Below are 64,061 nucleotides of genomic sequence, written 5' to 3'. Positions count from 1 at the left end.
ATAATCCGATTTATTCACCTGCTTTGTCTTAATCATGCATACAGGGACACTGGTGGCTAAGTGGTTGGCTTCTCATCTGTAATGTGAAGAGCCTGGGTTTAATTCCCATTCAATGCCCAACCCCAGCCACTGGATGCAGGAATATTTAGAGCCGTCCCAAGCCCTTGCTTGAGTCAGGAAGAGCACATGGTATTAAAAACCTGACTCAAGTGGATCAGATGGTGGCTGCTGTGGTGACACCTTGATGGAAAGAACTGAGAGACCAACACCACGACCAACAATCATATATACACAAAATTTGATCATTAGAATGCTTGTATCCTGGTTTTAGATTTTCTTTAAAATCCTAGTATCATATCTTATTTAAGAAATAGCTCAAGATTGAGATTAGCTCTCTAACTCCCCGTTCTCATGATAGCAGTGCAACTAATGCATGTGTCAACTTGTCCATTTTTCCTGAGGCATCTTCTTGCTTGGCACAGAATGATCAACACAATTATATGAGCAATGGGAACAGTTGTAACCACTTGCTATTTTGCTTTTAAGACCTGTTTTTTATAGTTTATTTTACTATCAAAATTTTTTTGTAACTTTTAACTGTGGAGCATATTAATTTGAATAATAGTTGAAAATAACAATTTTGTGCATATAGTGTTTTAATTATGAGATGTTTGCTGATTTTGGATCTCTTATGTATACTGTAGTTTTTATAAAATAGATAATAAGTGTATATTTCTATGCTAACATCTGATGCATGCTTTAATTGGTGGTACTGTGACTTGATGATGTTGGAAGAGAGGTGGAAGAGATCATATCTCAGAGCAACAAGCTATCTGCCTGACAATAAAGAAGACTTAATCACTTAATCTCACATTTTGGAATGTTCAATTTACTTTGAACATTATTTTTTTATGACAATCTGGGGGCCAAGGGTAGCTCAGTGGTTAAGGCATTGGACTACAGTTGGAAGATCCCAGGTTCAAACCCCACAACCACCAAGGTGCCACTGTTGGGCCCTTGAGCAAGGCCCTTAACCCTCAACTGCTCAGATGTGTAATGAGATAAAAAATGTAAGTTGCTCTGAATAAGAGCAAATGCCTAAATGTAATCTACTCTCGGAATAAAAATCTTTGATTTTTAAGTAACTTTTTATAAGGTTCCTCCTTCAATGACTACTCTAGTTTATTATTTAAAGGAATTAATGTACCAAATGCACTCAGACATGGTTGTAAAAAATGAGCTGCAAAGTTTCAGCCACACCCTGCACAGTCACACATTTCAGTTGTTTTATAATACTACAGAAGCAAACACCCACAGGTCCCCCCCAAAAACAAAAATGTTAAAAATAAACAAACAAAAAAAAATAAACCATTTCAGATGGGTAAAATTGTTGGGTTGTATTAATCGAAATAGAAACTAACTAAAAAAGATTTTAAATGATTAGAACTGGGGTAAGAACCTTTAAACACAGTATTAAAATCTGGAGGGATAATTTAATTTTGTTGAACCAAAGTGGAATTTTGTGGAAGAAATGTGGTCAGAAGTCACATAAACATTTGGTGGAGTCGCCTGAGAAAAAATCAACAGTAAAAACAAAGCTTCGGTATGTTTAATAGTGAAAGTAGGACCATTTCCATTCACACACAAAATGACAGGATTGGGACTAAACAGCTGGCAATAAGAAAATCACTTGCTAGTGAAATTTATAGCAAAGCAATACATATATATATATATATATATATATATATATATATATATATTTTTTTTTTTTTTTTTTTTAATTAGCTGAGTTTCATAAAGACTGGTCCTAAATCTTGAAGTGAAAGAGCTTTTTAAAAAAAAAGAGAGAGAGAGAGAGAAAGCTTAATTTACTGCAAAATAACATGTTTGTGTTTATATGGTGTGCATTCTAATTTCTATGTGATGTACTGTAAATTGTATGCAGCAGTATATATTTAAGTGCTATACAGTACAAATACACTGTACAAATATAGCACTGTCTTTCAACTGGCAGTTAACAATCGTGAAGACACTGAGGTATTTTAGATTGCTCATCTGAGGTTGACATCATCATTGACTCATATGAGATTTCCAGAGATGGGGGTTTAAACCTTGCCTCTGCTCTGTGTTTGGGGTTTATGTCCTTGCCGTGCTTTGTGATTTTTCTAGAGGTCCTACAGTTTCCCAACACGGTCCAAAGAAATGATGTAATTGGCATTTTCAAATTGCCCATAGTGTATGAAAGGGTGTGCCCTGAAGTTGGCACCCCATTCAGGGTGTACCCTGCCTTGTTCCAGAGGTTGCTTGGGAAGGCCCCAGGTCACCTAGAACCCTAGCCAGGATACAGTAAGTGATAAATAGATAATAAATGAATGGATTCACAATATATTAGATATACTGTAATTTGTACGGTCTAGTCATTTATGATCCTCTAAGTGTTTGTTTTAATAATTCATTTTATATTCTGTAGATCCGATGTTGTTTTAAATTAGAAACTGTAACTATTTATCACCTGCATAAAATAAAATTATTTAATACATAGTGTTAAAGTTTAAATTAAAAAATATTCACAGACTAATCAAAGGACAAATAACCTGCATGTATGTAATATTCCTTGATGTGAATATTAAGTCTATTTCCAGACATTGTATTATTCAAACTCACAAGCTTTAGTGAAAAAAGTGTTTCCTAAAATTTAGTTTCAAAGACATTTTAGCACTCCTTCTTACTCAAGACCAGCTTTCTCTGCTGTAATGGCACAATCGACACTAGTTTTTTTTCCCCCCATTTGTATTGTGTTGAAAAGTGGATGTTATTGTAAATATTGTAAAGCAATCAGGTTTATCAACCTGTATATTCTCCTGTAAAGAAAGTGATTCTTTTATTGTCCTAACACCCAGTTTTCACTTGAACTCCTTCTCAGACTATGTAAAAACTTATTCTGGCCTAAGCAAGGTTATGTAAATCTACTTCTTATACAGTATGTAAATAAACACACCTGCAGCAGCAACTCATTAAGAAATAATTAATATATAAAATGACGGCACAACCTGTAAGTTATAGCCTGAAAAATAACACAAAGCTTTTGGATGATTTAAATGATATGCCAAAGGGGAAAAGTTAGTAAAACTACTATGTACACTAGAATGAATGCATGGCTATACAGTAGTAAGACAGTATAGGAATTGCATTGAGGGGAGGGACTTAGGGATCCTATAGAAATGAATATTTCTGCACCTGTAGGTGTGTCGAAACCAAGAATGATAATTTATGTCTGGTCATAGGATGCTTAGCATCTCCCTCACTCTAACTGACAGACAAACAACCAGCTCTTATCAGCCAGAAGCATACTAGGGGAGGGAAGAAAGAGGAGAAAAGAGTGGTTACAACTGCAGGCCCTCAGTAATCATGGGTTTCCTCAAACTTGGAAGACTTTGTTTGCTCCTGGTAATATTCATGACACTGGTGAGTTACATTGCTCCACTTATTATGGAATTACTACGTTTTATTCTGTATAAAATTCTTTTTAAAATACTAAACAAAATCACAGAATTGAGAATACTTCCTTATCTCCCTTATTCCTTGTATTGGTGTGCCTCATTAAGTATACATTTTGTAAACTAAGAAAACATCAAAAAGGAGTGTTTGCATTTCAAAACTTTGGTTTAGCAAATTTATTAAAACTATTAAATGTCTATGATAATTTATAATGCGTCATTAAACAGCAATGCATTACTTAACTTTGCACACATGTGCAAGTTTTTAATATTCTAGCAATTTTTTATATATTTTATAACATTTATCCTGTATCCTGTATACAGGATAATAAACCCATAAACCCACCCTGGGCTTGTGGCTGTTGTGAAAATAGTAGTAGTTAAAATTAAAAGAAGCCTATGTAAACAGCTCCTCAATTAATTTATATGGATATGTAACCAGCCAACTGATTCAGTCATCACAATACATTGTTTCATGTTGCCTGTTAAGGTAAACAGGTAATTCATCTCATAAGGTATTCAAATCATGTTTGAGCTGGATCAAAGAGATGCAGCTGTTCCTTAACAAAACATAAAGATCAGCATTCCTTTGGCATGCAGTGAGATGTCACCTAAACTAAGTGAGACAAATATACTTTTTTTTTTTTTGTATAAGGAAACATGGGTACATGGTTACTGACATGATGTTATTTGATTTGCAGATAAATTTAACACACCCTATCAAGGGCGTATTCTTACGTCTCACCTAGATTTCTCAAAATGGGCTCATGACACTGTGAATAGTAAAAGACCTAGGGAACAATAGAGAGAGAGAGAGAGAGAGAGAGAGAGAGAGAGAGAGAAAAGAAAGAAATGTAAATATTATAATTTATTATTTAGTACACTTGTTTGTGGTACGACTTCTGTAAGGTGTTGGGTGTGTTCAGGTGTTTGAGGGTAAACAAAGGAGGACTGGGTAGTGTCTCTAGGGTAATGACTAAAAGGTCATAATTTGCATAAACTAATATCATTTATGGTATTAACAACCTGTCTCGTCCTTGGGTTTTACTGTACTGTATATATTATTATTATTATTATTATTATTATTATTATTATTTAATTGCATAAACTTACTGAACACAGTGTGGTAATTTTACATGTAACAGGCCTAATAAGGCTTTTTGTCAAACTGTAGTGCAATGGACATTCATTGATTCATCTTTACTAAGCACGTAATTAAAATCAGGTTGATTTTTTTTTGAATACACACAAACATAAAAATGATCAAAATATTCATGTTTAAGGTGGCACAAACTGCAACTGGACTTAAGAGAAACAAGCGGGAGTGGATTCTCCCACCAACGAAACTTAAAGAAAATGTTGACTATACAAAGCAGACATACATTGCGAAGGTAAGCATACAGTACATTGTTTATTCATGCAAGTTACATTTGGGCCTTTGAAAGTATGTGAAAAGTATTGCCTGGAAAAAGGCAGAGAGATCAGTTTTCTCACATAACTTTGACATGTCAAGATCAGTTTTGGAGTTTACGAGACTCCGCCCGTGAGGTATGCCCCTGAGACTTTAGAAGAAACTTGACTCACAGGTTTTTCAAACGTAAACTTGCTACGAGCCAGCAAAAGTGAAGCAAAAAAAAACATTCCATACTCTCAACCCAAAATATGACACAGAACAAGAAATGTTTTAACCATAATTCTAATCATTCAATAACTATAAATATGTTTTACAATATCAATGACACAGTATTGTTGAGGAAATATAATAAAATGGGATGACATTTAGGAGACAGATTTATACATCTGAGCAGTTAAGGGTTAAAGGATTTGCCCAAGGGCCCAACAGTGGCAACTTGGTGGTTGTGGGGTTTGAACCTGGGATCTTCCAAACTGTAGTCCAATGCCTTAACCACTGAGCTACCCCTGGCCCCTGGATTATTGGTTAATCTGTGAAATAGACTGGACTATAAGGGCAGCTCAGCTTAATATTTTCATTTCATTTTATTTTCATTGTTTAAAAAATTAGGATTTTTCCGCTTTTACACACCAATGTAGTAATTAAATGGTGAAACAACAACAACATATAGAATATATATAGAATTTTCAACTAAACATTTCTGGCTATATTTAAGGGAACATTAGTTTAAAACAATGTACTTTTGTCAGGTCATGCTTTTCTGGGTTCATGGGAAGTGCTCCATCTTGTGGAGGTTCTTGTACTTGTACACAGGAGTGGGACAAGTCAGATCAGTATTATTGGGATGAATGCTACAAAGGGTGTTCAAGTCAAACTAGAACTTTTGATTGCCATGCTCCTCACCCCCTCTACGGTAATGCATCTATCCCAGCATTTCACTGGTTCTTGGATAGCAAGAGAGCTTTTTCTCAATGTGCAGAGCCATAATCACACTGCCTGCTTCACTCTGGCCTCCTTAAATGGCCCAAACCTGAGGAAATGGTTTGGTGCGAGGTCCGGACTGTACGGGAGATGTGGCACTAACTCCCAGCCATGATACCGTGATGTGCAAGCAGTGTTGGTGAATGATTGTGTGTACAGTTCACACGCAGTGGGCTCTGAGCCACCTCGTTTGGGATCGTCATTCACGGACTTACAACCTTCTTTAAAAAGTTTGCACCATTCAAATGTTTTGCATTGGCTAAGGGTCTCATTACTGTAATGTGTTTGCAGCTTACTGGAAATCAGTTTTATGCCTTTATTGGATAAAAATCTCATCACAAGTCCCAGTTTAACTTAAATGCTTTTTATTTTATTTTATACCAAACAAATGACTTTTTTACTCAATTTACTTTTGCTTTATTTTATTTAGATCAGGTCTGATAAAGATATTGAAGCTAAACCATTTGAGTACAGCCTACGAGGGCATGGTGCTGACAGGGAGCCATATAACCTGTTTGTTGTCAACCCAAAAAATGGCTTTGTCAGAATTACAGGCATTCTGGACCGAGAGACAATATCACAGTACAACGTGAGTTGAAAGACAAAAATTCACTCTATACACTATATATACTAAATTCACATATTCTACTATATAATGTTGATCACATATTTTAAGTCTTAAAGTAATTACACTGACAATTCCCATTTGCAGTTATGTGGAATATTGAGCTTTATTTAGATTCATGTGTGATATCTGCTTGTAGTTGACTGGGATTGCTAAATACAAGGATGGCGGTATGGCTGAGGAAGAAATCGGGCTGAAAATACAGGTTGAAGATGAGAATGACAATCCTCCAAAGTTTAAGTTATTCAAAGGGTCTGTATCAGAATGCAGCAAAATAGGTATGTATGCACTATGAATCTTTCCTTTAACTGAAATTTCCTTGGCTTAAAACAGACTATGACTACCAGAATAATGGTGCAATGTTGCATTGCATTCTATTACCTAATAACATGTTTCCAACAACACTGTAGGAACACCGGTCATGCAGATAATTGCAGAGGATGCAGATGCACAGGGGACACCTAATGCAAAAATCGCATATAGTATATTAAAGCAAATTCCAGAAGCATCTGGAAGAATGTTTACCATTGACAGAGACAATGGGAAGATTTATGTTAAAGAGCACTCCCTGGATAGGGAGGTACGTATGTTTTGTTTTCTAACAATGATTGCATGAGCCAATAATTTAATAATCTTAAGATAGGACTGTCTAATGAATGGATCTCTCTTACCTCTTGTTTATATTATATAGGTGCATGATACATACACTTTAATAGTCCAAGGTGTAGATATGGATGGTGCACCGAATGGTAACACAGGAACTGGTACAGTGGAGATTAAAGTTTTGGACATCAACGACAACATTCCAACTCTTGAAAAAGATGAGGTAAAGTGGTTTTTCAATATTTTAAAATATAGTATATATTATATGCCCGTCACACACCTTCATATTTTGCATCCAAAGAGCTTTAATGCATTTTTAAGTAGTCTTGAGGAGTATTTCTGCAGGCACCCGAAGTGAGGGAAAATAAGGTTGCTGCTGAGGGTGTTAAATAAACATACACACATTTATACATTGTTATTTGGTTAATTTATTTGTAAATTAATGCATGCTTTACTGTGCAGCATTCTGTTTACTTTAACTGCTGTTGCTGACTTTATGACATGTTTGTCATCAGTTACATAGTTGTGAGTGAGATTTGTATCAGAGAGAACTATTTTTAGTTCCATGATATAAAGAAAAGAAAGAAGGCTGTTCCATATTGTTTTAAATAAACATATGTAGCTATAATGTAGTTTACGATCTTGTTAGTAGCATTGTAATCAATATCACCTAAACTCAGGCAAAGTCAAGACCAAGACTTGAGTGTATTGAAAATGAGACAAGACCAAGAGTTTAGGAGGTTGAGATCAAGTCAAAACCAACCCCAAAGCAGGTCAAGACCAAGACAAGAATTAGCTCAAGGCAGGTCAAGACAAAGTCAAGAACAAGCTCGAAGCAGGTCAAGACAAAGTCAAGTCAAAAACCAAAAACAGACCAGTGTAAGTACAGTATAATAAATAAAACTTTGAACATAAAAACCAAAGCCATTCTTAAAGTGATCTAAAAGTTCCTGAGTCAACACACAATCATTTTACACATTTCAATACAGCCTACTTAATATGTAAATGTATCCTAGAATTGCAGATACATTAATCGGGCTCCTCTCTCCACTGCCACATCCCTGGCTCTCTTAGGTAAGGGAGCGGTATCACAATTAGTAGCGTTTATTGGAGCTAAAATTAGCTAATTCTGATGTAATTTGTGTTACATTAGATTTATACAGTAGCTTTATGGGACCCGTCCCTCTACTGTTACAAAAATAAATTTTTACTTGGGCAGAAGCAATTCTAGAGTCTGTTGGGGCCCTAAGCATACTGTAGATTTGCAAGAGGCCACTAGGCCTCCATTTATCACCATCACCATCATCCATTTATCACCATTATCTTATATTAACAATCTTATATTGACAATTAGCAGATTAGGCTAATTGGCGTTCCCAAATTGCCCTTAGTGTGTGAATGAGCGTGCGAGTGTGTGTATGTATATGTGTGTGCCCTGCAATAGATTGGCACCTTGTCCAGGGTATACCCTGCCTCGTGCCCTAAGGCTCCTGGAATTGGCTTCAGGCTCCTCACGACCCTGAATACAGGATAAAGCAGTATAGAGGATGAGTGCGTTTGACAGCCCTAGAGCGCCACCTCCTGGCATGGGCTTCCCTTGCCTGTTGAAAAGCTGGGCTTCTGAACTTAGAAACATCATCATCACCACAGGCCCTAGGCTTCAACTCTCACACAGACTATTACCTTAGCAACATCTTTCAATATATATTTATTTAATCAAGTAGGTTACATGTCTAACTATATGGCAGATAGCTGGCAAGCAACTGAACCCTGCACTCTGAAACATAGTTAATTTTCATCAGCATACTGTATAGTTAATATTGAGTTAATGTTTGGTTTCTAAAAGGTTGACACAGAGATTACATTATCCAGCTATGCTTTGCCAGACGGACATAACTTATCTTTTTATATGCTTAATTTTTTAAATGCTAATAAAAGTTTAATGGGCTCTTAGCAAGCTCTGTAAGCTTTGATGGCCAAATTTACATACTCCTATGCGTTTCCTTTTGCATGATATTTTTCAGATGAACTTTATAGGCAAGGTTTATTACCAAAGTTTTGACTGACAGCTACATATCCCAAGGGATGTCATGGGAAAAGAATAAATAAGCCATTCGTACTTATAAATTGAGTGCTTGTGGCTGCTCTTGGTTTAATATTTTTCGCTTGTGGACTACTATAAATGCAAAATGTATAATTTTCTCTCTCACACACAAAAACACAAGTCCACACATGTGGATTACTTAAATTTAACATGGTTTTATCTTGTGAGGTCCTTTGTTAGGATTATGGGATAAACATGTTTATGTGGTATTCACATTTTTAAATTGAATGTAAAACTAATATTACAGGTTTATAATTGTGCAGGACATCCACAAATCCAGTTTGTGTTCAGGATTTTCACAGACAGTGGTCCATAGCATATCTTAGCCTCACTTTAGAGGAGTCACATTGAGGCACTATTCCCAAATTAAAGAGTGCTTGTGTGAAAACTTAAAACAGAAAAACCTAAATAATAACCAATACATGTCCTCTGATCAGTGTCCTTTTTAGGTTTGTTCTTACTTTTCGAAAAATCTCTTTTTTTCCCCTTTTTAAATTTCTCTCCTCCCCCCAACACCCCTTCCCTCCCTGTTTAACTCTCTTTCTCCCAACAATCAACGCCATGCCGCCGCTCTCATACCTGGCACAGAGCCAAGGCCCGCGCGAAGCATGACGCTACTAAAGAGTTTATAAAGAGGCGCGAGCAGGTGTGGCATGTTTGTCTTGATTACCTGAAACGGCGTCGCCTAGCAACCGGTTTCATGGTTGCCCGCGAATCTGCCTGAACAGAAACTATGCAAATTAGTGTATTCACCTTAATTTTATAAATAAAGCAGAGGTTGTCCCAAATTTAATAAAGTCCAATGTCTAGACCTGCTTTAGAATCCCCAAATCCATTATTCAGTAATTATATTTTCAGCCCAACTTATGATATTATATGACCATTGTACCTGTTTTGTGAATTTAACCAACGAACAGCAGTTTTAAGTTTCTATACGTACATAACATAGCAAGCAAACGTACAAACAACTTTTTATGTTTTTAGTTAATTATTGACTCATTTTACTATATTCTCTAATACAAAAGTGCAATTAGCATGTTTTTCTAATTCTTTCTCTGTCTTTCCCCAGTGATATAACAGTTTTACACTACACTTAGAAAACACTTATAGTTTAACTTTTATTAACCGAAAAAAGAAACTTTAAATAACAAACCAATTTAACGGCTTTCGAAGATAATCCAAGAGTACTGTGTTGAACAATCAAAACTCAAAGTACATCCACATAACTCAGTTCAAAATCACAATAAAACCATATTAAATCCAAGCTGTGTGTGTGTGTGTGTGTGTGAGAGAGAGAGAGAGAGAGATGAACAATTATGCTTACAGATTACAAAAGTCTTTTGATAAGGTGGTTTCAAAACTAGTTTTGTAACACACCAACACATGGCAGGACAAGGCTGCACGCACATTCACAGGGAGCACCGACCTACATAAGTCAGTGTGCCAAAAGACATCGTCCTGTGTTCATCGGGAGCCATGCAGCTGGTGGTATTCTGAGCATGTATGATACCAGGTCTGCTATGTCTGCACAGATAGCAAGTTAGAACAGTTCGCTGTTGAGTCTGGTTACTCTCAAGGTTTCTTCCTATTGCCATCTCAGGAAGTTTTTCCTTGCCACTGTGGCCCTTGGCTTGCTCATCAAGGACAATCTTATCATTTTGATTCATACACATTCACATTTCCATAATTCCTTTAATTGTGTAAAGCTGCTTTGCGATAATGACAATTGGTAAAAGTGCTACACAAATAAAATTTAATTAATTTAATTTAATTGATGTAAATGCATTAAAAAAAAAAAGCCTAGCATTCCTTCAAACAAGATCACAAAATGACATCTTTTGGCACTTTAGCACTGTTTAGCACTTTAACAGTTCATTTTCTAATTGGAAATAAATAAAATAATTGGTTGCATTTAAAGAAGAAAGGTTTATATTTAATAACAATGTAAACAAATAAATCAGACAATGCTAGTGATTAGTAATATTGCACCAGTTCTTCTCCTAAAATAAGATCCAGAGTCCTCTTTGTCTAAAACTGAGACAAAAGTAAAATGCTGTTGATTCCTAGACGAGACTAAGACCTTCAGTGGTTTTAAGACTGATCCTGTGTACTTTGTACTGCTGTGTATCAACCCAGCAATACAAAAAACTCCTAATACAATAATACCACTACAATTTTTTGTCATTGTGGGTCCTTTTCTCAAATATTTGAGGCAAAGGGGTATGCATACTGTATACCTACAAAACTTTACAACATTTGTTTCTGATAAATAGACCAACGTATATAGCTATAAGATAATTGCATGCTTAAATATATATATTTCTAATAAATGATAAACTGTATGAATTGTAAACACACATAAAAACATGGTCAGTCAAACTTGTGCTGAAAAGACACATTTTTTTTTAATACAAATGGTTCTTAATTTCTAATAAAATAATTATACTTGTGGCAATTATGTCTTTTTCTCTTTAGTATGCTGGTGCTGTTGATGAAGGTTCAGTTGATGTGGTTGTGATGAGAATAAAAGCTCTGGATAAAGATTTGGAGAATACTGATAACTGGCTGGCCGTCTTTGACATCGTTAAGGGTAACGAAGACGAACTCTTTACTATAGAAACAGACCCCAAAACCAACGAGGGCATTTTAAAGCTTGTGAAGGTATACATATTTAATGTTTTTGTTGTCTTTAATACTGTTTTTTTTTTTTTTACTCTCATGATTTTCAGTTGTTCTAATCATATTTTCTTATTTTCTTTTCTTTATGTCTGCCACCTTACTTGAAACATTAAGCCTGTGGATTATGAAAAGGTCAAAATGCTGGATCTTGGCCTGGCCATTTCAAACGTAGCTCCTTTCATAAATGGAACTGCACTCTCCTTGGGTCTCAGTGTCGATCTGGGCAGACCTGGAATGAATGCTGGGGCAGGAGCTGGGGCAGGGGCAGGGGCAGGGGCAGGAGCAGGTGTTGATTTAGGTGTAGATCTAGGTCTAGATTTAGGTGTAGATGCAGATCTAGGATTAGGGGCTGGAGTGGGTGTGAATGCAGGGGTAGATGCTGGGGTAGACGCTGGAGTGGACGCAGGTGTAGATGCAGGGGTAGAAGCAGGTGCTGGGGTAGGGGTTAAGCCTGGCGTCAAACCGGACACCAAGCCTGGAACTAAACCTGATGGCAGTCCTAGTTCCAAACCTGGAATTAAACCTGGCTCTAAACCAGACAAAAAGCCGACACCTGGAGGGAAAAACTATCCAATAAAAATCAGCGTTAATAACTTGCCCGAAGGCCCAGGTTTTTCACCATCGGTGAAGGAGTTGCCTGTGTCAGAGAACCCAGAGGAAATACATGTTCCCATGGTCATTGGTTCCTTTCCTGCCTTGGATCTTGATACTGGAGAACCTGCGGAAAATGTCAGGTAAGTATTTTAAATAAATATGATTAATAAAATCGACTTTCGGATCCACAGAATGTACTACAGTTCCTTAAAACAGATTGCATTTAATTCCACGCTTATAGAGCCTCTGCAGCTATGTCACATTATCAGTTGATTTTTGTTGCTACTGTATGGCCATCATGCCAGTCATAGTTGTCAATCTGCCAGTTCGGAAACTTTTGCTCTATATCTACACAATAAATCAACATTACATCAAACATGTAAAGGTAAATTAAAAGCATGTCTAAATGTGCTAGGGTTTTTATCCCACCCTCTGTCAAACTGTAGGACTACAATATAAAATGAATATAATTATTAATTATGTGCATGTTTATGTTAAAATTTAAGTATCTGATGTCAATACATTTAAATAATTCTGACTCCAAAACATAACCTTGTGACTTTCAAGCTGTTATAATACTCTAAATAACTAATGGCTGGTTTAATATAATTATGCTAAAATAGTTAAGGCTTTTCTGCTGCTCTCCCACCTACTATGTTCTAATAAGTGCCAGTTTTGAAGAATCTTTTAGTTTGCTTTTACACCTATATCTAAATTCAGCACATAAACCAGGAGATAAGACCAGAGCATCTCACATCTGATTAAACACTCACTGTGGTACTTTACTTTAGCCAATGTGTGCATAGTTAACACACTTTCTCAGATTATACACACTAGTGTGTTGGGACCCTGTGGGTATTCTGACCCATTCTATAAATGTGTGCGCCTATGATATTTGAAGCCCTAATAAATATCTTTTACTTGCTCTTCTAGACTGGTTTTCTATCAATTTGACCTACCCATCAGTCTCTCCTATACTGCGCATACCAAAAATACGTCTTGCTGCTTTAGCGTCCCACCCGTAAATTCATGCTACTACTCCCAGTGACTTGTATGTTCGTATTTGGTATTGAAAGTTTTGTTGGAATTATTAGTGTGTTTAATTGCACATTTTATTTTGTTGGCATGGTTAATTTAACAGTTGACTATTGACAAATAACGTTAAATCCATGTGTCAGAAAGTACTACCAGTATGTCAGGAAATGTTACCTTCTATAAAAATATACTTAATTATATTAATTAATTATTTAATTAATTTGCAGCGCCACAAATGATCAAAACTATAAGTAGAAGATATTAAGAAAGCTGCGCAGAGTGATATAATTGTACATTTTTGCTGCTGATAGAAAACAGTGATGGAAGCTTTAATATAGTGGCATCAAAAAGCATAATCAATAATAGTGTCAATAATTCATGCATTTAATGACATATGTTCCATTGCAAAAAAACGTAGGTATGCAAAAGGATATGATCCAGACAACTGGCTATCTATTGATGAGAAAACATCAGAGATTACGCTGACAAAGATACCAGATCGAGAGTCCAAGTCCCTGGTTAATGGCTCCTACATTGCAAAAATCATCTGCATGACACAAGGTAAGACGGTCTGCGCTTAGCTTTTCCTCAAGAGAAAAGCTCCTTTGCTCTTACTGAGAGAAGAAGAATTTGAAAGTTCATTTAGGAGGGAAGTTATCATTTACCATTCACAATAAAGATCAGAATGGGGACCTGATTGTGACTGACAATATTGCATGGATATTTGTGCCAGACACATGGATCTGAGTAGATCAAAAACTGCTGCTAACCTGGGATTTTCTTACAAATCTATAACTAGAGTTTCAAAGAATTGTCCAAAAAAACAAAACATGACATGTACTGTAGATTAGACTAATTTGTGTTCCCAAATTACCACGGTTGTAAAAATGGAAATAAAAATTACGGCCACTATTGGCCTTCATAGTTCCTAGTTGGACTACAGAGGTTCCTTGATGATGATGATGATGATGATGATGATGATGTACATTAATGTGTGTTAAAGTGGATTTAAATGTATGTTTTATTAGACTGTACTTCCCTAAAGTGCTAATACAGAATGTTTTTTTTTTTACTTAGATGTCCCATCCAAGACTGCTACTGGAACTATAGCTCTAAAGGTGCAGGATTTAAATGACAATTGTCCCATGCTGACTAGCACCTACCAGAGTATCTGTTCTGATACTAACATAGTAAATGTGACTGCATTTGATAAGGATGCCTATCCCAATGGAGAACCTTATAAATTTGTTCTGATAGAAGAAGAGACTCGTGGAAAATGGGAGATGGTTCCTGTAAATGGTAAAGTAGATAACTACAGTATTATTCTACGACATGTATGTTTCTGTATATTTTGTTTAAAGACAATAAACAGTAAATAACAAAGCTACTGAACAAAGCTATGTGCATTAGTCTGATACTCATTTACTTATTTCTCTTTTTAAGAAACAACAGTGAGCTTCCATGCTAAGGAGCCTCTATGGATAGAATTTTATGAGCTCAGTATGGAGATTTTTGACAGGAAGGGTCTGGCATGTAAAGACAAACAAAGGCTTAAATTAGAGGTGTGCACATGTGAAAAAGCTGGAACATGTGATCTCCGAGCAGCCCATCAACGTGATGCTTTAACCAAAGTAGGGATTCCTGCCATTGGAGTAATTATCGCAGCACTAATTCTGCTCATGTGTGAGTCAAAAACATTCATACACAGTTTTCATGTTTCCTCCTGGTTTACAGTCCACCACCTATTATCTGTTACACATATATGCACATAATTCAGTGTTTTATATTAATAGTGTGTTTTGCGCTGTTGATGTTTCCAGTGATTCCTCTGCTGCTAATATTCTGTCAATGTGGGAGGTTTGAGGAATTCTCAGAGCTGCCTTTTGATACAAAAGAATACCTTATTGCATACCACACTGAGAGCAAAGGGGAAGACAAGGTAAATTACAACTATTATTACTTCACATATTTTCACGGTCCCCTATTTTGATATTACTTTTATAAGTTAGCACAGGTTTCAAAGCTTTCCCAAAGTGTGCTTGTTATTGCTCCCAGATAATGCAATTTTTGATATGTCCACCTCTCTTTGTTTCACTCCTCTTCCGAATGCACCATTTTAGTATAAATAAATGGTAAATAAGCTACTGCCGAGTCATGTCCCCCAGGCAAAAGAAAAGATGACCAGAGCTAGGAGGAGCTGAGCAACAAGAGTGGCGGGAAATCTAATTGGCGTGTTTAAGTCCAGGCCAATAAAAAAAAGGCCCCTTTTTGTTTGTCTACTTACTAAAGACCCATGCAAATATATACAAGTATATACGTATATTTAAAATAAATAATTGCATTGGTCCTCTTCAATAATTACAATATTTGCCCTAGTTAGTGCACAGTAAAAACCCAAACAAAATGATCTTCACATTATAAAAGAGGGACTGGTTAAAGGTGTCTGCCAAATTGCTTGCCATCTTAGTAATTCTTTTTTATACCCACTGTACTTTTCACAAGGAAATTCCATTCTAGCAACACTGAAACAATACCATACTTTTGCCATGCCATACATTTCTAACATTTTCTTCCTTAATTGGTCTCTATATTTTTTCAGTTGCTGGATCTGTTGTCTGCTCCATTTGTGGCAGACCGACAAACTGCAGTGGCAGCGGTTGGTAGCTCTCTCAACAAGCCTGCTATAGTGCAAAATGCACAAGGCTTCGGGACCATGGCGCTCAATAACGAGTTTCAAAGAGGGAATATGGAAGTTGACAGCATGTTTGGATATCAACACAGCACACTACAAAGTCAACACTCCATAGGATCTATCCATAGAAACACGCTCTACTCTGCATCATTTCGACAGAAGAGGCATAATATTTATGAAGAGATGGCATTGCCAGATGGCTATCTCTATGGATATTTCTCTCAGGTAGGAAATCAAAAATGTTTTATTCATACACAGCAGGGATGTTGTGATCTGATGTTGAAATATAATTGGGGTTAATGCTACAGTGGCCAGTATGTGACAAGGTCAAAAACACACCTAAAATATAGATATAAAATCATAAAGCCGCAGCAAGGCCAAAAACACATTAACCTGAGGTCCAAATGGAAATGGTAGATCTTTAATAACCATCACACTAATAGCGGTTGATGATTATCAAAATAAAGTGAGTTTTTATTGTTATTCTGCACAATCAAAAGTCCTTGTTTGACTTGAACATGCCTGGTACATGACATGTTGATTATCATAACGTCAATTAGGCCCATAAGCACTCTTCTTAAAAAATATCACCATCATGCCTGGTGTTTTATATTACTTAGTATTCCCAGCTTAAAGAATTATTTGCCTGGATACTACACAAATATTGGAAATGATTAAATCTTTAACAGGACTGGACATCTAATACAAGTATCCAATTTTATTAAATGGCAGTGGAACATTTATAATCTGTACATGTACTTGTACAAATACTGAGCATCATTTCTTACTTTTCATTACAGAAAGCAAGGTTTCTGACTGATAATCCTAATCTCAGTGAAGGTCTGCTCATGTATAACGATGAAGGTCAATACTCTCCAGTTGGCTCTTTAGAGTCCTGCTGTATTCTTGAGGCTGAAAATGACCTGGGTTTCCTAAAAGACTTGGACTACAAGTTTGGGAATTTAGCAACAGTTTGCAGTCCTCCACCACTACAACCCAAATTTGAAGAAGTGGAACAAATTGCTGAGTCAGTGGAAACCAGCATCAAAAGTGAGAGTTCTGTAGCCACTAGTGCCGTTCAGATTGTGAAATCTGATTCGCCTCCACCACAGAAAAGCACAATTTCCAGTGTTACTGAGACACAACACATCAATGCATCAGGCAGCATGAATACTGGTTCAACACTGCTTGCACAACAGCAACCTTTGTACTGCCTGGTGGAACATCAAGCGCCAAGTACAGTGATTTTTGCTGAAGAGCCTGTACAGGGAATGTACCTGATAAATGGGCTTGCAGGAACTCAGGGCTTGGTTCTTCATGGCGGTAATATACTCCAGAACACACTAGAACAACAAGGAATGTACCTGATTGATGGGATGTCTATGTTACAAGGAAATATCATGTTAGGTCCAAATCTTGTCAACGCAGCTAGCTTACCTGTTCCCTCTGCCGAAGCTCAGGGAGAGACGGGCAAGCAATCGTTCCAGAGTTCTCAAGGTGAACAACCAGGGCAATCAGAGGATAAAGCTCATGTAGGGTCAGGAAAGGAGAAGAGTACTAAGCCTGCAAAGATGCAAGTCAAATCAAAGAGATGAACAAGTATTATGGGTGTTAGTGTAGAATGTATGAACAGGACTACATATGTGAACACGATGCAGGTGAGCAGCTCTTTATGGCTACAATTCTTTCAGACTATAGTCATTACTTTGTATAGACTATAGTCATTACTTTGTATAGTCGCAAAGTATTCCACAAACAAGACATTTAATCTTGAAAAACAGGTGCAGATGATGGGAAATGATCAGAAGTCATTAGATTAGTATACTGGTGGTGTTAAATGTTGAGTGGTTGGAACAGATGAGAGGGGAAATGAGGATGCCACCGAGGTTGTTACATAAACTTTTTGACTTACTGAGGGATGAGAAATGAGGGGTCCTCAAGTATTGTATGTTAAATTTTGTTTCTTTTTTGCAAATATATATATAAAATACTATAACTGAGGGTCAAAGGAAATCTATATAAGGACACTTTATCCCAACTAAATTGTGTGTATATTCTTGAAAGTGTCTCATATAAGGGCCACTGGGTGCTGAATTATGTTTTTTGTCAAACTTTTTTCTGTTGATCAAGTCCAGTAGTTTTCAACCTCAATGGTTATTAATAAGTTCCAATTTACATTACATCAGAAATTGAATCTTAGAAATTTTAAATGCTAACTATATATTTAACCAATAAGTCTAGAGCGCTTGTGTGGTTTATGAATTGTGTGGTATATAATAATAATAAATAATTAGGTATAAGTGTATACCATTAGCAGACTTAAAGGTTCATAGAGTAATTGGAATTTTTGCAGAAAGCACCCAACATTTTGTGTAAACAGACATATATAGGCAAAAGTGTTTGGCCAAACCTGTTGATTATTGAAATCAGGTTGTCCCACTTTGTGGCAACAGTTCAAAGGCCCTTTCTATTTCAACATGACTGTGTCCCAGTGCACAAAGCAAGGATGAATTTGGTGTGGATGAACCTGACTGGCCCTCACAAGCCCTGACCTCAACCCCATCGAGCACCTTTGGGATGAACTGGAATGGTGACAAGCCAGGCCTTCTCGTCCAACATCAGTGCCTGACCTTATAAATGCTTCATAGAATAAATGGGCACGAATTCCCACAGAAACACTCCAAAATCTTGTGAAGAGCTTTCCAAAAGGAGTAGAAGTTGGTATAGCTGCAAAAGTGGGACCAGCTCCATATTGAAGTAAAAGTATTTGGATACAATGTCATTGCAAATTTGGCCAAATACTTTTGTCCATATGGTGTAAGTACCTCATAAACTGCCAACTTGGCATAAATGTTCTTGTCATAAGGCAAATTTATACGTAGGCAAGTCTTCAGCTAGTGATTCTGATGCAAGAGAATGTACTTCTATAGAAAGATGCTGACTTAAAAGAGCACATATATCGCAATCGTGATACACTGAGGGGATGAAGAGGGAAAAAAATCACAGATTTTTAACATGGTCTTTTTGGACCCGACTCAATATACACTACCGTTCAAAAGTTTGGGGTCACTTTCAAACTCCATGATCGTTCCTGATTTTTATTTCTTTCTACATTGTAAAGGAATGCTGAAGGCGTCCAAAAAATGCATTAATCTCCTTCGAACAGTTGATATTGAGATGTTTCTGCTACTTCTGCTCTGTAAAGACTTCATAACGCCTCTAATCTGAGGTGCTGTTAATTGGTCATTTTTCAGGCTGATAACTGTAAATTAACTTCTCGTCTGTGGCAGAGGTAGGTTTTGGTCTCGCCCTCCTTGGATGGTCTTTATGAGAGCCAGTTTCATTATGGTGCTTGACGGATTTTGCAAATGCACTTGACAATACTGTTCTAGCAAGAACTATTACAGAAAGGCCGACCTCCGTGTCTTAAAATAACAACTAACTGTTGTTTTTCTTGTTGTTACGTAATCACCTAATTCCATATGTGTTATTTTATAGTTTTGAAATCCCCAGTATTGTTGTAGAATGTAGAAAATAAATCACTAAACAAAAACAAAGAAATTTGCAAGTGACCACAAACTTTTGAACGGTAGTGTATGTCAGTGTATTGTTGCTTTTTTCTCTTACTCTTTATGCAATTAATTATCTGCTGTGTCATTTTTACGTATTTTTTTAAATTTGACTCTAATTACATTCTTCTTAAGTCTTGAAAAGAATTATTTTACGTCTCTGTGTTCTGTGCTTTTATAGAAGCATCTGAGAGATACTATACAGATGTGTTTTGGGGTTGAATTGATGTCTTTGTTAGAAAACAACATAATATACCTAAGTCGATATAAAATGTATTGCATACCCGTAAATTTCTGTTTATTTTCTCTGTAATAAAGTCTGTTTTTCTTTAATAAATATCATTATTTGGTATTAAAACTATTTAAAAGGCCACTAAAAAAACTATTTAGCATAATCATACTGTTAAAATAAATTTAAATAAAGCCCAAAGTTGACCTGAACACCCCTAGTATGTTTATGTACGGTTTAAGTCAAATCTGCTCTAAGCGTTCCCTTTATTTTTATTTCTTTATTTTACTTTAATTTTTTTGAGCAGTATACTTTATTGTTTCTAAGGGGTTTCTGTTGTGGTTGTTTTCCCTTTCAATTACATTGTATTTTATTTGTACTGTATAGCGCTTTTTACAGTTGACATTGTCACAAAGCATCTTTACACAATTAAAGAAAAATTATGGAAATTTGTATAAAATGTGAAAAATGTGTATGAATTAAAATGATAAGATTGTCTCTGATGAGCAAGCCGAGGAGGACTACGACAGTGGCAAGGAAAAACTCCCTGAGATATCAGTAAGAAAAAACCTTGAGAGAAACCAGACTCAACAGGGAACTGATCCTCATTTAAGTGATAACGGATAGCAGGGATTGATCTACAGTCATACTGTGTTAAGCGGTTGGAAGTTCAATATAACAGTTGATGGCCTAAGTTAATATGAAGTCAGGTAGACTTAAGGAAACTCCAAAAGCCTAAAAAAAAAAGTTATTCCTAGGTACAAGTCACAAAGATAATACGATGTATGTACAGTAGCACATACTCTTAGGAGTTCAAACTTCACTTTGGCCTGTACACACTTATGAGTAACACTAAAAAATTGCACAACCAGCTGGCTGGATTTTATTGTTTACTCACCCTAGCTCAAACGTAACAAACAGTTAGACGTCATGAAGTAATGTAGCTGACCATTGAAACTGATAGATGAGACTATTTTAACAATAACAGTAATAAATCTTTCATAACTAATCTTCGGCAAATAATTCAGACTTTCAAGAATGTCTGAGCTGACTTTTTTCCTTCGGTACAATCAGGTCATCAGTTGACTTCATTTAATTTAACATAATGTTGCTGAGCCTAGACCTGACCAACTAAAGCAACCTTAGATCATAACACTGCCCCCAGAGGCTTGTACAGTGGCCTCTATTTTCACAGCATTTGGCAGACATCCTTGATTCAGATCAACTAACATTTTTATTTCATACCTCTGAGCAGTTCAGGGTCAATGGCCTTGTTCAAGGACCTCAACAGTGGCAAATTGGTGGTGGTGGTGGTGGGGTTTGAATCTGGGACCTTGAACCGTAATCCATCAAATTAATCATTTAACCCCTTCCCCAAACAGCCACTAGGGATGATGTTGCATTGCTCCTGGATTGATCCTATTCAAGAGTAATGCAACGATCATCCCTAGTGGCTGCTTGTGAGTTCTTATACCCTTTTCCATTGCTCCAAAGTCCAATCTTTATGCTCCATACCAAATTCAAAACTAACAAGTGGTTTTCTTGTGGCCACACAGATGATTAGTTCTGACCCTGGACGTTCTCATGACATTATGTGTATGTAAATGCTCTTATTTTCACTAATAAACATAGCTCTAATTTCTGCTATTTTTTTAAGATATGCAACACCATGCACAGTGATCTAAGTGATCTCCAATCATGTTTTTTTTTTCTCTGACCATATTCTGTCCATGAAATTGAGGGTTTAGCACTATCCATGCAGGTTTTAATAATGTGTTGACAGCTCCTAACCCAATTCCAGTACTTTAAAAACTCCTTAGTTGTTTTTATTGATTAACACAGGCCAATCACCTCTTCTAAAATGTTTTTTTTCTTCAGTATATATTATTACAGCCAGTGAATACTACTGATCTTTTTTGATTAGCATTGCGACACTGAATCGTTCAGTAAGTGGACCAACCATGCAATTCCAGAGGGTCAATGTCTGGAGCAGTGCATTTAAAAACAATGTTTGCATAAGGTAGTTTATAGAGTATTTATAGGTTTCTTTAATGTGACATGCAGCTTTGAATATGGAGAAAAAACTAATGAAAATGTTACATTAGAATCATGATCTAATAGAAAAGAATTTTCTTTGTGCAATAAGTACTGTATCTCTATTGAATTGAGTAATTGACTAAAATTAACACTAGGCATGGTTAGCTTGAAGTTACACATTACCCAGTTATTTGCTATGTAAAGGCAACACCCCGGCTTTCGCCCGGAGTCACCCAAGCACTCAAAAAAAGAGCAGATTCAAGTATTTAAGGCACACGTTCAGTGTTTGCATTTGTGTTTCACTATGGCCAAAGCTATCATTTTTGTGCTTCTTGCCTTGGTATTCTTCTGCTGTCAGGCTGCTCCAGTGGTAAGTTACCATGAACAGAGTTCATCTTTTTTCAAATGAAAGATTTAAGCAAGATGACATATAGGCAGGTTTTTTTTTTTTAAGTCTAAAGTCAATTTTTTAAATCAATCATAGGCAAAATGTCAAATCTTTAGATTAGGTTATAAAAATACTGTACATCATTAATTATGAAATGAGTAATGCTCATTTTAAATAGTGATACAGCATCCTGAAAAAAATATCAACATTAATCATTCATATAGAGGGATTCAAAATGTTTTGTAGTTTTAAATGCTAAATAAAATCACAAAATACATTTTAAGCAATAATTGATTTTTGTTTTTATTTTTGTAGTTACTTAAATCAAATGTAAAAATACTTTAAGGATGCAATTATGTTTTTCATCGCCTTTCAGGAGCGTCATGGAGCCTCAGATGTACATTGCCCTTTAAACGTAAAGATCCTAGACGCATTGAAAGGTGCACCTGCTGGAAACGTGGCACTTACGGTGTTCCGCCAAGGCACTGATGGAATATGGGAAAAACTCATCAGCGGGTAAGAGGACATCCAGAAAAGAGGTGATACATTTTAGGACATCAAGTAGGGATTGTAATATCTTAGTGCAGTAAGAAAATCTCGAGTAGTTCTGCTAGTTTATTCACACAGTTTATTTTAAAGAATTTATTTTGTACGACAAATATGAAGTGGAGAGATTAGTGTTTATGAACGTTGGTTTGGTTACCTAAAGGTTATAAATAATCTTCACTAAAATAAACGTGAAGTGCTAAGGAGATTCTGTAAAACTGAGATTTTGGGTTACAAGGTGTTCCCTGTTTAATTGAATTGTGTATTTCAATTTTCAAAAAAGATGAAAAAGACATTGATAGTTGAAACAGTCTCATCATTGATTTCTGTGAGGAATCTAATTTTCCTGGAAGAGATTTAAGTCTTCCCTCACATACTAATTGGTTCTCTCAAGAATTTCACAATATTGTCTCTCTCTTCAGGCATTCAAACCTAGCTGGTGAGGTTCATGAACTTCTCAAAGAGGAGGATTTCAAACCTGGTGTGTACCGTGTCGAGTTCGACACCAAAGCCTACTGGAAAACAGAAGGTCGCACACCATTCCATGAATTTGCTGAAGTGAGTAAACATTGTATAAAAAGAATTTACTAGAAGTTCTTATTTCAGGTTTATTTCAAATGCTCTTTCGGATTTAGCCAGAAGATTCCAGAGACTCATGGTTCACTCTCCTAGGAAGAAAAATAAATTCCCCAAATTGTTTTAAAGCAAGTTCTATTTGAAATAATAAAAAAAAACATTTACAAATTTGGGTCAACCCTGCGACTGAACTGACGACAATTTTTCAAAGAAGAAAAAAAAAAAAAAAAGCTCACCTTTGAGAGTATGTAGTAGAGTATGAGGGTATCTGAATTCAAATACAAAAACTGGATTCTGACATTTTGTAAATATTATTGTTAAAAGAAACTCTGAATCCACTTTTGGACTTCAACCAAGTGCGTCAATTGTGCCAAACATAGCACACAGACACACCTGTCCACAAACCCTCATTAAGAGCTTCCAAGTCCGTTTTTCATAAAGGCATTAGTAGGTTATGAATAAAGTCCAACACTATGTAAAGGTTTGTCCTGACTGATGTTTGCTGCTTGCAGGTGGTGTTTGAAGCTCATGCAGAAGGACATCGTCATTACACTCTGGCCCTCTTACTGAGCCCTTTCTCCTACACCACAACAGCTGTAGTGGGAAAAGAACACGACTAAAAACAGTATGCACATCACCCCGAGTACCCCTGCCACTCACATTTCCTATACCTTTACAACAAACAGCTTAACAGGTCACCATGATGAGCACAATCAGACAAGTACTCTCTTAATAGGTTTTCAACTATAAACTCTTTTATTGGTCAGTACAGAGTGTAATGCAGTGAGCAAACCGAGAACACAGTGAACAGACCGGAAGAACGCAAGAAAGGGGAGGCAGAAACATCAGGATTGTGCACATCAGTCAAAGCAGTTGATATCTCTAGTTTTTGATTAATGGAGTTTTGAAAAAGAGCATTAAAGTAAAGATGGACCCTGAAAAACTGTATGAGATCCAGCAAAAAGGGTCCTCCTGACTTCCTGCTCCAATGTATTCATTTTTTGTTTTTTTTCCAAAAGACTACACATTTAAATCTAAATTCAAATTAAATATATCCAAAAGAATGTGAGCTTGACATTATTTTTATGTCTGAAATCATCAAAAACAGTCACCTCACTGCAACTGTCAATCAAGAATGCAAGTGTGTAAAGAAAATAACTCAAGGCACAAATATGAATACTGCAAAAGGAAAAGAATGAAAGAAAACTTAACACTCTGAAAATTTGTAATGGTGAATTTCCTAAATTTTCTAAATTTCTCCATGTTTTTATAGTCTTAGATGGACAAGGGGGCAAGGAGAAACTTTAGTTTTGAATAAAAACCTTTCAGATAAAGGTGATTCAAACCTACAGGCCACCTCGTGATGGTTAAAAATGGGTCACGTTCAAAACTTTCAGACACAATACACCCTGAACAAATGAGTCATACAAGATAGAAGGCTTAAACACTTTCTGAACTGGGAAACCTTATCTTTTTTCAAATGCTTTAAGAATATCATAAGTTATTAGTGATTATTTTTATAAAGTTTACTGATAGCTTAAGATTTTACAATTTGCACATTGCGAGCACCTTGGTAAAGATACATCATTTAACACAGTAAGCATCACCCCAACCCCCATCCCCCCCCCCCCCCCCCCCCCCCCCGCGCCTGCCCAAAACTTAAGGTTTTGTTTCTAAGAGTGAAAGTTCAGTACATTTATGCATGAAAATTAACAGATTGAGTCCAAGTGATGCACACGTCATGTACTTAAATAAAACACAGCTGTTTGCTGTCTGACCGGCATCCACCACCAAACACTGTCTCCTATTTAGATAGTCAAAGTAGGGTGCGATAATGTATTTTTTTTTTCTTCATGTTAATTTCCTCCATAACATGACACAATGAAGCAAAAACTCAGTTCTCCAACTTAACAGCTTAAGGGGCGAGTCCTTTTATGTAAAACAACACTGATTCAATTTGACACATCAAATTTAGGTTGAAAGTTTGATGTTTAGTTGTGATTTTTTTTTTCTCTTGGGCCAAACTAATCCTTTTATTTAAGCTAATATTGGCAGCAGACAGAACCCATACAGTACCAAATTAACCTCAAGACAACAACAAAGGTGAAAACAGGAAACTTTAAAATATAAAAAAAAAAAAAAAGGAAAAAAAGTGGGGCACAATGGGACTTTGGCACCTCTACTGTCAGTCACTGTCATATCTACCTCCACCTCTTAAACCCCATTTTATAAATTTAATTGTAATACTTTCAGATTCCTTACCCCACTGGTCGAAAGCATATTTGTATAAAACTAACATAGCAAGCACTTATGATCAAAAGTTTAAGAAAAAAAAGAAATGTGTAAACAATAAACTTGGGTCTCGTTGAGTACAAGTACAAACCTTTTCAGTGAGCAATGGTTTACCCACACACAAAAGGCCTTTACTTAAACGGCACAACAAAAACAGCCCATGTGAGGGCAACTTGACAAGGCAACAGCTCAGAGCGGAGGAACCACAGAACAGTGGGCTGACTTTGTGCAAGCTGGGGAAACAGAGGGCATTACCCCAAGCTTCAAGATTAGATAAGAGTGTCTGCAGTTCAGGGAAAAGACGAGAGTGCACAAGGAGCACTGCTGATATGCTCTGACTTCAGTGGAACACACAACATTCAGACAAACACAGGAGAGTGTAAGAATACCAAATAAGTTTTCTAATTAGAACAGATATAAATTAACAGAACAGTTCACTAGCAAAATAATAATTCACATAAAAAATAAACCAACTCATGAATCATCTTCAATGTAAGGCTGTATATACAAAGGCAATCAACATGTACAAAGAAAAGCACAACCCACCAACAGCTCAAAACTTTAACAGCATAAAGTCTTCATTGCCCAAACTCTACTCTCATGCCATTCAAGAGTAATGGTGACATCACTCTCTCATCCAGGCCCAACTTATTTTTATGACTAGAGTGCAACATCACAAGGTACTTCATATGCATACACGGCTGGAGGATCTCACTCACACTTTCACACTCACATTCACCCTCATACACACAGCATTATTATAGTACTTTTAGCATTTAGCAGCTGCGTACTTGACAGCTTAGCAACTCTTCGAGTGAATGACCAGCAATAACATTTTACCCTCCCTTCCGATTTCTTTACTTTTACAGTGCACAAAAAGAAGGGGAAAAAAAAAAACATTAAATGATGTACAACTTTTAATATAAAAAAAAAGGCATGCAGCTGATATTGGTGTTTTGACAGACTACACTTATCAATTTCATTTGTCTTTAATTCCTAAACTGTCGGGTCCATGTGTGTACGGAAAGGTGTGGGGTAAGGGGCTTAATGTAAAGACAGTTAGCTGCCAAAGTAAGAGAATGTGCACTGGAATGATGCATGACCTCACAGGATCCAGTGAGCAGTCGTGATCCTTGGTGCACTCACAGCCCGCAAAAAGGAAAAAAAAAAAAATGCGACGCTCGTGATACACACACGTCACTGGAGTGCTCAAAAAAAATATATATATATACTTTTAATAAATAAGGAAGGCCAAAAAGACCATTTACAGTACATACATAAATCATCATATGCCTTAAAATACTACATGATACAAAACGTGCCATAAAATATGTATTGGCATTTAATTTGCTGTCGAGTTGTAAAACTGAGCGGTCTACACTGTTGGCATGAATGAGAACTGACACTTGGAGTGATAACAGCCTAAGAAAATCAGTTAAGGCTTTGCAGTAAACATCTGAATTATTGACACCGACGCGCCCCACCCCCACCCCCCCTCCTTTTTTTGTAGCATGTTGTGATTTGAGTAGCTAAAGCCGCATAAACAGAGACATGCATTGGGACACACACGCACACAAAAACATAAGTATGACTTCGCGCACTCATACAAACATTTCTAGTACTTAGGCCTTGAAACCTTTTGTCTCTTGGTCGTAAGATTATTAAGGTGGTCGTATGCGATGTTCAGGCCACACTCTTGTCCACGATGCTGAGTCGGTTCTCTTCATGTACTGATGGCTGGGTGGAAAGGATGCACGGACAGACAGGTGTCAGTACTCCGCTATGGGGGCAAGCTCAGGGCTCAGGTGAACGGTGATGTTCTTATACAGACTACTTAAAGAGAGCTCTGGAGAATACTGGAGATTATTTAGGCCATCTAAATATTGCCTTTCTTTAGAATACCTTAGCAACTTGTACCTGAGAGAGAGAGAGAGAGAGAGAGAGGGAGATGTAAATTAACATAAAGAGTACTGCATGGCTGCAAGTGAGATGCGTCAGCACGGGTCACTGAACTGGAGGTTATAAGCACTTAAACGTTGTACTTAAACAGAGTGTTAGTTTAACCTTCACTTGATGCAAAGAAGTGTAAACTTTAATTATATATTTGCTGAACTCATCCTCAGTTTCTTTTATCGTCTCTAATTTACCACAACCATCAGCAGACCTAATTCTCACAATTTTAGTCCCAAAAAACAGTTTTTTTCATGTAATATGTAAAATGTTTTAAGAGCAGCCAGTGTTGAAAAAGACAGACGGGTAAAGATCAAACTAACCTTCCCAGGAACTGCACTTCTCCTCGGTGGTGATGGGGAATTGATTTGTATTTGCCAATATCTCCTTCTGGTCTGGTCACGTTCAAGCCAACTAGGTGCACCCTGGGACACAACAGAAACATTAACATTAAAATAATGTAGTTTTTAATTAAAGAAAAAAAAGGCAGCTGTGCACACTGAGTAGGGTATCAGTGTTTAGTTACCTACACACATCTACCCACCTGTTCCAGAGGTCGTCATCCTCTCCTCCCCAGCCCCAGAATGCATTTGGGAAACCATTGATCTTGCGGAACTGTTCTACTGTAAGCCCACTCACTCCTCCAAAGAACTCATTGTAGGGCAAACTAAAAAACAAATACGCAAACATATGACGTTTATTTGTATATTGACAAATGCAAACCTGGTTGTAAATATTGTAACAGATATAATTAATTTCTTAAATGCTCCACTGTACTGATGATCTACATACAGATACCATTTTACTAATACTAGGTAGGGCCTTACTTTACTCTCAAACCAGCCTCAATCCTTAAATGGTATGGATTCAACATCATGTTGAAAATAGCCTTTTTGACTTATTGTTTTTTTTGTTGTTTTTTTAGTTGCATTTGCCAAATACCAAAGCTGCTCTATTAGATTCAGATCTAAGGAGAGCACAGGAGAACAATGAACTCACTGTCATGTTCATGAAAACAGCCAGATATGATTTTTGCTTTGTGACAATGCATCATCACACTACTGCAATTGCAGTAGCCTTTATAAGTCAATTGTAAATGGTAAATTATGGCCATAAAGGGATGCACGTGGTCAGCAACAATTCAAAATTAGGATGTGGCATTCAAGTGATGATTGATATTAACAGGCCAAAGCTTTTTGTATAAAAAACAGGATTGCACCCCCCCTTCACACACACATGCTGTGACAATAAATATTAACATAGCTCTATCAGTGAGGGTGTGATTCACTGGTTCGTTACAACAGTTATTTTGTTTACACATGATTGCTCAAAGCATGGGGCAGACATAAGCCTAAGTATTCATTAAATGTGGTTGTTTGCACTACAAAAATACAACATGGAACATATAATCCATAACTGTTAATTCGTACATGTACATATACTTGTCCAGCTTTGTGGCAAAGTGACGAGGCATCTGACCACAGCCGTAATAATTCCGGTCATTTTCCGGGATATGATCAACATCATGAAAAACCACACAATCCCAGTCCAGGTCTTTCATTGCCTCCTTAAAACCCACATTAAACAGCATGGCTCGGTTAAAAGGCTGTTTACCTGCCTGGAAAAAAAAGACCAAGGTATTGAAGGGGAAACAGGGATAAGATGGACATGATATACTGTAAAATTACAAAACATTTGCATATGAGCAGAAAAGAGCTGCAACAATATACTACTGTTAAGGGTAATTACTACCTTCAGGCAGTAAATTTCAGAATCAAAACAATTTTTTTGACGTCTCTCTGACAAAGAGACAACAATCTTATGTATATAGACTGATGTTGTATTCCCTCGATGATGTACTGACTAGTCATAAGGCATTCTCAGGTAGAACTGCTGTCCAAGCATAAGAACTTATCATAAAGGAGGTCTCCCCTTAATTTTACTAAATAATTCCATTAAATTTTATTTGTTAATCGCTTTTAACAATTGTCTTTGTTGCAAAGCAGCTTTACAGAACCAAAATAATTATTTAAGTCTGTATGGAATGTGAGTGTGCATGAATCAAAATGAGCAGATTGTCCCTGGTGAGCAAGCTGCAGGCTACAGTGGCAAGGAAAAACTCCCTGAGATGGTAAATGCATCTTTTAATAAATCCTTTGATGAACTGTTACACAAATGTCAAATAATTGCAAAAGAAAATAATGTAATATTAATGAAATGATTGGTTCATTGATTATTTATGTATTTGTTAAAAGTTGTTGTTCTTTCGGGCTGCTCCCAACAAGGAGTCGCCACAGCGGACTATTTGATCCTCACATATACAAGCTTGGCACAGGTTTACGCCAGATGTCCTTCCTGATGAAACCCTCCCATTTTATTTAGGCTTGGGACCGGCACTGCATCCAGTGGCTGGGGTGCAGCATGCCATTTGCTCACTTTAACACAAGACCGATGGAACAAAATCAGGAACAGTGTTTCAGCACCGATACTTCTGAGATACCTCATATGAGAAAAGTTATATGCTAATCAGAATACCTTGTGGTTTGATAGCCTAGTTGTATCCAGTATCCAGACGAGGATCAAGTTACTTCAGAAGTCATTTACTAGTTTATAATACAAAAGCTAACCAAAAGCAAAAGAACTTGTATAAAATAAAAGCAGTGATTTCCTATTTCTACTTATCCATATGTTTACCCTAGTCCTGAAATACTTGTAACTGTATAAAGCTATCCAAATGTAAAGTACTGAAAGCTCTTTAACGTTAACCTGACATAAGTTTACGGTTCCACCATGTCCACCAAAAGGGAAAAAAAGGTTAATATAAAAAATTTACTCAACAATTAATGAATTAAACTTTTTTTTTTTTTTACTTTACTATATTACTAAGAATGTACTTAATTAAGGCTCACGCGAAAAGAGGAAATGTGCACTATTACTTTAACTTAAGGATAATGCCCAAATACACCAGGTGAGGGCAGCATAATCAAATAAGCATCATTTATTTTTTTATTAACACAGGTCAGAAACCTATTGTAGATACTGTAAGTGAGTTTTCACACAACGACATTTCAGTTAATAGACTGCAGTTCCTATGAACTCATTTAGTTCCTGCCCCAAGAATTATTTAGCACACCAGAAAGGATTGCACTGGAGGTTCTTCTGCTTGTTGTTTACGGTTCAAATACAGTACAAGTTTTACAGAATAACCAGAATCTCTCTTTGTTCATTAAATGAAGGCAGATAGATTTTCTGTGCTGCTGTAGTTTTAACAAAAAGGCTGGGTCAAAAAGTTTGAGAGTGTTTTCGCACATAAATGTAATAGCAATTGTAGCAATGATGACATTGAGCACTGCAAGTGCATACTAAACTAACTAAAATTAAACATTTTTGCAAAGGGGAAAAAAAAAATTTAATTATCAGCCTCCTGTCCACATTAACACTAAGGTAGACAAGGTTTGTCTGTACATACCTGCTCAATCACGTAAAACGCAAACTGTAAGCGCTGACGTTGAAGCATGGGAACAAGGTGCTGAAACAGAATGGGAAGATGTTCATAACGATTCCTAAAGGGGATAAGAATAGCCACCTGAAATGGAGACAGAGAAAAAGTTAGTACACAATTACTGAGTTTTGACTTGACCTCACTTAGAGACACAGTTTTCCCATACATAAAATTTTACCAAGTATATTTGCCAGAAATCTAAAAAAAAAAAAAAAAAAACCTGTCCATCTGCCATCGATTAATTAGTAGCAGACAGGTTCCTCTTGCGCTAGCAAAATAAACAGATACAGGAGGCGTAGCGTATTGAGAGGTATTAAAATCAGAAAAATGCAGTGGATGCCAACTGCCGTAAAAAGGATGAAATTTGATATATTTACATACAGTTAAGCCCGAAATTATTCATACCCCTGACAATTTCTGACTAAGTTACTTTTAACCAGCAAGCTTTTTTTTTTTTTTTTTTTTTTTTTTACCGGAAATGACACAGGCTTCTCCCAAAAGATATTAAGACGATGTACTAAAGGCATCATTGTGGGGAAAATTACATTTAAATAAAAAGTGGCATGTCCAAAATTATTTATACCCTTTGCAAACTGTCACAGTATATGGGAAAATCCAAAGTTCTATACCATTCCAAATAGTCCAAGCTGTTCTACAGCCTCCCATTTACCCTGATTCACTGTGAACAGCTGTTTTTAATCAACTCAACAGGTGAAAAACAGAAGCTCTCTGATGTTGGTTTGAGGACAGTCATGGCTAGAACAAAGGAGCTCACTGAAGACCTGCGGTTGCGCACTGCGTCAGTAAAGAGCCATAAGACCATATCTAAATGTTTTGAAGTTACAGTGGCTACAGTGCAAAGTATTATTAAAAAAATACAAGATGTTTTGCACTGTAAAAAATCTCAGAGGACGTGTTTGGAAGCCAAAAGTGACACCTGTGCTGGCCAGGAGGAAAAAAAAAAAATCCAAGAATCACCACCAAGGTCATCCTGATGAATCTGGGCTCTGCTGATAGCAACATCTCAAGGCAGACAGTCCAAAGGACACGGCACATCGCTGGGACTCAGACCAAGGAAGACATCACGTCTCCAAATAAGGCACACAAAAGCCCACTTGCCCTTTGCAAATGCTCATCTGGACAAAGACGACTTTTGGTCTTCAATTCTTTGTTCAGATAAAACAAAAATTAAATTGTTTGTCCACAATGATGTAGTCTTCATTTTCAGCGTGAAAAAAAAAAGAAGCCTTCAACCCTAAAAACACCACCCCCACTGTTATACATCGTGGTGGGAACTTAATGTATGGGGGATGTTTTTCAGCCGGTGGACCAGGGAACCTAATCACAGTAAATGGCACCATGAAAAAAGGGCAATACATCAACATTCTCAACAACATCATCAGGTAGTCTTCTCACCTTCTTTTTGTCCACATGTTATTCACCCTTTCACTTAGGAAACACACTGTCTCTGTGAAACTTGGCTAATAAATCGTCAGAGGCTAACCCAGTTTGGAAAAAAAAAAAAACCTGATTATCAAAACTTAAAGTATTTATTTAAAATGCTTAAAATTAATGTTTAGTTTTGATAAATCGTAAAATCGTAAACACCCAAAAAAAAGGTGAACTTGGTGGTTTGTCTTATTACTTTTTCACTGTTCTTCCTGCTTGATCTTTTGAGTAGACTTATAGTACCTTCCAGTGTGGTTTGCAGTCCTTGGGCTTCCAGTGTCCCCCAAACTGGATGCCCAGCTGTTTAAGCTGCAGTTCGACCTCCTCTATAGGAACCTCGGTCATATTTACTTCCACAGGACCCTCTGCAGATGCATAACACATCAGAGCACACATCAATTTTTGTTGAAAAAAACATGCAGTTTCTGTGCAGCTATATGAGAAAAACCAAGATAAATGATATCTGGGATTTACATTCTTAAATGTCAAAAAAATAAATAAATAAATAAATAAATAAATAAATCTAACTCATCACAAATAATTAGACTAAATATACACTTTCAATATGCAGAATTTTCTTTGTGGTGTGCAATGCAATTCAAACATGAGAGCTTAACTTCTCTTTATCCAAACATACAAAAAAGTGAAATCACTCCATAAACAACTGCAAAAACTCACTCATAGAAGGTAAGCGTTCAGGGCAGGTCAGGTTCTGAGCATAAGTAAAATTCTCAGGGAGGTATGTAGTCGGTTGAGCAAAATATTCACTGGAGTTGTTTCCATCTGGATAATCTGGAAACACAATCATGCACTTAAATACATCACCTTTTAATCAAGCAAACCTAATGCGACATTGATAAATTAACAACAGAGTTAAGTTGAACACCAAAGTCATTAAAACGATTGCGGATAATCTGGGTGTGTGCATTTTTTTTCTCACCTGTGCCATTTAGAGTGCTGTTCTTATTGGTGTATGATCTGATTATCTGACCAATTGTCCGCACATTATCGCGTAACATTATACCCTGAGCCTGCATCTTGTAGAAGTACGTGTTGACTGTGGGTAAGAGGAAAAAGACAAAAGCAACATAATTACATTTTCCTTAAGACTGATGAGGTTAGACAAAGTACTATGGTCAAACCACCTCATCCTGGCTAGGAAATACCCCTGTGTACAACTAACTGCCTCCACACAGTTTAAAAATGGGTTTTAAGTAAGCATTGTTTCTGGAAACCTGCAATAACCCGATTATACTATCGCTGATCCAGTACCACAATGTCGGCACAGTCCAGAGGTCACATTTAGTTTACGGAAGACACCAGTACATGGGAGTTTATGCTTTTTTTTTCAAATTTTTATTCCTATTTTTTTCCTATATTTTATTCTTATTCTATTCCATGATTTATTCTTATTGATAACCTTGTTTTTAAGGTCACGAGTGGTCGTATAAGCATTTCACTGCATATTGTCTTGTGTATGACCGTGTATGTGACAAATAAAATTTAAATTTATGATACAGTCATAGAATATTTTTTAAGAAGACTTTGTGCTGTACGTGTGCTTCATACTGTAGTTATAATAATATATAGTTATAGCTTTATAATAGTTATAAAGTAAAAAAGTGTGTTCCGCAAGAGCAAGACTCTACAGTGGAACCTCGGATTACAAGTAACGCAGTTTACAAGTGTTTAGCAAGACGAGCAAAGATTTTTTTTTTATCAATTTTGACTTGAAAAACGAGCATTGTCTTGGAATATGCATCAGGCATGCGCAAGCATCACATGATCACAACTGAGCCAACAGTTTCTCTCTCTTGCGCTGCGGAATTGTGGGTAATCGTCTCCCCTGCTGGGTCTTAGAGCGCGTCTTTCACTGGTATAATCAACATCCGTGCATGTGTGTACTGTTTACTATAACACTGACCACGTGTGTGTGTGTGTGTGTGTGTGTGTGTGTGTGTGTGTGTGTGTGTGTAAGAAACATTTTATTTTGCGTTTGTAAGCGTGTTTGTACAGCGCGTTTTTTGGGCCCGCGTATAAAGCAAAATCAAGTCTCATTAATTAGAGGGTAAAGATCCATTTTTTCTCTCCCTCTCTGTATTCAGCCTGTCGTGTTTCATTTTAAAGAATCGCTATAGAGCAGAGTTTCTGTATAAGGCTGTATGTTTCTGTATAAATTATTTTTACTTTTTTTTTTTAAAGGTAAACTGCAGGTTAATTTGTTTTATTTTTACTTTATATTTTGTATTAATTATTTTTATGTATTTATTTTTTGGGGCTGTAGAATGAATAATTTGAGTTTCCATTATTTCTTATGGGAAAATTTGATTTGGTTTACGAGTGTTTTGGAATACAAGCCCGCTTTGGGGGAACGAATTATGCTTGTAATCCAAGGTTCCACTGTATATTAATGCTAAGAATTGGGTGTAAACAGAGAGGCCATGTAAATTAAAATTTAAATGGCTGTGTAATGGACAAGCAAAGCCAACTTTAGCGTCGCTGTTGTCTGTGTTGTTAACTAGGGTTAGCTGAAAGTGCTGATCAATGCAGAACACTGGCACATAAACACTAATGATCATTCTTTGAGCAAATTATAACTTAACTAACAGGCAACAACATCAAAAATAACAGCAAATCTTTCTTGGATCCTAAACCATCCAAAATCACATTCCAAGTCGGGGACATATTACCAATTTTCGTGTTATGTCATTTGTTATGTTAAAGGGAATTTTAGTAAGAATAGGACATAGGTACAGTAGGTCACAAATACCAATGTCTAGTTCTGCAGCCAGACTTTTATTCAGAGGTAAACGCTGATCAGTCAAGATTAATCGTAAAACTTATCATTTTGGAAAATGTCAGCTTGGGTGTTATGGTCAATATACATTTGATCCAAAATTTTCATGAAAAATACACAAGGATTTAAAATTGACTTGAAAACTCTATTAGAGCACAGCAATAAAAGTTGAATTCTGTAAAGTGACAGCTGTATTTGTATAACTCAGTTATAGAAAATAGTACTGAAAGATTTTGATGCATCATCATGACTATTATAAACAATAAAGCAGCAGGTCCTAATGCTTTAATATTGCATAAACCCAAAACTTATGATACACCGACAGCTGTAAGGAGTGTGTTTGCAACCAGCCAGGCAGGCGTTGCGGGTCTACAATTTTACTCCGAGTCAGAAATTACTTGCTGCTTCCTGCCCCACTGTAGTTAAGGAAATTTGGAATTTCTGGAAGTGGGTGAAGAACTTAACACATCCTCAAAACCCCCTCCAATTTTCTCGCTAATTTAGTCGTGGCCAATTCCTCCCCGGCACTAGGGGGCTCCCACATTAAGGCTACTAACTACCATTTAGCCAGGAGGGCCTAAGACTATCACGTGTTTTCTCCGAACCGTGTGACGCCAGCCGAACGCATCTTTTTCGAACTGCTCGCTCACGCACCGTTAGGGGCGGAGTAACACACTTCTTTCCACGTGCGCGAGCTCACAGACGCCCCTGATTGGCTGTAGAGCCTCCCCTCAGCCTCCCCTCGGCCAATCAGCTCTCTCAAGGCTTCCGGCTGTGAGAGGTAACAGCATCACCCGGGGATCGAACCAGCAATCTCCGGATGATAGGGCGAGCACTTTACGTGCATCTCTCACTACGATCAGATTAGCATCCAAGAACAAGCTGACATGTAACACATGAAAGCACATTTTCGAGCATTCTTTAGATTTCATAACAAGGAAATTAAGGCTGAATAGATTCCTTGAGTAACCCGAGTAATTCGATTACAATGATCGAGGCAAAATCTTCTGCCTCGAAGCTTCTTTTAATTAATTTTAAAAGCTTGCGTCATGTTTTTGCGCAATTTGCGCCATTTCTCCCAAAAAAAAAACATCAGGGACATATTGATCTTCTGCAGAAAGTATGGTTAATGGACTGCTGAGGACTGGGGCAAAGTCATATTCTCAGATGAAGCCTCTTTACGATTGTTTGGGGCATCTGGAAAAAGGCTTGTCCGGAGAAGAAAAGGTGAGCGCTACCATCAGTCCTGTGTCATGCCAACAGTAAAGCATCCTGAGACCATTCATGTGTGGGGTTGCTTCTTATCCAAGGGAGTGGGCTCACTCACAATTTTGCCCCAAAACACAGCCATGAATAAAGAATGGTACCAAAACACCTTCCCACAGCAACTTCTTCCAACAATCCAACAACAGTTTGGTGAAGAACAATGCACTTTCCAGCACAATGGAGCACCGTGCCATAAGGCGAAAGTGATAACTAAGTGGCTCGGTGACCAAAACGTTGAAATTTTGGGTCCATGGCCTGGGTCAAAATTTCAACTGCCCAGATCATAATCCCATTGAGAACTTGTGGTCAATCCTCATGAGGCGGGTGGACAAACAGAAACCCACTAATTCTGACAAACTCCAAGAAGTGATTATGAAAGAACGGGTTGCTATCGGTCAGGATTTGGCCCAGAAGTTGATTGAGAGCATGCTCAGTCTAATTGCAGAGGTCCTGAAAAAGAAGGGCCAACACTGCAAATACTGACTCTTTGCATAAATGTCATGTAATTGTCGATAAAAGCCTTTGAAAAGTATAAAGTGCTTGCAATTATATCTTGAGACAGACAAGCTATGACAGCCCGTCAAGCACAGGACCATGATGCTACACTGGACACCTGTTCACAGAAAATAGACAGCTAGAGGAAAATTATTAGCTGTCTACAGGCAAAAAAAAGATCTGGTAATGTATATAATAAACGCTTGACCTGTATCTGCATGATTTTTTGTTGTTGATCTAATACTGCATGAACATGACTTGTTGGTAAGACAGTTGCAAATGTTCCCATTAAAAGTTACTGGTGAGTAAAGTACTAGATTTCTTTCTAAAATATAGCATTCAACGCTATCCAGTATAATATATTTATCCTATTTGCTCTGCCATACCACCAAACATGATCAATGGTAGTGGAGGCAGTAAAACACAAATTGCATGTAAAAGTATTTGCACTTTTACAGCTCACAGACAAAAGAGTGGAGTCAACAAATTAGTGGAAACTGATCTTAAATTAACCTAAAGTCAAACTCAAAGTGACGCATTCGCTAAGAGGAAGTTTAAGTACTGTACTCTGTACAGTCACAATAAAAGTCGAATCAAATCTAACATAAGCCTAGTTTCCCGAATGAGCTAATGTCACAGTGCTCGCCAAGGACAACCCCTGTGAATTTTTTTCCCCCAAGGAAATGCTGGTATTGCAACATTACATGCATTTAAGGTCAGAAACTCTCTAAACGCATCACAAGATCACAACTGGAGTGTCATGACTTGAATTATTTCTGTTGCTATAATGGACCAGTTTTAAACTGTACCATTATAAAAGATATGAATCACCTACTGTACACAATAAGTATACATTTGCAAATTTGCAATTTAACAAGAACTGTTTGAATACATATGTCTAGGGAAAAAATACAAATCACTAAATGAAAAATAAAAAAAATCTTAAAAAAACATTAGACATGTTTATAAACAAACTGCTTGACCGAAACTTCAGACTCCTAGAGAAGTCACCCATATTTACTCAGAGTGATTAGCCGAAAGACATAGAAGAAGAAAGATGTGGGTGTAAAACATTCTACATTACACCATGCCAATTCAGGTCAAGTACATAGCAAATGGTCTAGAAATGTGCTTCACAAAGATAAGTAAATGTGATCATGGTATGACAGTGTAAAATATTACCAACTACTTGGCAAAGGAATTTTAAATTAAGGAGGAGGTGGTAAAGAATTACATTGGCTGCTAAAAATGTTGTGACGGCTGGGTCTTTAAATCAAACAGGTGACTTTAGAGTTTGGATAATCTCAAGAAAAAAAAGAGAAAGATTGGATAAGAATACCTTACATATTCCAAATTTACACAAACATGCATTTAATCTGATCCATAAATGATCTCTCTGCCAGTTATGATGATTTGGCAAAAACAGACGTGTGTGTTTGTGTCAGAAGTACAACCACAAACAATGCTTTTGAGCTCGATAAGAGATCTATTACCACATGGTCTGTCACGTTGAAATAAAACCAACTTGATCACCTTTGAAATTAACTGGAACAATGCTTACACCCCACACGTTCTCACTAAAGCCCTTGTGGCTGAATGAACTCAAATCCCTAGAATACCAATCAACAAGGAATGGGATGTTTAATTAGCACATATGGGTGCAATCCTCAGATGTTATCATACTTTGGGTCTGACCATTTTATTATCACATAACGTTTTCAAGCCTAGTCCTTACCTACTGAAGCAAAAACTGAATTATTGTTTTTTTTTAATGATTAGTCTCACTAACAAATGATTTTATTATGGAAACGCAGCTGTTAAGTCCAAATCCAGTGACTTCCCATTGTGTGTGTGGTATGGAAATGGTCTTACTTTCATGGATTTTGCTGCAGATTTTTTACCATGCATGCAAATGCTTAACCACATTTCATCCACATAGTTGACAGATAGCCACCACCCTTCCTGTTTTTATAATGTATTGAAAGGTTCTTAACTAAGTTCCTGTTGTTTTAAATCTGCTTAGTTGTTTTCTTTGCTTGATGAAGCAAAATAACTGGGCCCTTCTGAAATAGCAACTTTTTTTTTGAACAGGCAGTGTATTAGAAAGTTGTACGTAAAAACTGGCATGTGCTATGCATTACAACATCAGGCTGGGTCTAACTAAGAAACAGATCATCAATTGAAACAGACACTACAATTTGATGTGTGCCAGTGTACAGAAATTAACACGCATTATTGTGAGGAGTCTTCACAATAAACTGAATAGTGTGAAAAATGTGTTAACACCCTAAGGAGTAGGTCCAAGAAAAATGATGTGCTTGGTTTTAAAATATACATAAATTTACAAGCACTATTGTAAATGAACTTGATGCAGGTCAGACCCGTTTCCCCCAAAGATGCCGTGTGCCCTAAGGGAATAGAGAAAGTACGAAACAATGGCCCGGTTCAACAAGGATCAATTATGAGGCTGTTTGCTGTGTGTACCAGAAAATAGAAACAACTGAAACCTAACAAGTCATTAAAGTTAATATAAGCACACAAAGGCTTCTGGAGCACTTCCATGTGCTAAAACTGCACCTTTGTTTCAATTGACACTAATCTGCTGTAGGGTTGGTTACCGAAAACCGGTGCCAATACGGCCCCGGTACCTATATAACCGGTATTTACTAGACCGAAACAGAACGGGAATTTCGGTGCCACTTAAATGCCTGAACTGTCGATTAAAATATTTGTTCTTTGGGGCTATGACGATATACGAATATGACGAATAAGCATTAGATTCATCAACACACATGATTGCTAGTAAAATTTAAATACTGCATTTATGGGGTGTCAGAAATGATCAGAAAAATTAATTATTTCTTAATTAGAAAAATCTTGAGAACTTCGGAAAGCTTTGATAATACAAATCCAAAACATTGTTGCAGTAATGTTACTGTACATTTCATTTTTGTAGATTAAAAGTTTATTAGATTAGATAAAAAAAATTAAAAGCACAAATCATCAGGAAATGAGAGACTATCCAAGATGCGCGTAAATGCAGCAACTAACGTTACACTTGCTCTGACGGCAGCAGGTGGTCTACCGCTTTCTTAGCTTGCTAAATTAAACAACTTTCGTTAAAATGCCTAAACCTAACCAGTCGAAAGTGTGGCTATATTTCACAAAAAAGGATTCCGACACCGTGACGTGCTGCAAATGTTTTACAGCAGTTGCGTGTAAAGGGGGAAACGGATCAAATCTAATGAAACATATGAGGACACACAATTAACTTAAAAGCAGAAATATGCACCGTGTTTGACAGCTTGCAGACAACAGTATCAGTGTGGATGACCCCAGTCCCAGTCATACCAACCATCCAAAAGGAGTCCACCGATTATGATGACGACAGCAGCCTTTCTGCAGGTTAGTAGTAGGCTAATGTTATTAGCCTACTATATATAGGCTATATATAGGCTAATGGCATTTGTTAATTGCAAAATGCAAATCTTGTGTTCACGCAAACAAATGATCCAGAAAAGGCAAATATGGTGATATTTCTGCAAAAGAATTGCTAAAATTTTAATTTTTTATTTACTTATAAATTCATATATACTTTGTTCTGTTCAATAAAAATGTATTCTTGAGTCATCCACCATTATTTTGTGACTTTTGTAAAGTATCGGTTCAGGCACCGTTTGGCACCAGTACCGTTTTAAAAGTATCCCTTCGGCACTGGTATTAAAAAAAAAAAAAAAACACGATACCCAACCCTAATCTGCTAAGTGGTTTGATTGGCTGGTAAGATTACATCATCATGACTACATTATTCTGTCCTGAAGAACTTCGACTATTACAATCTGAATGAGCGTAGTCACAAAACCCTCGTGCCATCCTGCATTTTCTCCTCCAATCTTCTCTAAGGAAATGACGTAGGAATTACCTGCTGTTCCCCTCCCTCTGCAAAATCAATGTCATCTTAATTTCTGTGTTGATATGTAATTACTGTTTAATAAATACTCATTTTTGCTGGAACCTTGGCTAACCCCAAACTGAAACAAGAGTCAACAGTTCATCTCTGTTCCACTGCCCTCATCGACTCCCAGAAAACAACCCACTAGTAACTCCAGACTCCTAAAGCTTAAAATGCTTTATTGAGAAAGCATGTAAAATTAAACTAACCAAACGTGAATAGGGCTCTAGTTTTTAAATATGCTTTAAATGACCAAAACTTTTTTTTTTTTTTAACTAGGGCGGGTGAGGCACGAAAGGCCTGCTGGTTTTGAGCCAATACATGTTACAGATCATTTTTTGCTATTTAACAGTTTGCACATGCAAAGACTGACAAGCTTGGGAACTGTTGTATTAATTTTGTTGAGCATCTTCTGAAAGCATTATTTAATAGGGGTATTTGTCCATCAGAATATGTTACCAATAAATATTTAGTCTTTCATCTTCTACACCACTTATCCCAGGAAACTGTGGGCACAAGGTAGGGTACACACTGGACAGGGTGCCAATCCATTATAGGGCAATTTAGGAATGCCAATTAACCTAATCTACATGTCTTTGGACTGTGGGAGGACACCCACTAAGCACGGAGAGAACATGCAAACTCCACGCACACAAACAATTTTATATTTTTTATTGTATTTATAGGCTAACTCTAAACGCCAACAAGCTACCTCTAGCCTGAATACGTAAAAACCAAACATCCTTTAAAGAGCTTCTTTAAAAAAAAAGGAAAATACCAAATGATGAGACAGCAGATAAAACTCAGACTGCAAAAAAAAAAAAAAAAAAGCATTTAAAAAAAATAATAAAAATGCCAAGGTTGAAATTACAGGTTTATCGCAACAGGTGATTCACATACTCCAAGCTCACTCTGTGTAATAGATGCAACCGTAACAGTATGTTTGAGACAACCCCAACTACGCTGACGTTCTGGATTAATATTAAAGTGGAATATCCTGAAATCATCACAATGTATTAAAACCCACAGTGACGGCAACAAAAACAGAGTGGACAACCAAAGAAGACAGTTTATGTGCGATTGTCTTTGATCACTACACGCACACAGACCTGAGGTGGAAATCAAATCTGGACCCTTGAGTTGCAAGGCGACAGTGCTAACCACTGTTTAGAAAAAAATACAAATAAAAATTTTTGAATCTCATGCTGAAACACTGATTTGAATATCTGCTTTTATGGCTTCCATACATGTACACTTTTATTTTTATCTTTATGTCCACTGAATAATTTTTAACTAAACCTAAAGAAAGAAAAATTATACAGTAATATTGAATCCTGAAAGTCACTGTGTTTCAGTTCACAAAGCGTCGGTCGGTTGCTAAGCATCCGGCTAACTTGCTAAACTGCTTAGCTGAGTAGCTAATTATCATTATTAACTGGGTGTTTAGCAGCATTTAAATGGCGCTAGCTGGCTTGTTAGTATATAGCTTTCAATTTAGATTTTTTTTTTTCTTTAAATGACTGAGCAAATTATTTTCCATATTTACAAAAAAAAATAAATACGAACATTTTAAACATGTATTAAAGAACACAACACCTACCGTTAGCAGAGGTAATAAAAATTCGATTAGCTATTTAGCTATTGAGCTATGTAGCTACCTAGCTAGACAGCCAAACAGTTTGGTTACCTAAAGCTAGCTTGCTAATTAAGCCTAAAGTATCTAGTCATACAGAATATGACTTTATTTTTAATAAACTAGATTTAGAGATTTACTTACCTATTCCAGGGGCTGCATAAATGAAGTAGAGGCAGGTCGTAGACATGGAGAAGAAAAAAATGAAGGCCAGGAAGGAGCGGCTGGAAAGCCGCAGCAGCCGCCTCGAATACAGCATGATTTCCCACCCTTTTCGCTCTGAGAAGCGGCTACTAGCTATCCGTCAGGTCCATAAAAATCTCAAGCTCCTTTTCCTCCCTTGTTTTTTCTTCCCCTTCAGAAATCAAGGCTGTAGTAAAGTCCGCATCGCTATGGCCTGGTAGAAAAGAGATGGAGCGATAAAAGCTAAGCTAAAGGGCCAGGGCTGCTCAAATCAAGAAATTTCCTATTTGACCCCTAAAAAGAAAAAAAGAAGAAGAGTTGTTAAAACAGATGTCCACCGACAATCCGCAGACACTGTGCGTGGTTCATGGTGGGGCTGAGGAAAATAATAATGTGAAATCAGACCCGCACCTGCCCATGCACCATGTTTTCATATGAAGTGAGTAAGGAGGAGGAAATGAAATTAACTTCTCCTCCTCTTTCTCCTCCCTCTCAAACACGCTCAGTCAATGTCGGCACCAAAAATACCGACTAGTAATATTTTCCCAAAACCCCAAAACTTACACTAACTAAATAACAGGGGGAAAAGGGTTAAAAGTAAAGAATGAAACAAGGAGGCGTCGTTTCTGCTGCAGTAGAACACAGGAAGGTGTGACCTCCAGTCCACAGCGCAGAGGGCGAGATCTCGCATCTCACTTCACTCCAGCTAGGACTGTCCCTCTCGTGCGTGTGTGTGTGTGTGTGTTTTCTTATTTTTGGAATAGAATAAACTATTTATTTGAAAATAAAGATAAAAATGTTTATAGTATTCTGCTTAGATTCTACCAAAGAATCACAATGTTTGGTTTTGGTTGAAGGTTTAAACGATGTTTAAAAAATAAAATTATATATATATATATACAAACGTCCCTTTTTCAGGACTGTGTATTTCAACAATAATGTAAAAATCCAAATAACTTTACAGGGGTCCGTTCTTCGTACGTCGCTTGACACATCCGAGATGAACTGACACATCTAAGACGAGATCATCGTGCTAATTACGATGCGGCTAATTCGGTTCTTCGAGCTCACCTGTTGTTGATGATTAGTGTAGTGTCTAGGATTATTGTGCGTTCGTGCGTTGGTTTAAAAGGCGATATGCATCGACAGTAGAAACACTTATCACAAGCCCTTTGATTGGTTGACGAAATGGAAAAAGAGCGGCTCAACGTTTTTTTTGTAACGCGCTGAAATGCCCCCCTGCCATGGTGTTTTTATATCAAATATTATATTAGAACATAAATTCATAGGTTAATGGTTTACAAATTACATGAGACAATAAAATAAAATAAGCAATATGAGACTAAATGTTATATATGAAAAAATTTATACTTTTATATTGTTTATTTTATAATAAAATTAGTTTCGTCCTATTTATCATTATAAAATATTTATTTTTATTTTGCATATTTTTATGACAAACTCCTAAAAAAATAAATGTGTTACAAAATAAACATTACACAAGAATTTGTATTAATGGTCTCGACGGCTGTCTCATGCCTAGGATTTATTATAATAGTAATATCATATTTGATAATAATAAACCTATGAATTTATGTTCATATATAATATTTGATAGCGATTATGTGTGTGGTGGGCGGGGTGGGGGGGGGGGGGTCGGGGGGAGTCCATGGCAGTGGGCATATACTTTTCTTTTTCCACGTGAGTCAGTCGTGCTCTTTAACCAATCAGATGTGACCTCGCCATATCAACCAATCATAACCCGCCAGGAGCGCGGGCTAAATCTTGTTTACATGAAATGCTAAACGGATATGTTGCTATGACAACAAATGCTAGAAGCGCATCGAAGAACGAAACAATCCAAGATCAGGACAAATCCACAACAATTAAATCCAGCTAACTGAGTTAGCGACGTAAGAAGAACGGACCCCAGATCTTTATTGTAAAGGGGAGCAGCTGAAAGAACAACAACATTGTAAAGGGTTTAAACAATGTTTTCCATGCATGTTCAATTAATCATAATCAATTAATTAACACGCACCTGTGGAATGGTCGTTAGGACCTTAACAGCTTACAGAAAGTAGGCATTTAAGGTCACAGTTCCAAAAACCTAGGACACTAACAACTGTGAAAAACACCCAAAGAAAGATGCCCAGGGTCCCTGCTCATCTGCGTGAACGTGCATTAGACATGCTGCAGGGAGGCATGAGGACTGCTGATGTGGCTAGGGTGATAAATCGCCATGTCCGCACTGTGAGACGCCTAAGACGGGGCTACAGGGAGACAGGAAGGACATGGTCTTCCTCGCAGTGGAAGACCATGTGTAACAACACCTGCACAGGATCGGTACATCCGAATATCACACCTGCGTGACAGGTACAGGATGGCCACAACAACTGGCCGAGTCACACCAGGAACACACAATCCCTCCATCAGTGCTCAGACTGTCCGCAATAGGCAGTCCATGAGGAGGAGATGCACTGCAGTACTTCAAGCAGCTGGTGGCCACACCAGATACTGACTGGTACTTTTGATTTTGAGCCTCCCTTCATTCAGGGACACATTGGGAAACATTTTTAGTTTATGTCTTATGGTGTTGACTCTTTTAGTGTTCATACAAATATTTACACATTAAGTTTACTGAAAGTGAAAACAGTTGAAAGTCAGAGGACGTTTCTTTTTTTGCTGAGTATGTGTATATATATAGTTATTAAAACTATTTATTATGATGATCCCTAATGCAGTGCCAAGTTTCAAGCCTGGATATAATGCCGCTAACTGCACCACGCTCCCTCCGATCCTCCAGCACTGCTAAGCAGGTCCCACCATCTCTCAGAGCGAGGAAGTCATGTAGATGTTTTAGCATGCTTCACTTTGTCAGATAGGTTCTATTTAAGTGATTTCTAGATTCAGCAGGTCCGTCAGTAATCAGATCTGTAATTTGAGAGATTAGAGGAAAAATATTTTTAATAACATGAGAACTCATTTGAAACACTTTATGAGCCACTAGCCAATGCTGCCAGACTTGGGCTGTGGTTCAGAACTTCCCCAAAACTCAGTTCAGCATTTCAACACTGTAGATGTTTTGCCACATGTAACAAGAGATTAGCTAGTAATACCAGCAACACAGCACTACAATGCAGTACCGCCTCCTACTGGACATAAGTGTCACTGATAATTTCAAATTGAATAAAGTGATGAAGTTAAAAAAAAAAAAAACTGTTTTAGGAAGTTGGTAATCCATTTAAAGTGTCTCTAAAGATTTGAGAACATTATCTGTAAATAAACTAGCTAAATTAGAAATACACTTTTTTGCCAATATTGGCCAATAAAGCAGGGAGGTCAATGTTTAAGGTGATTGAGCTTTGGATGGTCAAATTTCTAGGAAGACAAAAATATTTTCTGACATCTTCCCAAGCATTAATAACAAAAAGTTTTCAACTACCTGTTGGATTTTCCTAAAATTATTAATGAATTTGAGGGATTTTAGCATTCCTGGAACACATGCAAAAAAATTTCATACTGTCTGTACCATTTAAAAGCCATGCAAACATTTGTTAAAAAATAATTTAAAAAATTAACTAAATAAATATTGCAAATTAATATGTTAATCATTGTTTTAACATATTTATATATGAACTTAATATATGAAATTTTGAGAAAAAAACTACATAAAATTAAATAAATTATAATATGAACATTATAAAAATATACCTTCTGTACATGAAAATGAAAAAAAACATACATATTTAGTTATCATTTTAGATCAGAGAAATTAGGTCCAAATAAATGCGTCAAAAATGCATTTAAAACTTTACAGTATATCAATAACTTATTAATGTTTATGAAGGCTGTCATGTGAATAAGGCTCATTATAATAGAAATATTGTATAATATTTGATCATGATAAAAATGTACAAGTATTTCGTGAAATATTTTTGTAGCGATTATGTAATGGGTGACAATTTGTGGTCGCGGTCGTGTGGGGTAGCATAACACTGGCTGAGCCCGAACCAAAAGAGGGACTTAACACATATACATGATGTGTCTGATCATCCCTATCCACAGCTTGATGCACATCACTGTCTTCACTTCTTCATTAGAAGTAAATCTTCTTCCTCATCGGGCTGCTTTTAGGGGACCAAATCATGAAGAACATTGAGAGAATTGTTTTATGGATATAAAACCCCCCAATGGGTCCTGCCAATTAGCACTCTTATCACGTCAACAATGAAACGTGCCTTTCTTTGAGTAATGTAAAGCAATTTAATTTTTAAGCAATGTGTCACACATTTATATGGAGAAATACAGTGTTTTTTTTAAATAAGTATTTTGTGTGTTTATCCGACAACACATTTAGCATTATTTGTAGGTAATATATGGCAGTATAGTACAGTTTACTACTACACTTAATGTGGTCTGTACAGTAGTTTCAGGTTTCCTAATAATAATGTAATATGTTACACACCTCTCGACCCTGAATGTATTAAGTGACAAACAGGATTTGATGTATTATAAGGCGACATTCCCGGTTTCTCAATCTAGACTCACAATTGTGAAATAAAGTCAGGAAGGCTACATTTACTTCAGTGGAGCTCACAGAATAGAAATAGGTCTGTTGCCTAAAAAGCAAAGCTATATTTATTGTATATTAAGTCCCAAGAGGACTAACACATTTTCCTTGGAGCTATGTACTCTGCTATACACAGTATAAGTGACACCAAATATCACCATTTCGTCCTCATCAAAAAGAGGTACAATAAGATGGCTTTACAGACGAAGTGAGACAATGTGGGGGACTGGTACAAGGACCCAAAAGTGTTCAGTAAAATTGAGGTCAGGGTTCAGTGGTTTTATTTTTGTAATATTAATAATGGATAAAAACAAAACCATTATATGTTGTTGTTTGTCTGAAATTGTATTTGCCTAGTTCTATGACTCGTAAAAATCATCTGATCATATGATCTTTTTACACAAAAACTATATATAAGCATATTATTAATATTTAGTTTAATTTAATTAATATTTAGTTAATTTTCTGTCTAATTTAACTCAGACGTAATTACTGTATGTACAGATGTCATGAATAATGTAATGAATAACAGTTGAATAAGTAATGAATAAGTAACTTACTCACTCTCTATACCACTTAGCCTGGAGGTGCAAGGCCATAGTGCTACTCCTAGACCAACGTGGGTTTAATTGCTTACAAGTAGTTGTATATTGTCAGTTGTATATTGTACGTGATGAGCCTTATTTGTGAATTTCCAGCAATCATAGTAAAAAAAAAAAATGGTCCGAAAAGCAAGTATGACACAGAAGCCTACATAGGAAGAGACAGAACAAGCATCATGGACCACTGCTGGTTTTAATGCATAGTAATGTTCTGTAATTGGTTTTCAGAACACCAGCAGAATGTCTGGGACAACTGGCCAACGAACAGAGTAAGTGATAACAAAACAGGAGCTGAGCAATGTTTACAAAGATCTTCGTCTTTCGGCTGTTCCCTTTCAGGGGTCGCCACAGCGAATCATCTGCCTCCATCTAACCCTATCCTCTGCATCCTCTTCTCTCACACCAACTAACTTCATGTCCTCTCTCACTGCATCCATAAATCTCCTCTTTGGTCTTCCTCTAGACCTCCTGCCTGGCAGTTCCAACCTCAGCATCCTTCTACCGATATATTCACAGTCTTTTCTCTGAACATGTCCAAACCACCTCAATCTGTCCTCTCTGACTTTATCTCCAAAACATCTAACGTAGGTTGTCCCTCTAATTAACTCATTTTTAATCCTATCCATTCTTGTCACTCCCAAGGAGAACCTCAACATCTTCAACTCTGCTACCTCCAACTCTGCCTCCTGTCTTTACTTCAGCGCCACTGTCTCTAAGAGCATCGCTGGTCTCACCACTGTCCTGTACACCTTTCCTGTCATTCTCGCTGATACTCTTTTATTGCACAACACACCTGACACTTTTCTTCACCCATTCCAACCTGCCTGTACAGTACCCGCCTCTTCACCTTCTTTCCACACTCTCTGTTGTTCTGGACGGTTGACCCCAAGTACTTCCTGCACCTTCTTTACCTCTGCTCCCTGTATCCTCACCGTTCCTCTTGGGTTCCTCTCATTTACACACATGTATTCCGTCTTAATGCGGCTAATCTTCATTCCTCTAAAGTTTACAAAGATAACACTATCAAAATACTCCATAGGATAGGAAATCAATAGGATTTCCCATGATTCTTAAAAAAGAGAGTCCAGGATATAGTGATACACACCATCAGCCATTCAGCTACACAGAAGGTATAATTATTTATTAAAGAAATTCTAGATGTTGCACAGGAACCTGGATATGAATTTAAATGACTTTCAGGCAGTGGATGCTCATTCAGGAGCAGTCTTTAAATATACTCACTGTCCACTTTATTAGTGACACCTATGTGACAAAATCATAAAGACAGAGATCAAGAGCTTTAGTTATTGCACACATCAAACATTAGAATGGAAATAAATGTGACCTCTGGGACTTTAAAGGAGATATGACATGTTTGTGCCAGATGGGCTTGTTTTATGTCTTTAGATAAACCTGATTTGCTTGGACTTTTACACAACGGTATTGAGTTTACACAAAATGGTGAGTAGCAGGTCTAAAGCCAAAAACTGCATGTGATTTGCCAGTAAGGTTATAGAAATCAACTACACACTCTTTACAGCCATCATGAGAAGAAAAGGTTCTAAGGTCCAAGAACAAGAACCTGAAGCTACAGCAGGCACAGGCTTATAGTGTGTGTGTATATATATATATATATATAGATATAGATATAGAAATAGACAGCTACAAACGAGTAAAAAAATTATTTAATTCAATTTGATTTGTATAGCGCTTTTAACAATTGTCATTGTCGCAAAGCAGCTTTACACAATTTACACAATCAAAAGAATTATTTAAGTCTGTATGGAATGTAAGTGTGCATGAATCAAGATGAGCAGATTGTCCCTGGTGAGCAAGCCGCGGGCAACAGTGGCAAGGAAAAACTCCCTGAGATGGTAAAAGGAGGAAACCTTGAGAGGAACCAGACTCAACAGGGAACCCATCCTCATCTGGGTGAAACAGAAAGCAGAAATTTATCTGCATTTACACAGTGTGTTAGGTGGCAGGCAGTTCAGCTATAACAGTTGATGTTAACTGATGTTAATATGGAGTCCAGGTTGTTATTGGAGACAATTGCAGTCTTGAACTATCGAGCAACCGCAGCCAGGTCAAGTCCTCTGAGAAACAGCTGTCAACACCAGTCGAGGCCGGAACCGTCTTTAAGGTAAAGTGAAACCGTCCCTAGACACCAGATGCGTTCCAAAGAGACACACGGGGCATCCATGCGACGAGATCTCCAACCAGATCGGGGCACCAGGATGGGTCAGACAGGTCCAGAGGGCAGAGGGAGTCTGGATCACTGGCAGCTCAGGAACGACATGTGTAGCTCAACAGAGAGAGGGGAAGAGAGAGAGGAGGAGAGAGAACAGAAGAGGGGAAAGCAGAAGAGGAGAGATAACAGTTAGGTATGGTCGCAGTCACATAATGTATAATGTAAATGTATATTTAGATTAGAGTGCAAGCAGAAACTCCGGCAGGACTAATTATAACAGCATAACTAAAAGGGAGAGCCAGAATGAAAACACAGACATGAGGGTTTCCTGAGATGTAAAGCAAACAATCATCTCATGACATTGAGGAAGACAGCATCTAAACCTACCAGTTCACCATAATACTCTACATCCATGACTCCCATAGATCTGCCCCTTTACCCAAGACAAATCTATTTATAAAAATGTTTGATTAAATAAATAGGTTTTTAGCCTGGACTTAAACACTGAGACTGTGTCTTAGTCCCGAACGTTATTTGGAAGACTATTCCATAACTTTGGGACTTTTTAAGAAAAAGCTCTGCCCCCAGCTGTAGTTTTCATAATACGCGGTACTAATGCATCCTTTGATCAAAGTAGGCATGGCGGCTCATAAGACACTAGCAGTTTACTCAGATACCGTGGCGCGGGACCATTTAATGCTTTAAAATCAATGCGAAATTTCACAGGGAGCCAATGAAGTGAAGATAAGGTAGGTGTGATGTGCTCGTATCTCTGGTTCTAGTGAGAACTCTCGCTGCTGCATTCTGGACTAGCCGAAGCTTGTTTATGCATCTATTTGAACAACCAGACAGTAAGGCATTACAATAGTCCAACCTAGAGGTGATAAAAGCATGAACTAGTTTTTCTGCATCGTTTAGCGACAGTATATTTCTTATCTTGGCAATATTTCTAAGGTGAAAGAAAAAATCTTTTAAAAAAATTATCAGCCAGGATATATTCTGGGAGTACCTGGAGAAAACCCCATCAAGGACAGGGAAAGCATGCAGTTCACTTATGCACAGACCAGAGGCAGGATTTTAACCTCTGACCATGGAGATACAAGATGACTGAGGCATAGTCCCGCCTCATTTACAACACTGATGATTTACATTATCAATTAATTTCCAAAGCCCTTTATGGCTTGCTTAATTTAAAACAATGATATAATCAAATACATCTTGGTAAACACCAACGATATGTAGTAAAACACCCAAATGACACTTTGTGGTTATTTGGTTACATTTTATTCTATTTACAGTCATTTGTTTGTTATAAATATAATACATCATTTTTATCTGAAAAGCAATCACATAGATACATTAAATAACAGTTTAATAAGGGTGAGACAGGCGGAAATAGGGTGAAAATAACTGATTGGAAAAGAAAAGAAAATGACATTTTCTGTGAAATCAGCCCAGTCCAGCCAATTCATACACACACATGCGCGCACACAGTATTCCACAGGATGTGACAGTACTGCAGAGGCCTACACGTGCCACAGCTTTCTTGTTGGGTCTTCCAGATGCCATTGGCACGTCACTGGCTTTAAAAGCTTGTACAGTCTGCTCACTGAATATGAAATGTGTCACGGTCTGTTAGGCAGAGAAAACAGGTCCTGCAGCAGGTTATATATTTAATTATGCAGCTTCAAGATTCCACATGGAGCAAAGTCTTTGTTACTGCAGAAATAAAGCATTGTGCCTGAAACACTGGCAGGAGGCAAGACTGGACACCCTTTTATTTAACAACACCCATGCACGCGCACAATCAAACTCTTACAGGTTTAGACTTAAGTGTTGATTTGGGTAAATAAAATTGACTTCATAAAATAAAAAAAAAGCTGATATGAGAAATTTTCTTGGGAAACACGGAAAAAAAAAATCTTATGTTTCAAATCCATATTTTTGTGTTTAAGACAAAATCACCTATAGATATGTTGGTCTTTATCATCTCTCCAGAGATTACGATAATGTCAGATGCAGGACTGCATTTAATGTTTAACCTCTGTATTCTGTTGTCCCTCCAAATGTAGTTTTTGAGTTCTTCTTAAACAAGGAGTAGAAAACTGCCGCAGTTTAAAAGAGAATTGTCGCTGGATGGTGCCGAGCTGAGGTGGAGCAGCAGCAGACCTGCACCGATGACTGGCTCACACGCTGTTAATGATGATGAGAGCCGGCATTGCGCTCTGCTGGCTGGTTTCACACATTGTGCCTGACTCTGCAAGCTTGGCGAAGACCCGCGGAGTTCCCAAATTATAAACGCCTCCCTGGAAGAAGCAGGCCTTCAGCGAGAGCTGGTGCACTTCCTGTGCCCGTAGCTGCAGCTTGTACTGGGTCTGCCCCAGCCATGTAAACGCACCATGCACCTCTAGTGACTCGGGGCTAACAAGCAGACAAAAGGCAAATAGTTAGAACACACACACAACTGGAAAAATAAATAAATAATAATAAAAAAAAACACTACAATGAGCTGGTAATTTGTCTTAATTAGAAACTAAAAAGAAAAAAAAAAACGCAGATGGAAGTTAGCCTTGGTCACCTTGTTGTTTTCTGGCGCAGGTCAATAATGACATCCACCTGAGCCAAGGAACAGTTCGACAGAGTCAAAGTAACTGGTACCATGCACAAGCTGAGGGAAGACAGATAAAGAAGCAGATTGAGAAAGAAACATAATTGAGAAGAAACAAAAACAGCTTGTTCACCTTACATTCCTTTTTATACAGTTTGTATAAGGTTTTTGACATTGTGTGAACTCCGTCATATGACCATAAAACAACCCGTTGCTGCACTTCACTATTTCTTTTATGGTTATTCTTCCTATACTGTAGCTCAATGGAATCCTATTGTTTAATATGCAGATTATCATCTCTGTGTCTCCATTTGACTAATTCTACACCAGATACATGGAAAGTCCCTATGTACTTTGGCAACAGATGTACTTGACAGAAGGCATGTGGCTAAAAATACTTAAATACAGTGAAGCCTCGGATTACGAGTAACGCGGTTTACGAGTGTTCCGCAAGACGAGCAACAATTTTTAATATTTTTTTACTTGAAAAACGAGCATTGTCTTAGTTTATGAGCACCGAGTATCATGTTTCACGCATGCGCTTCTTGTTTTAACACCGAGCGTCACGTCATCACAAGTGAGCCAACGGTTTTTCTCTCTCTTGCAGCGGTAATCGTCTCTCCTGCTGGGTGAATACACACACAAAACGGTCTCTTCGTTAATGTGTGCGCGCGTGCGCGCATGCACATTACACACACACACAGCGCGCGCGCGCACACATTAACGAAGAGACCGTTTTTAAAACCGTTTAAAAATTAGCAAGGAACATTGCTAGTCACACTCACGTGAGCGCATACTAACGGGATCACTACTGTAAAGTACAACAACATACAAAAAAAATAAATAAATAAACGGCTCCTCACCTTTGAAAACAGTCGTGACAGAGAAGAGTTTGTGTGTTTGTTTGGCAACCTGAGAGGAGGGGAGCTGTAAAGCCGAGACCTATTGTCTCCCCTGCTGGGTCTTAGTGCTTGCAGTGTTTTTGAGTGTGTGTGTGTTCGTGTCTGTGTAAGGCAGAGAGTTTGTGTTTGTTTGGCAACCTGAGAAAATGGGGCTGTAAACGCGAGCGAGCCCCCCTTCACGTGCACAAATTTTGTTGAGTGTCACGTGCACAAACGAAAACACTTATCTGTCGGGATTTATTTTTAAATTTTTTTAAGGTAAAGTACAGGTTAATTTGTTTTATTATTACTTTATATTTTGTATTCATTATATTCATGCATTAATTTTGCCCGCTTCCGGAACAAATTAAGCTCAAAATCCGAGGTTCCACTGTACTCTGTCTATCCTGTAAATAAACTAGACAGGACGTCACACATAATGCGTCCCTCTCTCCTGGTTCAGCAACATGTTGAGTTGGCCGTTAAATGCATCATGGTGAGGTGGACACAATAATTGTTCTACCTTTAATTTATATTATACTTTACCACTTGTAATCTACAGACTTGTGAAGGTCATGCATTTTCCTACAAAATCTTAGAATAAACTGATCAGCCATAACATTATGACCAGGTGAACTGGTGACAAGACCACGTACACCCTAGACCAAATAATATTGGGACCAAAGGCCAGCCCATCTGGTCCGATCCCACAGTGCTGTAAAAAAATATTTGCAGCAGGACAATGATCCAAAACACACAGTTAAGTTTACCTTTAAATGTCTTAAATTCAATAAATACATTTTAAAAAATGAGTGGCATAGTCAAAGTCCAAACTTAAATCTGATTGAGATGTTATGGCATGACCTTAAACAGGCTGTTCAATTTTTGCTGAATTAAAACAAGTTATTAGGTTTTATGGGCAATTACTTCCTCCACCCCCTGATAGGGCCAGGTAGGTTTGGAAAGATTTTTTTCCCTTAATAAATGAAATCAACTGCATTTTGAATTTACTCAGATTATTTTGTGTAATTTTAACACAAGGAGTAGTTATGATACAATTTGTTTGATGTTCTGAATCATCGTGTGAACCATGAAAAAAAAAAAAATCTAAATGGGGCAAACACTTCACAGCACTGTAGGTGATTCGAGTCATTTCGGCCAGATACTCGTTTAGCCAAATGATCTCTACTGTATACGACCACAGGACATTATGCATTGTGAATATAGGAACTGAAAAAAGAAACCCATTAGTTGTTCTCTAACTGTGTATCAAACTGCTTGTCAAATTACACACCAAAAGTTCTCTAAAAGCTCCTGTTCATTTTCTCTCATTTAGCTGAGCTTTGAAAAGATTTCAACAAAAGCTTGTCATGAAAACCACAAATTAACGAGACTTTGGTTAAAGCCTTTATAGTACTAAGGCATGTTCATGTTTGAGCTATTGCATTTACAGTTCTCTTTTTTTTTTAGTCTTCCTATTATACATAAATAACAGTAAAGGAGAGGAAGAAAGAACTAAAACAGTAAACTAAGTGCTTGTGATGCATCTCTATGTGTTGCATAGTCTAAGGCTGATTCATCTCTGAATTAACTGGTCAGTTGCTAAGAGCATTGACCTTTAACTATCTTTTAGTCTCCAGTTATCATGCTATACTCTATTATTTAGTTAGAGGCCATAAATATACAACAACATTTATATCACCTCCTGGTCATTTTAATGAATAGGCCATTTTCACACACACATGTTATTTTGTACAGATAATTAGTTTCAAGAGTGGGCATGCACGAGACCTTTTCTGTGGAAAGGGGTGGTCATAGGACTCGGGGTAGTGCAGACAGGTCTTGATGAGATGAGAAAGCTGTTCCAGGGAGGGTTTGCTGATAGGAGGTGGAGGATCAGGCTTGAACTTTAACAGCACCATCTCCTGTGTTTCCTGCCAAAAAGGAGAGATTAATATGGCGTACTTTTGTCTTGCTTTGTCACAGATGCTTCCATAGAGATGGAGGGTAGATGCAGTTTAGAGTGTGCGTGTGTGTGAGAAACAAGTGAGCAACACCTGGATTTGTCTGTAAGAAAACACTCTCTCATGTAAAGGAGTTCAACGATGAGCGTCTATGGCCAGGGTTGCTATGCAACAGAGTATTAAAAAAAGAACCAAATATAATCTGTTCCAGAAGGCCAATGGCTGACTGAATTACTTAGAGCTACCATTAAACAGGAAAGCAAGGAAGTAATACTCAAAAATAAAATAAAAACCAATGTGCAATTTGCTTGATGCTGTAAATTCTCCTGTAGTGTATTCATGCATGACCATCAAAGATGCAAACAAGGTAATATTAATACTCCTTAAACTAAAAAAAAAAAAAAAAAAAAAAAAAAAAAAAAGACATGAGCAACAGTATCTAACCATAATTTTACATTATGAAACTATTTTACTAGTTGTAGTTTGAGTTCCAAAATTTAGAGCAGAAGGAAGTCTGTGATTTTTTTTCACCTCAAAGAGATGATTAGAAATTCCTTACAGTGTGATTAAGGTGACCTTTTCTCTATGATGAGGTGCATTTGGTCTTGAACAAGGTGCATCTTTCTTGTTTTTGATCACTTGCTCTTCTGCACACAAACAATCCAATGCACCTGTACTGTCTGTACTATATGTGTACAAACAGCAAATAAAATCTCTTGAATCTTGAATCTATCATATCATTCTGAGTAAACTCTAAGAGACCATTGTGTGTGAAAATTACTTTAAATCAGCAGTAACGGAAATACTCGAACATGCTCATCTGGCATCAACAATTATGCCGTTTTTTTTACACTGTTGGTTGATGTGAACGTTATCTAAAGCTGCTGGTCTGTATCTGCAGGATCTTATGCATTTTGCTACTGCCACATGATTAACTGATTACATAACTGCAAAAATGAGTCAGCATACAGGTGTTCCTAACAAAGTACTCAGTGTGGGTACATCGCCATCATGACATTGGCCTCCGAAATGCAATTAGTAATTGCTTTTAATGAATTGATAATGAGCCAACGGGAGCAAAAATTGTTAATTATTTAAAAAAGATACCTCTTTCTGTGCAAGTGAACATGCCTCCTTGCCAATGGATTGCAAAGCAACATGGAGTTGTCCTTCTAGAATAAGCTGCTTGTTGTCCTCCACAACATACGCCTGCAAAAACAGAAGAACAAGACATTAGAAACGGTCATTTCAACATATGATGTACTAGTATACTATTAGTATATTATATTAGTATATTTCTCAACCTCTTTATTAGGAACACCTGTACACCTACATATTCATACAATTTTCTAATCAGCTAGAGAAGGGCAGCATCCTCAGAAAATATTTCCAATGTGGCATGATTGCTGGTGCCAGAAGGGCTATTTTTTTGTAAATGAGAAAGATCAACTAAGAATGGCCAGACTGATTTAAGGACTCAGTAACATGTTGATCTTTTAGATGGATGAGCTATGAATGCAAAAGACTATGCCTGGTTTTCACCCATTAACATAGAACAAAAGGATTAAGCGGCAATGGGCACTGGCTCACCAAAACTAGACAAAAAAAACAAAAAAACATAGACCAGTCTGATAAAATTTTATCTGTTTTTGCTGTGGTATACATATGGTAAGGTCAGAAATTGGCATCAACAGCATGAATCTGTGGGTCCAACCTGACATGTGTCAACAGTCCAAGCTGGTGGAGGTGGTGTAACACAAAAGCTGTTTTGAAAGCCAAGCGAGGCCCTACCCAGGGCATTAGCAAAGTGTTCCTAATAAACTGCTCAGTGCCTGTTTATGGGAACAAATACTACCAAACAAATTAAGTAAATATTTATAAAGTTTCATTGAGTTGATGATACCTTCCAAAGCACGATGATGTCGAGCTCCACTTCACTGCATTTCCGAATGACACTCGTAATGCTGTCATCCGTCCAGCCGGCAGGTGTGAGGCTCTGCCTCCTCATGTTCGTGGATCCACCTGGACATACGCCTCCTTTCCGGGGCTCAGGGGGCGGACCCCTCCGAAAAAAGAAGTCTGCACATGGAGTCATAGAACTAACGATCTATGAGTGGGTAAAAAAAAAAAAAAAAAAAAAGGGAGAAAAAACAGATGCATAAGACTAAGAAAATCAAATAAAGTTTTCGAGTTTTCAACTGCAAGTCTTGATGCAATACAACTGAATAAACAAAACTGATTTGTATTATGATTATTAGGATAGGATGTAGTAAAAGAGAGTAATAAGTTACCTGTTCATTGCCAAGGTTTAGGTCAGCAAATGTATACTTCTCTACTGAGGTAGCTGAAAAAAAAAAAACAACATAGAAAATTCTGAATAAAAAAGGCTCAAATTGCTCCAAAGCCAAGTCTGACACAAAACACACACACACCTACACACACACATGAGTGACACATCAAATTAGCCTGTGGGTGGAATTTTGCGACACATCATTCAAAAAGCAGCTGTCTAGCCATCTTTTCCATGGATAATGCTACAGAAGAATTATATTTTTAGGCAGTTTAATTGGTGCAAACAAATCTGCAATGCGCACATGAATCGAGTGAGCTGAGAGAGAGGGAAGAGTAATGTGCAGCATACTGTACATCATGAAATACACAGTGCAAAGATTGTATTGAAATTTTTTTAACTTTGAAGGACAATAAATTACAGAATGGGGTATGTCACTTAGCAGGGAGGGAAGCATATAATGTATTTTTTTAAACAAAGAATAGACTGAAAAAAGGGTTTAAAAGGCTGGAAAGATACGAGACAGTTAGACCAATGCGTGGTGGCAATGCAACTTACCGGATGCCAAATTGCAATAAAACAGGAAACAAAAAAAAACAAAGCAAAAAAAAAAAAAAAAATCATTAGCTACAGAGATCAAAAAAGGAAATGAATTTGGTACATGTCTTCACCAGACATGGGCACTTGAGTCACCTAAAAAATAGACTTCAGACTTGCAACTCGTACCTTATGACAGCAGACTTGGACTTGTGAACTATCGGTAACACCTGAACAATCATTAAGATTCCCATGGCGTATATGAAAGTTACAGAAATAGAATAGAATTTCTATTTCTGTTTCTGGGGTTTAATGATGTTGAATATTAAAATGAGCAACATGAGCTGGAAATGCCTTGTTGATTAGAGTGGTCAGAGAAACATGGAAAAAAAACCTCAAACAGCAGAAGAGACCACTTCTGCTCAAGAATAAGAAGCTAAGGCTGCAAACTTTATCAAACAGAACATTATATATATATTTTTCTAATCTGTAAATTGGAAACTGACACGGTTCAGTAGTTCTATGCCTACTGTAACCTCAGGCTAAAAGAATAACAACAAAAGTGAAACTTGGACTTCATTGCTTCTTTATGTGTACACAATTGTGTATAAAACAAAATGATACAAAGTTCCATACTTTAGATACGTTTTTCAGCCCTTTTTCCTATAAAAAGTAAGGGGTGTTCAAGTCAAACACAGTGCTTTAAGCGAAATTCGGTGCAACCATCCTAGTGCAATCATAGTTAACAGTGTATTCTGACAAAACTTCCTGTGAATAAAAGCGTAAAACTAATTCCGAGAAGACCTCAAGCACAGTACAGTGATGAGGCGGTACATTGTACAAAACATAAAAGGGTGCAGACATTTTAAAGAAGACCATATGTTTGTAAACTGCGATCCAGAGCCCACTGCAGTCGTTCCCGTGAACATTCAGCGAGTGTATCGCCTGATCCCTAAAAAATTGACAGGTAACTTGTCCGCAGACAGATCTACCTGTAGGAATTGTACTCGCAATCATTTACCAACACCACTTGCACATTGCAGGAACTCAGCTGGGAGTTATTGTCATATCCCTCATATAGTCCTGACCCCCTCCAAGCCATGTCCACACAACTTTTAAAAAAATAATTAAAGGAGTTCCTGGGAGGCCAGTGTTTCAGATGTGAAACAGGCAGTCCAATCATGGCTAGGACATACTAAGAAAAGTTTCTACTTTGATGGTATCTAAGCACTAGTGAAACACTGGAATAGGTGCATTAGTCACTATAGAAAGGATGGGTTTTATGTGAACGTTAACAAACTCGGGACCTGTATCTGCAAAATCTAATGCATGTGCTGCTGCCACATGATTGGCAGATTAGATAAATGCATAAATGTAAAAGTTTACTTAATAAAATAAATGAGTGTTGACTGTCTGAAGCTTAGAGCTAGTACCACTGATTAACAGATGACTTGGGCTGATGGGCACGCAGGTGAAATTAGAATGAGTACTAAATATCAACGTGAAATGAGTAGGCTTGCACATTTTAACATTGATGAACAGTAATTATGTGATAGCTTAAAGTTAATTGCTGTGCATGTGGGCATCTCTCACCTTCCTGTGTTCTGCATCTAGTCGCCCTGAAGCACAACTTCCCCCTCTCTCTGCTGCCAAGCTTAGAGTCTGCAAATGGAAATCAAATCATAAAATGCGGTTAAATCTACTCAAAAAAAAAGTTCTTAAAAATGTTTCCACAGAACTTGCCTTTCATGCCTTTTGATTCTCAAATTTTTTTTTTGACTTGTATAATATTAAATAAAGAAATATTGAAGTGGACAATCTAATTTTTCCAAAAAACAAAAAACAAAAAACAACCTTCACTTACATTCCAGATAAAACAAAAGCAGAAATACTTATGTGCAAAGATGTATGACGTGTAATATCTCATGGCCACAGACTTGTTTAATAAAAGCCCAAACGTTTCAACACCCACACTCGACTTTATATTCTCTATTAGGTTTCTAAACCAAATATTGAAGTATGAAAATGCCATGGGTATGTACTGAGTAAAGCCCTGAGTAAACCAGAGTGCCCACAATTTCAATTATACTTTCAACAACTCCATCTTTTTTTGTAATAATGTGTAATATTACAATTGATCATGTTGTGTTGCTTTACTGGTTCAATTTTGCCATTCGATCAAGATGGTCATGAAGACATGGGTACGAAAAAAACTCTAATTCAGCTACCTAAACCTTCTTAAAATTCAATGCCACTAATTCCTGATTTTTATTTTTAAGACACATACTAGAAATCATTAAGAGATTTAAAAACTCATTGGCTTACAGATCTCAGAACATGGTAAATGCATGAGCAACACAAGTAGGTATTTTTCATTCTTATTTCCACCTAAAAAATGAAGCACAAGCACTTTTGTCAATGATTACTGCTGGTTCATTGTCTGCTGCGGTGAAATAAACGTTTGCGAGGCCATTTTAGAACAATGTGAGATGCAGAGGTAATCATTTTCTCCTTGTTTCTTTTTAGGAAACTGACAATGTTCTGTACGTGATTCCTGTTGTTACAACAGGTCTAAAATAATAATATAATAATAAAGGACCAAACTCTTGAGCAATAGCTGTCTTGAGCAATAGCCCCTAATATCCCATAAGAAATACCGCTTGAAAACAGATTTTAAACCTTAGGCAATCCACTTTGCACATAATAGCAACATACAAGGACTTTGTCTTGAGTGCAATGGATCTTAGTCTGCTTTCTGGAACTGTTTTCTAAGATTTCTGACAAACACAGAAGGTGGGTCTTATGTTTAAGAGAAGACTCAATGCTGTTAAATTTAGGAGTAATTATAATTTATAATTACTAAATGCAGGTGTGTTAATAATTGTGGCATGTCCTAGTCCAAAAAAAAAAAAAAGCCTGAGGGGAAATTAGTTTTCTCTCTGAATTTATTTAGTTCAATTTAGATTGGATTTCTCTCTTTTAAAGAAATATAAATTAAAAATAAAGCAACTTTACCAAAATTGTAGAGCTTTCCTAAAATGTACAAGTGGTGCCAATAATTGTCAAGTACTGTATTTCAGGTATATTTTTCAATTATTATTTCCTTTAAGTTTTATTATTGGCTTGTATGCTTTTTAACAGTTTATTTATATTGTAATTTTAAACCTATTGCAATATCAAAACCAAAATTTCTAATCGTATTCAAGTATAATAAATGACCAGACCAAGTATCAGGACATGTCACGAGAGCAGAATGTGGGAGTGACAGTTAGGTGTTTAGTTTATACCAGCAGTCCAGATTCAAACCAATCTGCTCAAGCTTTAAATCTTGCACAAAATAACAATATAAAATATGTTCCTCTGCACATTTTTATGGCAAGTCAAAGTGCAAGACAGATCTGGTTATAAAGAAAAAGGCTTGTACATGACGCAGACCTTTGTCTCCAGCTGGATTGATGCACTTGTGTAGCCTCCACTGTCTGCTGCTGCTGGACACCTGCACTATGTGGAACTCGCGGACGCCGGCTTCACTCTGTATGTAGGACAGTGTTGTTTAGCATCTTGCACATAATATGTGACGTTTGTTGATGTGTACCTTTTTGGTGATGGGATGTTCAATCAAAACTGTGATGTCGATTTAAAATGAAAAGGGAAGCTGAAAAATTTAAACTGGCTGTTGAAAGGTGCATACAGTGTTGATGTTTTCCACGTCCACAAACACCAGCATGCTTCCGCAGCGCTCCTCCTCGTTTTCCTCTCTCTTGACTTTGCCTGGCAGTGTGTTACTGCGACACGCCGTCACTCTGGCACTCAGGGAACGACTTGCACAGATGAAGGCTGTGTGCCGCAGCACCCGGTGACTGCGAATGAAAAAGAGATGCGTGAGAGACAGATTGAAAAGATTTCATTCAACACTGTAAACTCCAAGCCATTTTCATTTTTTTCCTAAATTAAATTCACTAAAAAGCCTTGTAGGTACCTGAGTTTTGCGTTTTTCTCCACACTCTCATAATAAAACAGGAAGTGGATCTCGTGGACACCCTCTCGGTCAGGTCCTCTGAGCCACAGAGGTATCTGCAGTGCCTCACCCGGACCTAGAACTCCCCCTGTTAAGGAAATCTCAGCTACTGTGGGCCGATCATCCCCAGTCACGCCAAACGATGAAGGAGACACCAGTGTCACTGCAGCCACAGACTGAGACGTGACCATTGTCTTGTAGGCGGAGCAGTGTTCAGCAGCAGTTGGGGTCACTGGTGTGAGGTCAGAGGTTGCACTCCCGAACGTGAAGAACTCTGGATGAGTGGACACCACCCGCAAGCCAGTGAGGGGAACGCCACTCACGTTGACGAACTCCACCCATGCTTTTCTGATCTCGCCGCACAGCAACCCGGTGGGGAAGTTAATGAAAAACACCTGGGACGAGAAAACAGAGAAAAAAAAAATCAATAAAAATATTGCTAAGAGCTCCTATAATAGCTGCCCGAAAGCTGCAGGGTGAATGTGGCTTAAGGCTGCAAACAAGACTAAAGCTGTAAAGGATTAAAGGCTGCTGCTGTGCTACTCAGTCACACAGACCTCCAGCAGAGGCATTGGAGAAGTGATGATAGGTTCAAGCCGACGGTCTGATCCGTGCCGGACAGAGGTCTTCTCCTCTTTGGTCATGTTCAGTCTCGGGCCCTGGATTTCCAGATCCTGCCTCCCACGGACACACATCGAACGACTGGCTGCTGAGCACAGGAAAGGAACAACAATGCACTGAAACGGATACTCAAGTAGAAACAAAGTCAGAGTAACTCGACAAAGCAAGGTAAAATAATGAATATTAAAAAAATAAAAAAAAAGTTAAAATGATGTAATCAAACATTAATCTGACACTGCACATGCGCCATAATACAAATAAGAGCATAATGTGAAAAGGTGATGCATCGAGTAACTACACTTCCACAGAACAGAAATTAAAAATAAATATATGGCAAATTTTTAAGAGATTGCAAAAGTGACATTTCAGTCAATTTTAGACATACAGATTTGTCTCCCAGTGAGAACACATGAAAAACAAAATGTTCTTTTAAAGCTACAGACACTCTAATAGCACAACCGGGAAACAAGTGAAAGAAGGAAAAATCAAGCATGCACGCCAGGATGCACAATCTGAGCTGTATTTCAGTTGGAAAATTAACAGGCACCCTAAGTAGAGAACTCTAATTCCAAAGCAAACTTGTTTAAAAATGAGTATAAGGTTTGACCTTTTAAAGGTCATAACTGCTGAATGTGAGGATGAGTGTACTTTGGAGTGTCACAGAGTTCGATACCTTCCCCGGGGATGT

General features: G+C 37.3%; 4 protein-coding genes across 7 annotated transcripts in view; 2 read left to right on the top strand and 2 right to left on the bottom strand.

The window, feature by feature from the left end:
* The first annotated feature begins 3,346 nt into the window (after positions 1–3,346).
* si:ch73-74h11.1 (desmoglein-2-like protein) lies at positions 3,347–17,932 on the top strand. Its single transcript, XM_053488568.1, has 14 exons — positions 3,347–3,465; positions 4,781–4,888; positions 6,323–6,481; positions 6,657–6,795; positions 6,928–7,097; positions 7,209–7,343; positions 11,700–11,885; positions 12,018–12,637; positions 13,951–14,093; positions 14,610–14,831; positions 14,976–15,215; positions 15,353–15,471; positions 16,132–16,449; positions 17,025–17,932. The coding sequence occupies exons 1-14, from the start codon at positions 3,409–3,411 to the stop codon at positions 17,817–17,819; spliced, it is 3,411 nt and encodes a 1,136-aa protein (XP_053344543.1). The 5' UTR covers positions 3,347–3,408; the 3' UTR covers positions 17,820–17,932.
* A 4,359-nt stretch (positions 17,933–22,291) lies between these two features.
* On the top strand, positions 22,292–24,435 carry ttr (transthyretin (prealbumin, amyloidosis type I)). Its single transcript, XM_053489105.1, has 4 exons — positions 22,292–22,429; positions 22,824–22,963; positions 23,416–23,551; positions 24,082–24,435. Exons 1-4 carry the CDS (start codon positions 22,364–22,366, stop codon positions 24,187–24,189), a joined length of 450 nt encoding a protein of 149 aa, XP_053345080.1. The 5' UTR covers positions 22,292–22,363; the 3' UTR covers positions 24,190–24,435.
* Positions 24,436–26,239: 1,804 nt separating this feature from the next.
* Positions 26,240–43,774, bottom strand: b4galt6 (UDP-Gal:betaGlcNAc beta 1,4- galactosyltransferase, polypeptide 6). Of its 2 annotated transcripts, none has more exons than XM_053489104.1 (10): positions 43,653–43,774; positions 43,050–43,382; positions 33,703–33,819; positions 33,441–33,554; positions 33,006–33,127; positions 31,281–31,397; positions 29,242–29,429; positions 28,356–28,478; positions 28,135–28,236; positions 26,240–27,778 (listed from the first exon to the last, which is right to left on the bottom strand). In XM_053489104.1, exons 2-10 carry the CDS (start codon positions 43,162–43,164, stop codon positions 27,631–27,633), a joined length of 1,146 nt encoding a protein of 381 aa, XP_053345079.1. In that variant the 5' UTR covers positions 43,165–43,382; positions 43,653–43,774; the 3' UTR covers positions 26,240–27,630. The 2 variants fall into 2 exon arrangements, with proteins under 2 accessions (XP_053345079.1, XP_053345078.1); XM_053489103.1 differs by lacking the exon at positions 43,653–43,774 and adding an exon at positions 43,500–43,626.
* A 7,950-nt stretch (positions 43,775–51,724) lies between these two features.
* Positions 51,725–64,061, bottom strand: part of trappc8 (trafficking protein particle complex subunit 8) — a 37,641-nt gene continuing 25,304 nt past the window's right edge. For 2 of the 3 annotated variants that reach the window (XM_053488812.1, XM_053488814.1), the window contains 12 exons: positions 64,047–64,061; positions 63,310–63,461; positions 62,714–63,147; positions 62,426–62,594; positions 62,170–62,266; positions 60,328–60,396; positions 58,199–58,251; positions 57,811–58,014; positions 57,015–57,116; positions 55,735–55,877; positions 53,033–53,122; positions 51,725–52,875 (listed from right to left, as the gene is read on the bottom strand). The exon at positions 64,047–64,061 is cut by the window's right edge and continues 85 nt beyond it. In XM_053488812.1, coding sequence (XP_053344787.1) covers positions 52,641–52,875; positions 53,033–53,122; positions 55,735–55,877; positions 57,015–57,116; positions 57,811–58,014; positions 58,199–58,251; positions 60,328–60,396; positions 62,170–62,266; positions 62,426–62,594; positions 62,714–63,147; positions 63,310–63,461; positions 64,047–64,061 — 1,763 coding nt within the window. In that variant the 3' untranslated portion in view covers positions 51,725–52,640. The remainder of the gene's footprint in view (positions 52,876–53,032; positions 53,123–55,734; positions 55,878–57,014; positions 57,117–57,810; positions 58,015–58,198; positions 58,252–60,327; positions 60,397–62,169; positions 62,267–62,425; positions 62,595–62,713; positions 63,148–63,309; positions 63,462–64,046) is intronic. The other variant, XM_053488813.1, reaches the window with a different exon arrangement.

Source organism: Clarias gariepinus, chromosome 27 (genome assembly GCF_024256425.1).
Source record: "Clarias gariepinus isolate MV-2021 ecotype Netherlands chromosome 27, CGAR_prim_01v2, whole genome shotgun sequence".
Classification (NCBI taxonomy): Eukaryota; Metazoa; Chordata; class Actinopteri; order Siluriformes; family Clariidae; genus Clarias; species Clarias gariepinus.
Note: the sequence above shows the minus strand (reverse complement) of the source record. Positions and strands in the feature narration are given on the sequence as shown.

Excerpts from the sequence above, each read along its gene's own strand:
- si:ch73-74h11.1 (XM_053488568.1), top strand. The coding sequence starts at position 3,409 with ATGGGTTTCCTCAAACTTGGAAGACTTTGTTTGCTCCTGGTAATATTC. Across the intron at positions 6,796-6,927 it reads ATCAGAATGCAGCAAAATAG|GAACACCGGTCATGCAGATA; the intron begins GTATGTATGCAC and ends ACAACACTGTAG. Across the intron at positions 14,832-14,975 it reads GGAGATGGTTCCTGTAAATG|AAACAACAGTGAGCTTCCAT; the intron begins GTAAAGTAGATA and ends TCTCTTTTTAAG.
- ttr (XM_053489105.1), top strand. The coding sequence starts at position 22,364 with ATGGCCAAAGCTATCATTTTTGTGCTTCTTGCCTTGGTATTCTTCTGC. Across the intron at positions 22,430-22,823 it reads GCTGTCAGGCTGCTCCAGTG|GAGCGTCATGGAGCCTCAGA; the intron begins GTAAGTTACCAT and ends ATCGCCTTTCAG. Across the intron at positions 23,552-24,081 it reads CATTCCATGAATTTGCTGAA|GTGGTGTTTGAAGCTCATGC; the intron begins GTGAGTAAACAT and ends TGCTGCTTGCAG.
- b4galt6 (XM_053489104.1), bottom strand. The coding sequence starts at position 43,164 with ATGCTGTATTCGAGGCGGCTGCTGCGGCTTTCCAGCCGCTCCTTCCTG. Across the intron at positions 31,398-33,005 it reads ACTGCAAACCACACTGGAAG|GTGGCTATTCTTATCCCCTT; the intron begins GTACTATAAGTC and ends TCTCCATTTCAG. Across the intron at positions 27,779-28,134 it reads GAAGTGCAGTTCCTGGGAAG|GTACAAGTTGCTAAGGTATT; the intron begins GTTAGTTTGATC and ends TCTCTCTCTCAG.